This window comes from Cenococcum geophilum, assembly GCF_001692895.1.
Source record: "Cenococcum geophilum 1.58 unplaced genomic scaffold K441scaffold_27, whole genome shotgun sequence".
NCBI lineage: Eukaryota > Fungi > Ascomycota > Dothideomycetes > Gloniales > Gloniaceae > Cenococcum > Cenococcum geophilum.
This window is the reverse complement of record NW_027137585.1, coordinates 2,091,886-2,163,974: the sequence shown is the minus strand read 5'-3', so window position 1 is coordinate 2,163,974 and position 72,089 is coordinate 2,091,886. Positions and strand designations below refer to the sequence as shown.

Here is a 72,089-nt window from a genome sequence, read left to right as displayed (position 1 = left end):
GCGTACGCATATTCCCTTGGTCAAAATTAGAACATTTCTCGAAGTCATCCGTGTAAGGTCTTGGTGTGGTTTATCGCCGCAATCAGCCATTGGTCGACTATCACCTATGCTCCTCCAACGCTGACCGTCTAGTGCTAAAGACAGCTTAATGTTTGGATTGCTCCGGCTTTCTAGCCCAAACTCTCCGCCTACCGGAAGTCAGTACGTACCAACTTTCATAGCAGTACAGTCAGCTCGGGCAGAGTAGTCACCTACATCCTCACGTAGCTATGAATTTTTGGATCCTTCATGTCGAGCTTCATCTTTGCCACGTACACTTGGACTTCCTCTTTCGTCCAAGGCGTTGGGCTACCGTATTTGGTCAGTAGCCACAAGGCCCAGCCCTCCAGTCCCGCATCCCAATGCATCATATTGATCTTGCCTAGCTCTTTGTACACCTTATTTTTGGCCCATGGTCCCACAGGGAACTTGTATTCCTGTTCGTGCACATCCACAAAACCGGCCTTTTTGATGCGGGCCATAAAGGTGTCGATGGTGTCGAGCTTACGGCAGCTTCGTTCGCCACAGCTCAGGAACTGCGGGCCCCAGGATGCCATGCTGCTATCAGCCGGAAGGGTGTCATCGTCGCAGAGGACTCGGACATCGCCCTCTACTTGCTCGATCCAACCTCCGGGTTCGATATTCCTGTGCATAATGCTTACGGTTAGCGTGTGCTTAGCGATAGGGTAAGGCAGCGTTGGGAGAGACAGCAGCGCGAATGGTATAGCAGGAGCACATACGCAAAGCATTTGCCGTACAGATCTTCCCACTCTGAGTCAGTGAAGGCCCCAAATAAGAGACGTAAGTGGATGATGTCAAACTTGTGCCTCCAGGTCCAGTCCTGAAGGATGTCTTCAACTTCAAGATAGCAGTTTGGCGGGACCCAAGGCGAAGGCGGGGGGAATAAGTCCACACCATGCACGGTTGCTATGCGAATGCATTAATGTGAGACGTTTTCAGACAGACGGTCAAGGACTGACTTACCGTTGGCAAATTTATCGGCCACGTCGCTTTCGTCTTGTCAGCTACGATCATGGAAGTCTTGCTCTGACTTACATTGCCCAGTCGCCTTTGCCGGTGCCCAGATCTAGGATGTTCTGTGCAGTGTCAGGGCCTACAATCGTTTCCTGACACTAATTTTGCCACTACAAACTTTCGGGTCCTTGATTGGAGAGCGAAAGAGCGGATTTGGCTCTAAATGGTCGTGGATTAGGAACATCAAATGACTGACATAGACAATTCTAGTCAGCCAAAAGCGTAGGCGGATGTTTAGCTGGACCGAGTTGCTCACATCATCTCCATGCTCTCGAATTGCTGTCCATCTGAGGGACCCCTTGGCTACGTCAGCCCAAAACCTTCCAATTTGACCCGCTTGGTGTCTCTTCAGCGGTCGGTAAGTTGAAGGTCGGGGCTTCTGCTCACCAATAGTCTTCTCTAAGCGTCTGGTACCTGTAGATCTCGTTGAGCACCGATTCAGTCCGGGCGCTTTCATTGTACGAACTTTCGTCCATTCTCTAGGCGGCCTCGGGTTATAGACGACGTCAATGAGGTGGTTTCCCTAAAGGGCTTGTCAGTCAGGCAGGCTGCAAATAGCGTGACGGAGTTCGCCCATGGCCTGGAATAGTCATACGAGAAGTATTCTCCATCATAAGCCGAGTCGCCGTCAGTATTGTCGTCCTTTGTAGAAGTGAGCACAAACTGCCACATGTACTAAAGGGTGCGGGCAGATGGGATGCGACGACCAAACGTACAACCTCGATGCCTTGCTCCTCCTCTTCTTCGGCTGTCGCGGTGATTATGGCAGGTGTGGGCTGCGGAATCTCGGTAGCCATGAGAGACAAGCTCCAGCGTTGACATGAAAATGGGAAATTTGACTGCCGAAGCAAACTGGGAGTATATTTTTTACACGTGAGCAACCCAAGCTCGCGGGACGAAGGAGAGCAACCAAGGGCTGCAGGTTGCCTGCACCCGGGGAACTGCGGCAACGCAGACCGGGGCGGACTGTTCGGAGGTTGATTCCGAGCTCTGGCAGCCAATTAGAGCCTGGCACGCCGCGGACAAGCCAGAAGGAGGGCCGGGTGGGGCGGCATGGAGGCAAGGAGGGGAAGGGCTGCAGGACGGTCTAAATAGAGCGTGGTGCATGATACATGGCACTTGTGGTGTGATGTCAATGGTGTTGCTTGATTGGGTGCTCGCTGGACATGCAGGAGTGTTTATCGGCCTTGCACGAATCAAGCATCACCAATCTCGCCTCATTGCCTCATTTCGCTAGGGACAGGACGCCATCAATGTCTGCAGCTGCTATCGTAATTACCATATTAGCTCGTTTTCGCCGCGCCCAGTCCACACAGGGTCCTTCTGCCATGGAACCTGCTAATAAATCATCATCTTAAATCAGATTCTCTTTTAGCGGTAAGAGGAATTCCATGCATTAGAATAAATTAACCTTGCTTTGTTGTTGAACTTGCAACGTTGAAATGTGCCTTATTCTTATCGATAATCTTCAGCCAGTCAAGTCGTGGGGGTCTTGGAGTCGTGTCTGATTCTGGCGTTCTCGCACGGACTACTCCAGTAGGACCTCAACGTTGCAAGGGATAAAATGATAACCGCTTTAAGGATTCACGAACGCCGCCTCTAGGCAAGTTAGCTAATGGATACGGCCTATTTTGCTCGGTTCTACCACGGGCTGTTGCAATGCTAGACCTTATAATACGAAGCCGGCTATGGAATAGCAAAACGTAGATCCTTTTCTCACGCAACCCATCCCTTTCGTCGCTGCCAGACTGCTGGGACAATGCATCTTGCTCTGCTCCACTTTGGCCTATCCGCCCACCAGCTACTAGCACTGCTGTCAGCAGCATTACTAGGGTTCGTGGTGGCCAAGGCCATCTATCGACTCTTCTTCCACCCACTGGCCAATGTGCCCGGCCCCAGGCTTGCAGCTGCTACCTGGCTCTACGAAGTCTACTACGACCTCGTGCAAGGCGGCCAGTTCGTCTTCCAACTCCGGAGGCTCCACGAGAAATATGGTACGTGCAGTGCCGGTCCTTCGCTCTCCCAATTATCTCTGTGGTAGGCGACCTGTCTTATGCCCGTCTAGGCCCCATTGTTCGGATAACGCCAAATGAGCTTCATGTCAATGATCCCGACCTCATTGACCTCGTATACCCAAGCGGCGGTAAAACTGTCCACAAGGACGCCTACTACACCAGGCAGTTTGGGTGAGTTGCGAAAGCAATCATCTCTTGGTACTTTAGCTGAAAACTTTCTAGCCTGGACGAGGTGCGAAACAGCGTGCAACTACCCACATGCATTGTGCTGACCATGCCCTCCTCCCTCTTTGCAGTGCTGCTGTTTCACTCCTGATCACCATATCCACCGGCTCCGAAGAACAGCGCTCAATCGTTATTTTTCCAAGCAAGCAGTTGCCAAGTTCGAGCCATTCGTCCGCAATACCGCGCAGAAACTTTGCGACGCTCTGGACGATTATGCCGGAAAAGAGCCCGTGGTCCTCTCGACCGCTTTCTCGAGCTTCGCCACCGATATTGTGACCGAGTATGCCTTTGCGCGATGCTATCACTTCCTGGACCGGCCAGGTTTCCAGCCGAATCTTCAGACAGCCATGGACGCTTTGGCAGATATGATCCCCTTGCTGAAGCAGGCACCGTGGATTCATAAGCTGATGAGGGCGATACCCCCGTGCGTCTAGTTGTGCGACCGATTATCAGTTTCCCGATCCTAATTATGCCGTAGATCATGGTTGCTTCGCATGAACCCGGGTATGGTGGATTGGATGAAGCTCGAAGAGGTAAACACTCCCACCCCGGCGACTTGCATTAAACTCTGCACCAAACAACGCCGATATCGTTTGGCGTCTTTCTAGTAAACGACAGCGGTGCTGAAGTAATTGGATCACAGGATGACCGAAACCAAATCGAAGAGACCCGCGCGCGACTTGAGGACCAAAAGGCTGCTAAGCAATATTACACTGTCTTTGATGAACTTCTTAAAGGCTCGCTCCCGGACGAAGAAAAGCGTACACAGAGGCTGTTTCAGGAGGCCCTGTTAGTAGTCAATGCTGGCTCTGAAACAACAGCATGGAGTGAGAACGATGAAATTGTCGCTTGTGGTGAACGTGAGAAAGCCGCTGACCCTTCTTACGACAGGTCTCTCTGTTGCGACATATTACCTTCTATCTCAGCCAACTACTCTTTCCAAGCTACGGAAAGAGCTAGAAGCTGCTATCGCCAACCCTTCAGAGCTACCTTCCCTCCCAACTCTTGAAGCTCTACCCTACCTCAACGCCACCGTTACCGAAGCCCTCCGGTGCTCGTACGGCGTCGCCAGCCGCCTTGGTCGCATCTTACCCGAGGAACCCATCTATCTCACCTCAAACGTCAGGACCCCCGGATACGATCAGAATACGAGCCGGACTGTCAGTTATGTTGTGCCTCCTGGGTATCCTGTATCAATGACATCTGTGCTGGTGCATACGAATCCAGACATCTTTCCTAATCCTTATGACTTCAAGCCGGAAAGATGGCTCGACGAGGACGGGAAGCGGACGAGGAGCCTCGATAAATACCTTTTGAGTTTTTCGAAGGGGACTAGGCAGTGCTTAGGATTAAAGTAGGCTCTTCTTCTCCTGCCGTTGCGAACTATCTGTCTTCACTGTCTCCTTCTTTTCCTATGCTACATGCCAATGCTACAACCCAATCCGTGCTACCAGGTAATCGCTAATTTGTCTCTCTAGCCTCGCCTACGCGGAACTTTACATCTGCCTAGCGGCCATCTTCCGGCGCCTAGGAGACAGGCTCGAGCTTTACGAAACGACTATCGAGGACATCAGGATGCAGCGCGATGTCTTTGTGCCACGACCGAAACACGGAACAAAGGGCATAAGGGTTTTAGTGAAGTAGCTTTAAATAGCAATGAATCCATATTTTGGTTATACTTAGCCCTACCCGATTGTAGCAATATTCATCCACAGATCACTTTGCAGCAAAGTGCGCCAGATATACACTCAAGATTGCAACGTCCTGAATACCAGTGTTGCGGCGTGAGTGACGGCTAAAGGCATGTGAGAGAAGGGAGTTAATCTAGGGCATCCCATTTTCAATTGGGCCACCCTGCCAAGGCGCTACTTACCAGAATCACTAGACAACATTTATTAGTCTATATGTGCTAGGCAGTCTTAAAGGCTTATATGTAAACGAGGCTTATAATTTAGCATTATAAAATGATTAGTACCCTATGTTTTCCTCCGGATGGTTTCTAGCTATAGACGGGTAAGGGCCAAATCGCTATTCCTTTATCTCTCGTGCCTCCCCTATCTAGTAGAAGATATACACTCTCTTTATATAGGACTAGTAGATAGCTTCTTTAGAGCAACGCTTACTTTAGCTCCCCTCTAAGTATCGTCTATAGTATACGGCTATATATAGGAATACTATCTGCTTAGGATATATATCCGACTATATTAATATTTTTAGGTTTAATAAAGAAACGATAACTTTATATAAGGAATCGATGTAGAGCTGTCTTTTGGTTTAAAATAAACTTTTACGTCCCTTTCTATTCTATCTCTTATATACTAAATTAGAAAAAACGGGTCCCCTAATCTCTACCCTATTAAAACACCGAGTCCTCTATTTCTTTAATATACCTACTAATTATTACTACCCTTATTACTTTTACTACCCTTATTACTTTTACTACCCTTATTACTTTTACTACCCTTATTACTTTTACTGCCCTTATAAATGCCCTCCCCTTCTATATTTTATATCTTTGAACTATAGGGTACTCTATATAGTTACTCTCTACACTTACGCCGCTTTCTTTTAGCATTATTTCTATTTAATATCTACCTATCTTACGATGCATATAGTAGATTTCTACTTATACCAGTAGCCCCCTATTCTCTATTACTATAATAATACTCTATTAGCGTAGCGCTGAGGTTCTGCTTAGTATTATATTAGCTCCTATATTCCTATTCTTTCTCTACCGCTTATAGGCAGGGGCTTCTTAGCTTATAGGCTTAGACGCGATGTCCCTTTAGGGGGCCCTTACTTTTTATATATGTTCTACTATTTAACATATCTCCTTCTCTATAAGGTAGCCTTATACTATGAATGCTCTCTATATAGTAGTTACTTCTATATATACGTCTAGTAGTAGACCTACTGCTTTACATTATAGTACGGTATATAGTGTTCTTTTATAGGCCCCTATTACGGGACTTACCCACTTTTGCGTCCCTATATGTTTTAACGTTTTAAACCTATACTTATATTTATCCCATAATACCTATACGTATTCTCCTTTAACCTATATTTATACCTTATACTTAGTATATAAAGACTCTTCTTCTTTATCTAAATGTCTTTATATTAACCATATATAGTTACGCGTATATAGCCTTCTTAATTACTATCCCGTTTAGCATATTATATTCTAGTTTATGCCTACTTCTATAACAGCTCCTATAATTCTATATAGGTATTAGTTTTATAGCTTCTCTAATAGCGCTAGGAAGCTTTTTACTAATAGTTTGCTATTTAATTCTATACCCTAGATCTAGGTACTCTATAGCATTATAGGCCTTATAACTGCTATATATAGTAATTATACATCTAAATAAGGGTCTCTAGGTTAAGGCTATATTTTATAATGCCGCTATAAATACCGCTGCTCCTTTATAAATTGCCTATATAATATACGCGTTCTAGTTTAGTTTAGCGTCTACCTAGACCCTAGGGCCTTAAGGGTAGCTTCTAGCTTTGCTTTATAGCCTTAGATACTTACTATTAGACTAACAACTAGTCTCGTGGAAATAATATATATAATGCTCTATATAGAAGAATCTAAGGGGCTTAATTGCCCGAGAAGATATCTATAAGATAGCCTATATAGTGTTATATAATACGTTACTAAGCTTAAAGAGACTGCCTAAATACCCCCCTAGGCCCTATAAGCTCTAGCGAATAAGAGACTTCTCTAGGATAACTATACCATACTCCGTAAGATCGTAGTCAATAGATAGAAGTAGTATAAGCAGTAAGAAATGCAATTAAGAAAGAAAGGTTTAAAGAAAAATCGATAACGCTTAATCGCCTATTTGCTATACTAAAAGATAGTATTAGTAAGCTTTTAAAAATGGGGACTAAGTTAATTAACATTAATTGCGAAGTTCCGCCGGTTATAGTATAATTTCCTAATTAGGCCTAGGTAGCCTAGGAGATTTTTAATAACACTAATACCCTTCTTAAACACCTTATAGGCGTCCTTTAGTAAGCCTTCGTCAAGTTATCTATTAGCTAATTTACGCCCGATATATAGTGCAGTTTAATCCTACCCTATTTAATATCCTTAATCTTACTATAAGGGGATCTTGTAGACAGGGGGCTATAAGGACACGATTGGAATAGGATAGATTGGTAAGAGAGACGAATCCTTAAGGAGGTAAGGCCTCTGGGATTGTGGAGACTATATATTACGGGCACGTGCCTTCGGTATGTAACCGGCGACTATCTAAGGGGCATCCGGGGGTTGTCCTAAGGGCAACCTAAGGTGTCCGCAATAATATCCCTTATATTACCCCCCCCCTTCTTACGGTTAGCCCCCGATCGCCATTACCTTGCAATAGGGAGATTATAAGGGCTTATCCTAGAAGAGGTTCGGAGAGATATTAGAGAGGTATCGGTATACCACTATATATTATCTATCTATCTAACCCCTACTTTAAACTCCTAAAAAACCTTAATAAGGAAAAAATATAACTGGAGAAAAGATATAAGGATTGCTAAAAGACCTATTGGAAGCCTACTAGAAGTATGCTAGTAACTACCTAGGCTAATATAGGGATTTTTATGTAACTCTACTTCTAAGCATTTATGCCGGTCTATAATTAATCACAAGTATTATAGGCAATTTGGTGTTCTAGTATAGTTCCGTAGAACCTTTTGGTATAGGATTTAATATATAGAGCCTTAGCTTGCCGTTATCTTTAACTGCTAAGATATAGTCTATAATTCTTTCTTATAATCCTTTTCTTATAATTCTCTGCGTCACTAACACATTACTCCCATATTTGCCCTTAGGCTATTAAATGCGGTTAAGGTATTAATTAATTAGTTAAAGAGACTTATCTCTTAAGATTTAGTACGTATACTTTTAAATCTGGTGGTCCTATGCTATATATTTGGCGTAGCTCTACTGCCTAGTAAATAGGGACATTTTATAATAGCAATTGTAGCTATTATACGATTGTTAAGAACGTCTATAACGTTATTCTTTAATACTATAGTATTATTTTAGGTCTAATTTAACCTATATACATCTTTAATTTAATATCTTAATTGCCTTCCCCTGGCCGCGTAGTTAGTTTTTATAAGGAAGTGATAATTAAATGACTTATACGCGTATTTCCTTTCTTTTAAATAGCGCTATTATAATAAAGTTATATCGGTAAGGTTGTGGCTATTTACCAAAAGGGTATTAGACGGTAAAGTATAAAGACACTTTGCTTATTGGGCTTAATCCTTTTCCTTAACACCTTACTTCCCATTATTAACCTTTATCCAATTTAGACGTATCTTTAATATATTATTAAGATTTTCTTCTTTTTTATTATTAATTTAATATACCTCTTCGTTCTTCTACTAACTACTCTTTTAAGTAAATTCTATAGCGTATTTTGGCCCTACCTTTATATATAGAACCCTAACCTCCGCTAACCCACAACTGGTACTGGTTTTGCCTAAATGATTTTGCCTACATGTTTTTAAAAGACTAGAAATCTAATAATAAGATTCTGGAGGCTTGTAATAAGACGCACTACGTTAGATCTAATACCTTTAGTCCTTATAATTAATACATACGTACTAAGAGCGGCAGTTATATTAAGGTAAGTTTTTCTATTCTTAATAGATTTTTATTACTAACTTTAAGCTTTAATAGCCTGGGCCTAAGTGGTGATAATCCTTTAATGTCCTTAACTACTACATTGCCCGGGCTTTGTCTTATTCTAGCGCCAATACTAAATATCTTAGTCGCATTTAAGACTATACCATAGCCATCTATACCACCTATAATTCTTAGTAAGCTAGCTAGTAACGCCTAATACAAGAGCAAGGTTAGTATACTGAGGATAGGGTGCGGGATAGGGGTAATAAAAAGAAGGTCGCTGTCTACTATAGGAAGGAGTTTGCGTATGCGCGTCAAGTTTTAAAAGAGTATAATATAATATGGTATTAGGTAGGTTACCCTTTAGGTACCTAGCGGATAGGTAACTAACAGTTGCCATAGTAAGGTCTTGGTAGTTCTGGACTATACTAGCCAGCTAACATTTCTGTTCATTCTGGGCTTAAGCGTGTCTTTATTAACTATAAGCTTACTCTCTAAAAGCTTTATTAGTATTAGTTTAGACCTAATGTTAGTATTAAGCGTTTAAGAGTCTCTGCTCTAGCTACACCTCATCATCCTACCCCTATTTTTATACCTACTTATACGCCTACCAAGGCATCTAAATCCTATTCTTGTTAGCCATTACTTAATAGCCCAATAGATACTAATCCTACTCCTGATGATAATAAGGCGTAGTGGCTTTTTAGATTAGGCATTTATGGTTTAGACTTTTGGGATTCGTTCTTATATATAGTAGCAATTAAGGACCTTGATTAGGTGCTTAGGAAGGCCTTATAAGGCTTTTAGAAAGGGCTTAAAAGCCCTAGGAATAATGTTTTTAATATAGATTAATAAATAGGAATATAATTCTAGCAAAATGCCCTATTAACTCTATACTATATACGTAAAAAGGCTAAGGACCTGTCCTGCCTTAGGCCATAGCCCTATCCCTATGGTTTCCAGAGCCTGTCCGTTCTATATCTGATTTAACCTATTTACTCTTTTTATAAGCTTTCTTTATAGGTCGCGATGACACCGTAATATTAGAGCGCTTTCTGCGACTTATAGATTGTAGACCTTAGTCCTAATATTCTTTTAGAATATCTTTACAATAATTAAGGTGATCCTTTAGTTCCTATATAGAGTCCTTAGCAGGCTAGCCTAGCTATTTGACTTTAAATTAAAGCTTGTTCTTAATAGACTTATAGCATAGTATAGCTTTAACCTCGTACCGCTCGCCTACTACCTTAGGGTGTTTAATTAGGCCTAGATGGAAGTTCTTTTCTAGTAGTGGTTTATGCCATAGCTCTAGTAGGTTTATATAAAACACTAGATGCACACGGGCTATAAATAGGGGTAACTGAAGATAATAAGCTAGCTTGCTAATTCGTTCCTTGACTTAAAAGGGACCTAGGTATCTTATATTAAGCTTCTTTAATAGTTAATGGGTTTTAATATTTGTTAAATATAATAGAACCTTATCGCCTACTCTAAAATGCTTATCCTAGTGCTTGCGGTTATACTAAAGTCTCTACTGCTCTTAGGCATCTTATAGGCTCTACTTCGCATGCTTCTATTACTCCTCCTATTTTTAAAGGTATCCTTATACTCTTTAGTAGATGTCTTTTAACTTTCCGGTAGAATCCTATAACTAATTATACGGCCTTAGCTAGTAATCGTTAGGTATACTATTAAACCCAAATAGTTAAACGCTATAGGTAATCTGGATTGGTGCATACTTATATAATATATATTACTTTAAATTATAAGCGTACTCCGCGTACGGAAGTAGCTCGCACTAGTTATCTTACTAGTAGTTTAAATACATCTATAGGTAAGACTCCAGTTTCTAGTTCTGGCGTTCCATTTACCTATCCGTCTACGGGTAAAAAGCCGTACTATACTGGTGGTCTATCTTTAAATAGAAGCATAGGTCCGACCAGTATTAGCTTATAAAGACGCTGCCCCTATTAGTAATAATAGAGTGTAGCTAATCTACTTTAAGAAAGCATTTCTCCTTAATTAGGTTGGCGAGCTCTTATATATTAATTGTCTTATTAACGGGAAGGTATTAGACGTACTTTAAAAACTTATTAATAAGTACGAGGATTAAATTATATATTCGTCCTTAGCTATCTTTAGATAGCGGGAGATCCGTAATAAAGTCTATAGCATAATGTCACTATAGCTTACTAGCGGGGGGAACTAATTTAAGTAGACTCTATGGCTTGTGCCTGCGGATCTTATATACTTAATACTTCTTATAATAGCTAATATACTCCTTTACTTCCTAATTAAGCCTTAGCTAGTAGTATTTACACTAAAATAATTTTACTGTCTTTACTTAACTATAGTGGCCGCCTAGAGGATTATCGTAATTCTTTATAAGAATCTTCTGTTATAGATTTACTTTTTATAGCACCCAAACCTTACCACCTTTACGCAGTAGGCCTATTAGGTCCAGTTCCTAATAGTAGCGCCTAGTAGCTTCCTTTCCATTACGTTTCCGGTCTACTTCCCTATTAAGAATGGCATAGAAAGCGTCCCTCTATTATACCTTACGGATAAAATCCGTTAACCCTTTAGATAGTTCCTGGGTAAAAGCTATTTTATCCTATACTGCTCTAAGTATAAGACTAAATAGTACTATAGATCTTACAACTTTTTAATACGCGTGCGTTAGGAAGGCCGCTATAAGGTTAAAGTCCTTTAGTTATTATAGGGCTCCGAGTTCCAATTACTCTATAGCTTCGCTATTTGTTTAAGGGGATAGCTTAGTAATTAGAGATAGTATATTACTAGGTTCTAAGAATATATTAGGGATATCCTATCTAGGTATATTTGGACCCTTATTAGTAACAGACTAGGTACTAGCTAGAATATTAATGGAAACTAATAAGGCTTATACCGCCTAAGACTCGGTATATAAAGCTATAAGTACTTAAGCATCCTACACCCGGAGCTTATTCTATAATATAGGGAGTAAGATATCTATTATCTATTTTCCTTCTCCTGTTTTAAAGCCTTTGGTATAGTCTGGCCGTTATAACAGTCTATTAGCAGGGTTGTTTTCCCCTAGCTTATATTCAATCTTAAAATTAAATCGCGTAAGCTCCTCTACCTATCTAGATTATTAAGGTATAAGCTTCTTTATAGTTATAAAGTAGCGTAAATTATAGTGATCTAAGAGTATACAAGTGGTATAGCTCGCGTGCTTAAGGTAGTGTCGCTACTATTTAAAGTAGTTAACTATAGCTAGTAGTTCCTTATCGTGGGTATAATACCTAACTTTAGGTCCCTAAAATTTTCTATTATAAAATACTACTAGTCTCTAATGGAGTTAAGTAGCGTCTAGATGCCTATTAGGTTATAGTAGGATACTAATAAGGGTAAAGTTCGATATATTAGTGATTATTATTAATGGCTAATTTAGGTTAAAATGCCGTAGTAATAAAGCTTCTATAAACTTCGCGCAAAGTTTCTAAAAGGCCTTCTAAACCTTTCTAGGCTATAACTATAGCTTATACTATTTAGTTAGTCCCTTCTTAGTTTTCTTCCTTACCAGCTTTAAGCTTTTTGCTCCTTAGGTCAGGTCTTAAAAAGCTTCCATAACATAGTTAAATAGGTATTAGGCGACGTCTAAGTAGTTATAGATAAAGCGCTTATAGAAATTAGCAAAGCCTAGGAACACTTAAATATCCCAGTAGCTCTTTAGCTCTGGCCACTCCTAAATCGTCTATACCCGTATTAGGTCTATAACTATACCTATAGGCGTTATAATATAACCCAGGAACTTAACCTACTTAGTATTAAAGATATACTTTAACGCCTTAGCGTAGAGGCCCTAATTATTTAAACGTTCCAGCACTTCGCGAACGTGTTGCTTGTGTTAATCCTTATTTTCTAAGTAAATTAAGATGTTATTTAAATAGATGACGTATATGCGGTTAACTAGTCCCCCTAAGGCTCTATAAATATACAATTAGAATATTATAGGCGTATTAGCTAGCCCAAAAGGTATTACTAGATACTTAAAGTGGCCGTATTAGGTCTTAAAAGCGGTCTTCTACTTATCCCCTTCTTTAATACGGAGCCTATAATAGGCGTCTTATANATCNAGCTTNNTNAAGATCTTCGCCCTANATAGTTAATNNAGCATTTCACTAACNAGTAGTAGTAGGTAACGGTTCTTAATTATAATCTTATTAAGACCGCGATAGTCTACGCATAGCCTTATAGTTCTATCTGGTTTTAGGATAAAGAGGATTAGTGCGCCTAATAGCGACTTACTAGGCTAGATCCACCCCTTTTCCAGTAAGCTATTAAGGTACTCCCGTAAGATCTTAAGCTCTTTACGCAAGAGGTTATAGATAGGAAGGTTTAGTAATTGCTTACCTTCTTTTAGATTAATTATATAATCGTACTCTGAGTTCTATAGTAGGACTTTAGCTCTCCTACCCAAAAATACCCTTAGTAAGTCCCTTAGGCCTACTAGAATATTTGATAAATTAGGGTCGCGTTTATCCTTTATATTATTATTGGGTAGGTCCTAGAGCTCCCTTAAGATACTCGCGGGCAGCGTCGTGCGCTATAGTAGTTGCTTATATATAGTTGCCACCGTATATTAAACCGTTTTATACAGTAGCCAGTAGAGGGTAGGGAACTCCTTAACGTAGCGTTTAAGGTGCCGTAGTATACTCTTCGCATATTACTTAAGCCAGAGTAACTCGTGGCGGTTGAAGTATCTTATAAGATCCTTAAGATTGCCGCCTCCCTATAATATCTCCGCGACCTATTCGGTAGTTCCCTATAGGGTTTCTATTATAGAGGGGTTATTACCTATATTAGGCTTTATACCTATCTTGCTATTAAATAGGGGTTAAATCTGATACTCCTTTAGGTGTAGAGCGTATACTGTTTTACCTAGGGCTATATTCTTTAGGATATTCTTTAGGCTTATTAGTAATATACACCCTTCCAAATCTTCCTTATTCTACCATTTAAAGGCTCTAGTTTTAAAGCATATCTTAAGATCTGCTTCCGTAAGCTAAGGGTATTTAAGGATAAGGTTATAACCTATAAAGTTAGCCGCCTAGAAGGGTTGCGGGCCGACTACCTTAATGCGATTGTGTATATCGGCTACTAATACTATAAGCTTATAGGCACTATATAGCTTAATCCGATACTTATCTAGGAAGCCTATAATAGGTTTCCGCCACCTTTATAATGGGATGAGTTTATACTCTTTTACTAAATTATATTATATAAGATTAATTTTAGTGCCGCTGTTATATAGTGCTTAGAACTGTTATACCTTACCTATAGGGAGTGTTATTTCTAGCTTAATAGCAATACGGAGAGTCTTTTCTTCTATATCTTGCCCTAGTTATAGCTAGGAGAGGTCCATAACTAGGGCTTTTTTTTTTTAGATTGTTAGTGCGGTTATTACCCTACTTATTTTCTAATAGGATCTGCCTTTAGAGTTTTTTTTTAACTTCTCGGAGTGTTCCCGTAAAGGTGCTAGACGGGTGTTAGGTTAACCCTAAAAGTCTTTCCTATTATTTAAGGTTTCTAACTTTAACCCTTTTAAAGTTCTCTTTAAGAACGGCTTCTTTAAAGGTTAGGTCTACCCTACATTACTACTAAAGTGCCCGCGCTTTTAGTGACCCCCTGGCTTTCTACTGGAAGAGGTCTGGTTTCTTACCGTATCCTTAGCGTTTAGAACCGCTTGTTCGAAATCTGTATATATGGTAATCCGCGGTAGGGCTCCTACACGCTTTATTTTGTCACGAATTACTAACTTAATTCTAGCCTAAATAAATCTAATCTTCTCCTTTTCGCGGATACTGCCGTTCTTATTTTTAAAGGGCTCTAGATCTATTTGTTAAGTACAAGTTTCTATAAAGTTTATAAACTGGCGGAAGTCTTAACGGTCTAGCTGCGTACTATTCCAGAATTGTTTTATATTATTGTATTGTATAATATACGGATCTTAGGTTTAACCCTTTAGGAAGGTCTATAGCTATAGCTATATTATAATTTGCTCTTTATTAAGTTAATTAAGCGCGATCTAGTTTAGCGATTGGTCTTTAATCTTACTAATAATTTAGCGTATACGCTCTTTAGTATTATCTCATATCATTAGTATCTTAAAGAAGTTATCTACCTTATAAACCCAATTGTCCAGCTGTTAGGCGTTAGGTCTATAACGAAGTTCTAAACTATTAGAGGCCTTAACTAGTTAGTCTATATCCTTTTTCTATTTATTATATAGGTGCCTTTTTAAGTCTTCTATACCTCCTTAGGTAGGTACTAGGTAGCCCCTAAAAAGCCCTTAGCCTTAACTAGGTTATAAAAGAATTTACCTAGCTTAGATTAAACCCTACTAGATATAGATTTGCCCTTAAAGGGTTCTGATATATTTATTAGTGGCTTCCTCCTATATGGCTTCTAAGAGCCTTACAACAGCTTCCCGATATCCGTTTTAAAGGAGATTAGTATAGGGCTCTTGACCTTCCGAACTTAGGCCTAAAGAAGCTCCTGCTATAGAGGTAGTATTAGCACTAGTAGCTAGTGCGGGTTTCCTAATAAGCCTTAGGTCTTAAGTTAGTGTTTAGGTTTAGTTTCCTAAAGAGATAGGCCCACTTAGCTTATAAGCAGTCTGTATACCACCACTATGCTAATTATAGGCTGGTGGTCTTCCGGGAGGGTTCTAGTTGGGTCCCTAGTTAAACGCGTTAGTATATTCCTCTAGCATTTCTAGCTTAAGGGAAAATCTTAGGGTTACCTCTAGCGCTTAATCTTCTAATTAGCCTAGGTAGGGCTGGAGGGGTTCTAGTTGCTTTCCGGTAGCGTTATAACCGTTATAAAGGGTGTCTGCGTTTTCCTTAGTGGTGACTATAGGTATGCGAAAGTCTTTAAGCTCCTAGAGTATCTAGGTATTAGGGCTCGTTCGGCTATTTTACCTAGAGGGTTATATTATTGTAATCTCTCGCTATCGGAGGGACCTTCTTGCCTTTGCGCGACGGCTTTCTATAAGGTATCCGTGGAGTTTCCGTTTAGGTCGTCGCGAGATTTTAAGAAAGGATAGTAGTTATAAATAAAAGATATAAATAAACAATCTGGTCCTTAAAGCCAACTACCCTTTTAAAAAAGAGTAGGAAGGATTTAAATGTAAGGGGATTTTGTAGATAGGGGGCTATAAGGATACAATTAGAATAGGATAGATTGGTAAGAGAGACAAATCCTTAAGGAGGTAAGGCCTCTAGGATTGTGGAGACTATATATTACGGGTACGTGCCTCTAGTACGTAACTAGTGACCATCTAAGGGGCGTCCGGGGGTTGTCCTAAGGGCAACCCAAGGTGTCCGCAATAATATCCCTTACACTTATAGAGCTTAATATTTATATAGTGCTCCTTTAGCCTTTTAACAAATCGATGCGTCTTAGCCCTCTTATATTAAGTTATCTTAATAGGTAATATCTATCGCCTATAAGGAGCCTCTAGTAACTACAGAGGTTCCTTTAATATTTACGGTATCTTAATTTGATATAGAGCTTTAGATATAGCTCTAAAAGAGTTGGCTATATATATGCGTAAGATAAGTATATAACTGCCGTATAAGAGACCTTCTTTAGTTTAGCAGCCTCTGTCTCTACACCCCCCTTAAGCTATTAGTTATTTTAGTAAACGCCGCTATTATTAGAATTAACGTTATCTTAACCGTTATAACCTCCGTCGCCCTTAGCAATTATTAGTATTATCCCTTTCCACGTTGTTTTGTGTATATAGCTATTAATATAAATCTGACCAATAAGAGGCTCTTAATTAGCCCTCTATAATAAAGACTAGCATAGTATTCCTAGGCTTAGCGCTAAGCTATAGACCTTAACGTAGGAAGGGATACTCTCCCTACCTATAAGGAGGGAATTAGTAGTTAATTACTGTATTTCCTTTATAGGTATAGTCTAAGAGATCTAGCGCTTTGCCGTTAAGGCGTACGCAAAATATTAAGGCTTTATAACCAATTAAACTACGTATAGGCCGTTTATATAAGTCGCTCTACCCACTATAAAATTATTAGAGTACCTCTAAATTGTATAGCCACCTATTTCCTTATTAGGCCTAATATAGAGCTTCTTACGCTTCTTAAGAGCTAACTCCAATAGCAGCTTATAAGGTAATTTAGGTATATAGTAGGCCTTAGTAGCCACCATATAGGTATTACCGTCGTCTATTAGTAGAGATATATATACCGTCCCTTTACTAATTATATAGTAGATAGTCCTCCCTAATATTTCTATTTTATAAAGTAGTAATATAGTCTTATACTTAATAAACTAGCTTTATTTATTAATTATTGTAATATTGGAACAGAAATTGAGGAACTAGTTGTCCTAATTACTATCGCCTAAGTTATTAACTATAGCCATACTATTAATAAATAGGCCTTTTACTACGCCTCTGCCTATTATTCTAACTTAATAATTTAAATTTAGTGTAGTCTCTACCCCTTTTTAAGGTAGATCTATATATAATATATACCTTTTATAAGGCCCTCACGCCAAATATTAAAGCTCTAGGTAAAAGTAGAAACCCCTCTCTTTATTACTAAGGTGCTTACCATTACAATATAAGTAGCGCTTAAACTTCTTTAATATTAATTCTTCTATATTAGATTTTAGTTAATCATCTTTAGCTAGGTTCTTACTAATTAAAAATATCGCCGTAGAGGTAGCTAGTTAAGGATAACTCTTATCTATAATGTCGCTTATTAGCTCCTCTATTATAATAAGGTCGCCCTCTCTTATAACTCTTCTAGCCACCTATATAGGGAACTCTTTCCCTACCGCGTAAAGCAATTAGGCATACGCCTGCTTCCTTAATATTAGCATTAACACTATATTTAATTTTCTTATGCCTAAGATAAAAGCTTGTATATAGGCATTAAGTAAGGTATAGTCTTTACGATTAAGGTTAAGCTATTAGTTTTAGGTCGCTACTATTTATACACCCCCTAAATAATACACGTACACCCCCCAATTAATACGCATACACCCCCTACCTTATTTAGTTTGGACGCTTCCTTATTAAGTTAGAACATCATATGCGTTTGACTTGTTTACGCCTGCATCGCGAAAATCAAAGTGCGCGCCCATCCAAATCAACACCTTGTATTTGCCTTAACTTCGTATCCAAGAGCCTACAATTATTTAGCGCCACCGCGGTTGGCTAATTAGCTCTATAACTAGCTCTATAATTGCCAATCGCGTTAACAGATTTACTTGGAAAGAGCCCTTAGCATTTAAGCAAAATACTAGCCAGACTCTACCGGGCGCATGCGCGGGCGTAGGTGCGGGAGGCAGTTTACAGAGTAGCAGCACCTAAGTTAGTTCGCGCGACGCCTCGCAAAGCACCACGCAATCCAATTAATTACTCCTTTAGCGCGTTCCAAATCTAATTTGGGCTCTTCTGCTTGTACTTAACTAAGGTTAAGACTTAATCGTGGTGTCGCGGTCGTGGAACTAATATGGCGCGCACTTTGATTTTCGCGATATAGGCGCAAGTTAAACGCACGTGATGTTCTAACTTAATAAGGAAGCGTCCAAACTAAATAAGGTAGGGGGTGTATACGTATCAATTAGGGGGTGTACGTATATCATTTAGTGGGTGTATAAATAGTGGCGACCCTATTTTATTAATTTCTAGGCCTTTTTTATATTTATATAAGCTACTATCTATACTTTTCCTAAGCGCTTAGCGTACTACTAGGCTTTCTTATAAGACTGTTTTTCTAGTATAATTTAGGGTCCTTTTAGTCTTTCCTAGTTAAAGCTTATATAGGGTAAGTAGCCTATTTATAGTTAAATAAGGGCGAATCTAATAGAGTTATAGGGTAGGGTCGCTATAAGGTAAGGATGTAAATAGGGAGTCTAATAATAGAATAATAGGTATATTGTATAGACAAAGACAAATCCTTAAGGGAAAAGGAGGAGTCTATATGCGAGGTAGGAAGGGTTTTCCCTAGGCACGTATAGAGCACGTGCCTTACGGGCGAGTTACCCCTAGGTTGCCCCAGGGTCGCCTATACCTTGCGGTTATATAACTATTTACTTAGGTTTTACCTAATAATGCCCCCCCCTTTAAAAAGGGTCGTCCCCAATCCTTTATATACTTAAGCTTTAATAAAACCCCATAAAAAACCTTAGTAAGGAAAAAATTTAGAGGGGAAAGAGTGTTTTAATTTTGTGTATAGAGAGATAGGTAGTATATATACGCGGTATAAAGATATTAAGGAACTTTAACCGGCGGTTAAAGTTATCTAATTAGTCAGATTTGCCTTACTAAGACTCCACTATATTTAACTAAGCTAGTAGCAATTTTATATACCTAGCATGAAAAATCCTAATTAGTCTATTTAATAGGTAGAGCTAGTAGAGCTTAATACTATTACTATTACGGACGCTTTAAGTATAATGTTACGACTACTTAGAGAAGAGATAGAAGAAGCTAGTTGGTTAATTTAGGCACGGTCCAGGATAGAGCCGGTAGAACCATATAATGAGGAATAGTAGCTAAGGTTATATAATATACTACATATTAAACGGGAGGAACGAGAGGAACTTACGTACCTTATGTATAAGACGTATATTATGTATAAGAAGGATTTTATAGGAGTACGGTTGTGTATTTAAGGACCCTTAGTCCCTACCTAGATAGTTCCTTTCTTATAGTAATTCTTAGAATATAATTAGAGTTAATCTATTAGGCAACCACTCCACCAGTTATTATTACGTTGTTAACTTTTATACTTACATTTCCTATACACCTAGCCTAATAACGAGCCTACTGTAATTCCTGCTACAAGGTTCCGTTACACAATTACTACCTAGTTATAGTAATAAGTACAGAAAGTTAGACAACATGCCACTAAAAGCAGCCACTATAACGCTATTGACGGCAGCAACTACATTAAGGTTAGGTAACGATACTAGTATAGCAGACACTAACTTACAGTAACCTATAACAGTTGGACAGTTATAAGAGATAGTTAACCAGTTAATAGAAAATAATGTAACGTTGGAAAATAGGATTAACGGGATAGGCGCAGTAAAGGTTAAGTTACTATTGATTAAAAGATACTTAGGAGAGAGATTAAAGCTTAAAGGATTCCTTATATAAATATACTTTAAGGTAGTATAGGAAGGAGCGAAGCTAACAACACCTATGGATTAAATAGCCTATATAGGACTATTCTTAACAGGAAGAGCACTTAAATAGTTTAAGCCTTACCTTATAAAGATATAAGCGAACGGTATGACGACTACTAACTAAGAGGTACGGTTTATATTCTTAAGCTAGAATGGATTTATAGAATAACTTATATAAATATTCGGAGACCTAAAGGCAGTAACTACAACGGAAAGAAAACTCTAAGATATTACGTAATAAACCTTAGCAATTAAGTATATAATATAGTTCTAAACGTTAGCAATATAAGTAGAGTAGAATAATAGGGCGCTTATAGTATAGTATAAATAAGGACTTAAGGCTAAAGTTTAGGACGTAATTATCCTAATAGAAGATGCGGATACCCTAAGGGAACTAATAGATTAGGTAATTAAGATTAATAATTAGATCTACTAAAGGGAATAGGCTAAAAGAGGCTAAGATAGAGTTCTATAGTTATATAAGGCGCAGAGTACGTAACGATAAAAGCTAAGTTAAAAACTATAGTATAGCGTAGAGCTAATAAACCTAAGTGGTACTAAAGAAGCCTATAAGAGATAGAGTAAATAACCGTAGAAACCTAGAGGATAAGGATTAAGTAATTAAAGGTCTAAGGAGCAGAGGCTAAATTAGGGATCTTAGCAGTAGAAGACATTTAGGCGGACTCTATAACAAGAAAGATAGTTTAAAGAGGGAGCTTATATAAATTGTAGAAAATAAGGTTACTTTATAAGGGATTATAAAAATAGTTAGAAGTACTATATAATAAAGGGAACTAGACTAATAGTAGACAATATATATATATAGAGGGATGATAATATGCTGTGAGGAACAAAAGAATATTTAATTAGAAGTTTTGCGTTTTGTTATAATAATGCATGCCAAATTTATAAGGACGCTAAGTATGGCGTAAGCTATTAGCTATAGGAGCCAGCATTTATAGGATATAGAGGAACCAATAAACCAGTTCGCAGATTGGACATTAAGGATAATGAATTTAATATAGGCGAAACATTCCGTAATAATAAGGTAATAAGAGCGGTTTACTAGAAACACGTAGCCATTAAAAATATTATACTAGAGGCAGAGGATAATTCCACTATAGAATAGGGAATATTAGTAGGGATCGAAACCCCACTAAATATAATGTTTATCGCTTCGCGAGATATAAGAGAAGTAGGATAGCGAACTACTTTGGCACTCAATAAAGGCAAAAGGCTAAAGGCTTAAGATTCTTACAGCGAGATAAAAGACGACCAAGATTCTTAAGATAAGATAAGGTAAGCTTAAGGACCTATAACGGACGAAAACCGATGGAGTAGAGCAGTAGCTTAGTTTAAGAATATATAAATAAGCTTGGGATAGAAATTCCTATAGGTATAAGATTCTTAAGACAAGATAAGTAAGATTTAAGACTTTTAAGACAAGATAAGAACACTAAGTAAGCCTAGTTAGATTAAGGCTAGAGTGAAGCTTAAGTTAGAAGCAAGCTTAGGATTAAAGAATCTAAAGGGTTAAGAATTCGGAATACAAATTAGGACACCTATAGGAAAGAGGTAAAAAGCTTCTTTATAGATTAAAGAATCTATAGTATAAATAGCAATTAGACTAGGAGATAAATACATAGACCTAGAAGATTTACTAGTAGAATACGTTGTTTAGACTAAAGGTTAAAAAGTTAATACTAAGATTAAGAAGTAAGAAGACTTTAAGGATTAGAGCATAAGGTATAAACTAAAGGAAACTATAGAAGAGTTTAGACAAAGAATTATCGTATAGTAAGAACAGAAACTAGATAAAAGATCTAGTATATTAGGATATATAAAGGACAGAGCACTAGTATAAAGAATTACTAATAGGCCTAAGGTAGGCATACTAAGAGCTAAGTGGCTTACCGAACTAGAAGATAAAGAGGATCTAGGGATTTTAACTAGGTTCGAAGAACGATATATAAAGGGCTGTTATAACGTAGTAATAAGAAGATACTTCCTTACGGATAGACTATATATACTCTAGTAGCTATACCAAAAGTGGTATAGGCAAAGGCATAATAATAAGTAGGAAGATTTCTATATATAGTTGGATGAAAAAGTTATTTAGGACCACCTAATTATAAAGAAGGCCATAACGTATATTAAAGGAGCCTTAATTATAATATTAAAGGATCTAGAGGAACGTTTAGAGGACTAAAGAAGTAAGAGGCGCATCTTAGTACCTATAAATAAAGTTATAACGTTTAGATTAGTATGACAGAGGTTTAAACTTAGGGATAAAGACAAGCTAAGAGTTAACCTAAAGCACCTAGCACACTATACGTTATTATGGATTACGTATATAGACGATATATATAAAATATATAAGAATCCAAAGGAAAAGAATTAGAAATACCCTATAAGGATATACTAGATAATAGATAAGTAATAGTATAGGAATGCCAAATATATATATAGATGGCATCCAGCAGAAGTTTAAAAGGAAGGAAGTTTAGTACTTTAACTAGGAAGATTCCTTATAGAAGAATGCTTAGACGGATAATAGTAGTGGGAATGCCTAGAGAATATATGTCTATAGCATATTAAAGACAAAAAGTAAACTAGGCATTAGCTAAAGAGTAAGCTAAGTGTAATAGGATTAAGCAGCTAATAGTTAGGAAAAGTAGAGGCCTATAGGACTAAAGAAAGCCAGTAGTAGAGCCTTAGACCCTTAAAGGAATTTAAGGACAATACCTAAATTTATAAGTTAAATAGTAAGATTAGCAGTTTAAAGCGCTAATAGATAGTAAAGCAATAAGAAACCATATCTTACTAGTAGCAGTTAAGAGAATGGGATTACCTTATAGGCAAAAGGAGGAACCTTACCTATTAGTTACGATTTTAGGAGATCCGATAGCCTATAGAGGAGGTATTATTAATCTTAAAATAGGACCTATTTAAATAACCATTAAAGGGAGACGAATTAAGATGTCTTTTAATATCCTACTATTGGGACAGGATAAGGTAGTATTAGGCATGCCTTGGTTATAGGAATATAATCTAAGGATTAATTAGATTACAGGTTAAGTTAATATTAGAGATACTTAATGCCGTAAGATATAATAATAAGCCAAATTAGTATAGTACTAAGTAGGGGCGACCTATAAAGAAATAGAAAAAGGACTAAGTTATATACTAAAGAGATACTATAAGTATGGCAAGAAACTATAGTTACCAGAAAGTAAAAAGCTATTAAAGTATATAGTATGGGATTATAAGATAGAATTGGAACTAGGAATAAGTCTAAAGTTCTTTCTAATCTATAAGCTTACTAAAGAAGAAGGTAAAGCACTAAAAGAGTTTATCTAGGAAAATCTACGAAAGGGATATATTAGACTATTGTAGTTATTAGCGGGATATCTAGTACTGTTTATACTAAAGAAAAATAGTAAACTAAGGCTGTGTATTAACTATAGACAGTTAAACAGCATTACTAGGAAGGATAAGTATCCTTTACCCTTAATTAGCGAAATCTAAGATAGGATAGGCAATGCGCAAATCTTTACAAAGATAGATCTAAGATAGGCGTACCATTAGATTAGGATTAAGGAAGGTAATAAATAAAAGGCAGCCTTTAGGTTAAAGGAAGGACTATATAAACTATTAGTTATATAATTTAGGCTTATAAACGCACTAGCAACGTTCTAAAAGCGTATTAATAATATATTAGGAGAACACTTAGATGAATTTATTATAGTATATCTTAATAATATTATTATCTACTTAATAACTAAGGGAGAATATGGGGAACACGTTAAATAGGTCTTAAAGAGACTATAAGAAGAANAGATNCTAGTAGTAATTAANAAATNNNANTTCTTTANNANNAAGANNNATTTTNTNNGATTTATTATTAAACTAGGCTAACTTAGTATAGATCTAAAGAAAATTAAGGCTATAGTAAATTAGTAAGAACTAGAGAACGTTACGTAGTTAAAATTGTTTTTAGGGTTTTGTAATTACTATAGGAGGTTTATAGCGCAGTAGTTAAAGGACATTAAGCTATTTACGCGATTAACAAAGAAAGAAGAACTATGGGCATAGGGAGAGGAATAAAAGGAACTCTTTAAAAAAGTTAAAAAGTTATTTACCTAGGAGCTAGTTTTTAAGATCTATTAACTAGGTCTAGAGACGGTTATAGAGATAGATATATTAGACTATATACTAAGGGTATACTTTATACAGAAATATTAAGATAGATAATACCCAGTGGTATATTACAGTTGAAAGATAATACTACTAGAGTTAAACTATAACATCTATAATAAGGAGTTATTAGGTATAGTTATAGTATTAAAGAAATAAAGAGCATTCTTATAAGGCATAGAAAAACTATTTATAGTTAAGACAGATTATAAGAACCTAATAGGATTCCTAATAATAAAGGAACTTAACTAAAAATAGGTTAGATGGGCAGAGATGCTTATAGAATACCATTTTAAGATTTAGTATACTAAGGGTATAGACAACACGCGGGTAGACGCTCTAAGCCGTAAAGCTAAACTATAAAACGATAAAAAGCTATTAAGGGCTTTACTGCGGAAGGATATAGACGGATTAATTAGGTATAATTATCCAAAAATTGCAGCAACTTAGGAAAATAGTAAGTTAGAAAGAGTTTATAAGACACTAAAGAGCTTTTAGGTATAGAGAATTCTAGAGGTATACCTAGAAGATCTATAGACGGATATATACGAAAATTAAAAAGTAAGGTATATCCTAAGAAGTATAGCAGAGTAGTTTATAGAGGACTTCTATAAAGGACTAACTTAAGGATATAATAGAGCTATAGGCTTAGTGTTAAGACTCTAGGANGAGTATATTATTAATNNNATCTANAGGATAGCTANAANGGTTACTAGAGAGTNTTTAGATTNCTAAAGAAATAAACTAATAAGGTATAAGCTATATAGAGGGCTATAACCTATTAAAATACCAGAGAGACTATAGGAGGCCATATTATAGAACTTTATTATTAAGTTACTAAAGTTAAGAGATCCTATTACCGGATAAGATTATAATGTAATTTTAGTAATAGTAAATAAGCTTATAAAGTGGGGATACTTTATAGCATGTATAGAAGAAATCTTAGCGGAAGATATTGCTAGAATCTATATTAAAGAAGTGTTTATAAGATATAGAGCACTAAGTAAGATTATATTGGATAAAGATTTAAGATTTGTAGTAGTATTCTAGGAGGTATTCTTAGCGGAGTAAGGAGTTTAAGTAGCAACTTCTACTGTATATTATCTATAGACAGATAGTTAAATAGAAAGATTAAATTAGACGCTAGAATAGTATTTAAGGTATTATATTAATTATACACAGAATAATTGGGTATTACTATTACTAGTTATATAGTTTGCATATAATGTAACACCTTAAGAAGAAATAGGTATATTACCATTTAAGGCAAATTATGGATATAAGCTAAGGATATCGTTATTACTATAGCAAGCGAAGAAAATAAGTAGTATAGCTAAAGAGAGAATAAAGACGTTAATAAATCTTTATATAGACCTTATAGAATTAGTAAAGAAAGTATAAAAGAGAATGAAAAAGTACTATAATACTAAGAGATCTGAGGGACTAGATCTTAAAGAGGGAGATAAAGTATAGCTACTATATAAAAATTTCAAGAGTTGACGACTAAGTAAGAAGTTGGACTACGTTAGACTAGGACCTTTTAAAATTATATAGAGGATTTTACCGGTTATATTTAAGTTAAACCTACTAGCTAAAATAAAGATCTACTCTATATAGTATATCGTAATGCTAGAGCTAGTATACGGGAATATTAAGCCACTAGTTTATAAAGTAGACATGTATAGAGGATAGGAAGAAGATAAATGGTAAGTTTTAAAGATCGTTAGTTATAAGGATATTAACAATAAAATATAGTATAAGGTTAAGTGGATAGGCTATAACGAGACTACCTAAAAGCTACTAGAAAATTTAAAGAATACTATAGGAAAGGTACAGGAGTATCGGAAGAGATTAGGTTAGGCAGTATTAATAAAAAAGGATCGCTAAAGAACGAGTCACCTAAAGGGGACTTAAGAAGAGTAGTTACTAAGCTATTCAGATCTATTTCCTTCTCTATTAGAAGAAAATCCGTTCTTTTATTACTAAGTTCCTGCAAACCTTATTTTATAAGTTTCTACTCCTTAAAACAAACCTTCTTATGAACCTTTTTAAGACGAAGTAGATGAGCAGATACCGCGATCCGAGTATCTAAGGCCTTCTATTCTATATTATAAGAATATTTTAACTTAGTAAGGGCTTAAGACAGTTTACTATTTAGCTGCGTAGTAGTAGATTAAACATAAGACCCTAAGATAAATTAATTAGGGAACTAGATAACTATTAAGAGTTATAGGTCGCGTATATTTAGCATTAGAGGTAGAGTGAATGTTATAAGATAAATGAATATTTACTTTAGTGCACTCTAAATAAGAGGATAGTTATTGCGAAGATGGACTTGCTAACGCAATATAGACTAACCCCTCTTTTAAATAGCGAGAATATAGAGACGGTATAATCTTACTAAGAGATAATATTGCAGCCATAGTACGAGCACGACGTTAGGCGTGTAAAGAAGAAATTACTTTAGGTATAATAAGCAAAGATATTAACTAAATTAATTAAATGGATATTATACCTCTAGTAAATAACTTGGAGATATTTTAAATCTTTAAGGACAAAGATAAAGAGGAGGGAGATGGTGTTACGGACGCTTTAAGTATAATGTTATAACTACTTAGAGAAGAGACGGAAGAAGCTAGTTAGTTAATTTAGGTATAGTCTAAGATGGAGCTAGTAGAACTATATAATGAGGAATGGTAGCTAAGGTTATATAATATGCTACGTATTAAACGGGAGGAATAAGAGGAACTTATATACCTTATATATAAGACGTATATTATATATAAGAAGGATTTTATAGGAGTACGGTTGTGTATTAAAGGACCCTTAGTCCCTACCTAGATAGTTTCTTCCTTATAGTAATTCTTAGAATATAATTGGAGTTAATCTATTAGGCAACCACTCCACCAGTTATTATTACGTTGTTGACTTTTGTACTTATATTTCCTACACACCTAGCCTAATAACGAGCCCACTGTAGTTCCTGCTACAAGGTTCCGTTACAATTACCTAAATTTAGTAGACTAGAAATATTCCAAAAGCTCGCTTATATAGATAGGTCGCTGGTACCTTATAGGTCGGTTATAGGTTATTTATATACAGCCAGATTTATAAATAGTAAGGCTATATACCTATTAAATCCGCCGCTAACCCTGCTTTAACCTTACGCTATACTAATATAGCGCTGTGTATACTTCGTGGGTAGGTTATAGGTTACTTATATACGGCCAGGTTTAGGACGGCAAGACTATATACCCGTTAAATCCGCTACTAACCTATACTTTAGCCTTACGCGTTATCTATATAGTATATATATAGAATAGTATAAGTTGTTAGTATAGGTTACTACTAGTGGGTTACTAGTAGGTTATAAACCCTAATTAAATAAACCCCAGTTATAAACAGGCCTATTCTCTAATATATAAGCAATCTGCTTAGCTAGTATAGAGTAATAAACTAGGTCTAGGAAGGGTGCTTTCTAAATTAAGCTTCGTTGCTAGTATACGCTATAGCCTTATCTATAAGTTACCAGCATTACCGGGTTGTGTTAGAGTATAGCTTATATAGGATATTAATAAATTAAAACTTCACCCTATATATACGCCGCAGTTCTTATAGCAATTGTTACTTATTCTTTAATCCCTTAAGACGTCCTCTACTCCGCTTTAATATAGATTGTATTTTAATAGCGGCGCTTACTTTTCGCCTACGCTTCGGCTATAAGGCTAGGGTATCCCGCTTATAGTACTTATCCAATAGTTATTAACAATTCTTAAGTTCTATCTCGTATTTCCATTTGTTATACTTATTTAGCTATCTTAGCTATTTAATAAGGTACTACGGTTGTCTAGCACAATCCTAGTAGGCGATAATTACTTCTACTTCCTAGCTACCTTCCTTAAGCTTTTTTACTACCGGGGGTTAAAACCTAGGGCGTGACCTATAAGGCTCTAGTAAGAAGATATAAAAGACTAGGTAAAGCCGTACTATAATAGGTAGAAGCTCTAGCTTATATACTTACTACCCTATACGCTCTAGGATCTAAAACGGTCCTATAAACTTATAGTTAAGCTTTTTATAGGGACGTTTCGTGCGGATGTTCTTAGAGGAAAGTAGGACTCGTTTACTGACAGCGGAATGCTTAGCCAGGTGGTGACGATTGTAGTATTTTGCCTAAAGCTATTAGGCGTACATTATCGACGCCATCGCTGCCTTATATATAAGGCGCAGGCGTTATAGATACATCTCTATAAGTTCGACATTTGTTAACTTAGACCCCTCCCTACCTTACTAGGCGTCTTAAACGCCGTCTAGGACTCCGTCCGGGACGTTTAGTAGCTAGCTATAGGCGAGCTTAATAGGGGAACGCTTCGTTATAATATGGACCTTGGAGTTATAGGTAAAGGCTACTTCTTTAAGTAGGGAGGCCCAATTAAACTGTTCCCAGTTCGTGAATATATATAGGTATACCTTAAGCTCCTGGTTCTAACGCTCCGTCTAACTATTTATTTATAAGTAGAATATAGTACTAAGTTTACGTTAAACGCGGAGATAGTAACATATAGTGCTTTAGTACTCACTCGTAAATACACTACCCCTATTAGAGACGATATTATCTAGAGGCCCTATTTATATAAAGACTCTAAATAAGAGTTCTATAAGTTGTGTAGCATTAATTATCTTACGCACTAGATAGTAGCGCACTAGCTTTATAAAACGGTCTATAAGGATAAGGACGGAGTTATACTCTACGCTATTAGGAGTCTTAAACTCTAGAAGATCTATAATAAAGTTAAGTAAATAATGCTGCTAGGCTTAAGTAGGAACCTAGAGAGGCTGCAGCTTACTATAGGGTTTATAGCGGCGCGATTTGAAGCGTTAGTAGGTATTGTAATTATCTAGGTATTTGCGGAGGTCCTAGGTAAGGCCGTTCCAAGCATACTTCTATATAATTACCTCGAAAGTATAGTTAAACCTATAGTGGCCGCCTATAGGATTTTTATAATTCCGCTTAAGGATCTCCTGTTATAGTGGTATATAATTTAGCACTTAGACCTTATTATTTTGCCTTAAAAGTCCTTAATTATTAAGGGTATAGTCCTTATTACTAGCAGGAACTCGTTCCTAGGTTAACTAATTATATATAAAGCATATAAAGGCGTCCCTTTTTTATACTCTATAAATAAAATTAATTAGTGACTCAGGGGGGTGTTCTATAAACGCCGTTTTAGCTAAAGTAGCTACTACTACCTTTTACCGTGGTACGAGACTCTGCGTAAAGTTAGTGCTAGCGAAGTAACATATAATATATAGGTGACTTACTGGGTTATTATGGGGGACCGTAGCCTAGGCTAAGGGGTCTTCCCTAGGGTTAAGCGCCATCAGGCCGGTTAAAGTAGTCTTAAAGAGAATAGCAGGACGCTCTAGTCCGCCGGCGCCAAGTTTATAAAGGTCGCTCGCATACTACACGCATGCTACTCGCTAGTGTAGTATAGTAGCACTAGGGCCGCCCATAAGGCCTATAACCCGCAACTTTTGCTATAATATAGGCAGCATAGCATTAAGGATTATCCTCTTACTGCTATCTTTAAAGCCTTTAGCATAATTTGGGCGCTAAGATAGTGTATTAGTAGAATTTGTCTTACCTAGCTTATATTTAATCTTAAAATTAAACTTAACTAGTTCCTTAGTATACTAGGCCTAGTAAGCAGATAAGCTCTTAGTAGTTATAAAGTACCTAAGATTATTATAATTGTAGAGCACGCGCGTTATATACGTAGCGTATTTAAGGTAATAGCGCCACGTCTTAAAGCATTATACTATAGTAAGTAGTTCTTTATTATACGTATTATACCGTACTTCTACGCCAGTAAGCTTCTAACTATAATAGGTAATTAGGTGCCAGTAGAGTTAATCTCTCTACCTTAAAGGCTGCAGAAGTATACCGCTATAGGCATAGTCGGAAGCGTTAGTAATCACTATTAGGGGTAGATTAGGGTTAAAGTGGTGAAGTAGAGGAGCCTATATAAATGTAGCGCGTAGCTTACAGAACGCCTACTACGCGTCGTCGGGCTAGGACTAGGGTTAATACTATTTAGTAGGCCCTTTTAACTTGCGCTTTTTCTTCTTCTCCCTATCTAATATCGGGTTGCGATATACCTATATAAGATATATGTATAGGGGGTATACAGTATCTAAGTAGTTTTAGATAAATCGCCTATAGAAGTTAGCAAAGCTAAGGAAGACCTAGATATCCCTATAGGACTTAGGCTTAGGCTATTCCTTAATAGCTTTTACGCGGTTAGGGTCCATTATAATACCCCTAGGGGTAATAATAAAGCCTAGGAACTTAACGTTTTTAGTATAAAAGATGTATTTTAATAGTTTAGTATATAGGCCCTAAGCGCAGAGCTGTTATAGTACCTACTTAACGTGCTTAACGTGCTTATCCTTATTATTTAAGTAAATAAAAATATTATTTAGGTAAACCATATAGATGGTATCTACTAGGGTTTTTAAAGCTTTATAAATATAGCTCTAGAACATTATAGGGGCATTAGTAAGACTAAAGGGTATTACTAGGTACTTAAAGTGACTATAGCGTGTTTTAAATGCGGTCTTCCATTTATCTCCCTTTTTAATGCAAATCCTATAGTACGCATTATAAAGATCCAGCTTTATAAATATCTTCGCATAGCTAAGCCTATTAAAGAGTTCGCCGACTAGCGGTAGGGGGTACCGATTTTTAATTATAATTTTATTTAGGCGTCTATAGTTAACGTATAGCCGTATTATACCGTCTGCTTTCGGTATAAAGAGGATAGGCGCTTTAGTAGGCGACTTATTAGGCATAATTCAGCCCTTTTTAAGAGTACTGTCTAGGTACTTTTATAAAATCTATAACTCTTTCTATAAGAGGTTATAGAGGGGCATTTACGGTAGCGTCTTGCCTTCTTCTAAGTCGATTGCATGGTCATACTCAGAGTTCTATAGTAGTATGCTTACTAGCTTATTAAAGAAGATATTAATTTCCTCCTTATATACCTCTAGCAGGCCAGGGGCCACGGAGGTTAAAGCGACTATTATATAGTAGTGTGCTTCCGGGAACTAGTAGAGAGAAGGGTGCGGCCAATATACGTTTTATAGGTATACTTATATAGAGAGTATATATAGCTCTGCTGTAGTATACTTAATAGTTTTAGGGTTTTAATTACCTCCCCCTTACGTATAGGTAATCTACGCTAGCACTAGAGGGTCTCTATAGGTACTCGCTGCTAGTAACGGCAGGTCCTCTACTATATTTATAACCGGTATCTCTATATCTAAAGGGTCTATATAGGTACTCGCTGTTAGTAACAATAGGTCCTCTATTATATTTATAACTGGCATAAAGAAGGAGTCTTCTAGCTATAGCGAATAGACTATTTCGCTAGCCTTAATATCTGCTAGGAAAGCGTTAAGGGTAACTATCTAAAGGCGTTTAGGGTCTAAAGTACCCTAGATAAACTATCTAGAACGGAAGCTAATTAATAGATCTGCTTCCGCGAGCTAATCCCATTTAAGAACTATATTATAACCATTAAATAAGCCGCCCTAAAAGGTCTGCGGGCTAATAGTGCGAGAGGTACCCTAGGAGTCGCTAGTAGTAACTATTAGATTATGTTAGTAGGGGGGGGGGGTATATGGACATCCACAGGAGCTTCCTGAGATCACGTGATTGCTTTCGCCTGTTGTATATATTCTTATCCTTTGTGACTGCTCCACCTTATGGAGTCCTCACACTACTATATACCTGCATTCCCGTGTAACAGATTATAAGCATCCCAGATTATCATCTAGTTGCTATTAAAAAAACGTATAATAGGTTTACGTAAACATAGCGCGTAGCGTATAGGTAGGTTAAACCTATAAACAACATCTTAATTAATAAGGTTAATTTAGCACCTATTGTTATATAAAGTATATAGGCGGACTTTGCCCTAGGGCGTATCCATCGCAATATATACTATAATGCGTTTCTTTTCTCCCTCTATATTAGGCCCTAGTTATAGTTAAGAGAGATATACTACTAGGGCTTTGGGTTTTCTAAAGGCCGAGTTAACTTCTTTTTATTAGCCTACTTCTAGTATTCCTTACGGTAGCTACCTACGGTCCTTTAACTCGCCTACGTAGCACTAGCGTCCGGGGGGTCCCCTAAGCCATCTAGCTTTTAGGTAGTCTCCCCAGGAGTTTACTTAAAAAAACATTGGCCTTTTTAGGTTCTGTTCCCTAAGCCTAAGTCTACGGAGCTTGTGCTGCCACCGCGCTTTATACGCGATAATTTGCTACTACTACTTACGCGATCTTCCGCGAGCTTTATAGTATTAAGTAGTTACTCTACACAGCGGATTTCGTTAAAGAGGTCTTTAGCGGTTCTTACCTATTAGGCGAGGTTCTGGCAGAAGAGCTCTACTTATAGGTGGGCTGGGAGATATAAGAACTAGAAGTCTACCTATTATTTAAAATTAATAAAAGGGGTATATAAAAAGAGGTCCTCCAAGCTATATATACGGGCTAGGAAGACGTTAAACCTCTAATTCTCCTTTATAAGAGCCGTATAGTATATTGTAGCGTTATTAAAGCGTCTTACTATAGGGTTCCTAATCTAGTCTTAGACTATAGTCTTAAATTTATCCTATAATAAAGGACCCTTATCCTTAGTACCTAACCAGTAATAAACTAGTTAGGTAATTGTCTTCTCTTTTATAAGACCTTTAATGGCCTAGCGCGTGCGTTACTTATAGTCATAGTTAGCGTCATTAACCTTAAATTGGTTCTTAACTGCGGCAATCCACTAGTTAAAATGCTATTAAGTAGTACCGCCAATATTAGGTAGTAACTTCTTAACTAGGGCGTTAATATTTGTTCGGCGTATATATTCGCCACGTGACTTATACTCTTTACTAAAGAGGTAATGGGAGGGCTTTATTAAATCGATAATGCTCTATAAGTTGGCTATTTTCTTAGCTAGCTTATCTAGCTCCTTTATATCAGCGGTATTAGGTAGGACGCTAGTAACCTTACTAAGCTCCTATTAAGCCTAGGTATATAAGTTAAACTAATCTCTAGCGTTTATAGATGTCTAATCGTTTTGAGATTTAGAAAATGGCTTAGATGCTACTAGTATACTTCTAACGGTTTCGTCTGCACTAGATCCTAAGGCGTTCTACAGTCGCATTGCCAGCGTATTACCGTCGGGTGTAGGCGTCGGCTTTCTTTTCGGAGGCATTATAGAAAAATTAAACCGGCTATCCTCCTAAGGGGATTGGTAAGGATTTGAATATAAGGTAAGGATGTAAATAGGGAGTCTAATAATAGAACAATAAGTATATTATATAGACAGAGACAAATCCTTAAGGGAAAAGGAGGAGTCTATATATAAGGTAGGAAGGGTTTTCCCTAGGTATATATAGAGCACATACCTTACGGGCGAGTCACCCCTAGGTTGCCCTAGGGTCGCCCGTACCTTATAGTTATATAACTATCTACTTAGGTTTTACCTAACAGTCGCTTAGGTATAGTTTATTAGGAGTAGCAGTTTAGCCTAGTTATTTTAAAAGTATATTATAGAACAAGGGTAGTAGCTACAGAGCGTATATATTTAAGGAGTTTATAAAACATTACGCGATCAATTATAAAGGTCAAGGGCGTAAGGAGGTAATATACCTACGCGTAGCTAATATAAGCTATATATAAGGTATACGTAAAAGCACGGGGCTCTCCTATAGAGGCCCCTACGGTAGGGTTCTATAATACTACCCCCCCTCTTATAGAGGCGGAGCTCCGGCAATGCTGTAGTTACTATATATATATAAAAGGGACACTTAAGGTATAGAAAAGAAGAAAGGGGGGTATTATTAAAGGTTTAAAACAACGTTATATAATAAGGCTTAGCATCTAAGAATCTAACTAATTAGATAACTTTAACCGCTAGTTAAAGTTCCTGGACATTTTAATAATATTCTAGTTATATAATCACACTTTACCATAATCTAATAGTAATTTACCCTTATGTAATAATATATAACAGTTTAACTCTATAAGGGCTCCTATAGAGGATTGGGTATAAAATCTCTACTTGGGCCCAGTTTCTATAGGTTCGCGTAGTAAAAATCGCTAATTAGATCCTTTGCATTTTTAAAGTCTTCCTATAGTTACTATTCTAGCTAATTTATATCAAATCCTATATATATAGCTCTATAGTAAAGCTATTATCCTCTACCTTTACTAAAGTATTTAGAGTTAATAATTCGTTTAATGGTCTACTCCTTATAGTTCTTGTCTTCGTTCTTATCTCGGATTAGTACTAGTAGGGGTTTAGGCTATATCTACCCCGGTAAGGTATTAGGCTAATAGAGGTATAGTAGCTATAGGTAAAATATAGGCTATATCCCGCAGGTAGCTAGGGTAGGTAGAAGTTCTAGCTTATATACGGCTCCCCTATTAATAACTCGTTTAATTAAATAGGGGCTAAGGTTCTTATAATTAAGTAACTTTATAGGCCTCTGTATAGAGATATTACGTATATCTATCCATACCCAGTCACCAACACGTATCTCCAGTAGTGGCGTTCTATAGCGGTTAGCAAAGTAGGCCTACTTTACTTAAGCCCAGGCCATTTCTCCCTTATAGTAGTTAAGTATATTTTTTATATAGTCTATATACTAGTCGGCAAGTAGCATCTTAAGGCGTTTTTTATATAGCAGTTTCTTATTAATAGGTTCTAGTAGCTTTATACTAGATTAGGGGTAATAACCCTTATTCGCAAAGAATGGGGTAAGTCCTATAGTGGTTAAGACGTAGTTATTCGCTATAAATTTACCTAGTAGGAGGTAATCTACCTAGTTATCTTAACTATAGGTAACTACCTATTATAGGTACACTTTTATACTAGTATTAGCGTTTTCTAGTTACCTAGTAGTTTTATAGTAAAAGAATATAGATATCTTAACGGAGATGCTAAGGCATTAGTAGATTCGTCTCTATATATCGGAGTTAAATTATATGCCTTAGTTGGATATAATTGAGTTAGGTAACCTATATAGTTAATAAACTTTATAAAGGAAGGCGTTAATAACATCGCTAACAGCTACACCTTTAGTTAGGACGTAGTGGCGCTCTTTTATAAGTCGGTATATTATTATAAGGATGTTTTTATAGGTACGGCCATGTCATTTATAGGGTAGTAGGTTAATAATAAGGTCTGTGGCGATATCTGCCTATTATTATATAGGTACTAATAGAGGGTATAGTAATCTTTAGTACTTTATATTAAAGGCCTTAGCGCGCTTATAACTATAGTAGGTGCCTATAAAGCGTTTAACTAAGTCTATTATTTTTAGCCAGAAGTAGTATCGGCTAAGAAGCTTATAGGTTCCTCTTTTACCTAGGTAGCCGCTTAATCGGAAGTTATAGGCTATTTAGATTAGTTACTATTATAGATTTTCTAAGTTAGGGATAAATAAGTAACCTCTATAATAGAGCCTATTCTCTTTTACTTTTAAGGCTGCTATATTAATTTAGCCTAAGCTTTAGAGGTTAGTGGGCAGTATATAGGCGCTAGCGGTCTTTACGGCAATAAGTTAATATAATAATAGGTTAACAGAGGTATTATATGCCGTAGTAATAAGCTCGTTAATTTTAGGAGGTAATTTTAGTTCTATAGTATAAAGCTAAGGTATAGTTAGCTCTATTGTAGGTAGTATACCTAGGGCCAAATTTCATGCTTTTAGGATTATTTGTTATTAGAACTAATTATAGGGGTTATCTTTAAACTAAGGAAGGTCTTATAAGCGGCGTATTAGGCTATTAGGTTTAGTATCTTATACTCCTAGTCTATATATAATTTTAAAGTTAAAACTAAAGAGGAACTCGTTCCAATATACTTGGCGTTAGTTTAGCTACTTTATAGTTATAAAGTACTTAAGGTTACAATAGTCCGTAAGGACTTTAGTTAGCTAGTTAGGCTCTACTAAGAAGAGTTTTAGTTAGAATTCTTTAAATGCTTATATAATTATAAGGAGTTCTTTATTATAGATCTTATAGTTATACTTTTATAGTATAAGCTTAAATAAGTAGAATGCGACTAGGTAAAGAAAACCGTTATTACCTATTTAGGAAAAGACGCCTACGTTAACGTAGTCTAAGGAGTTGGTTTTAAAATAAAGTTATTATCCTAGTATAAAGTAGGCTAGGATAGGTGCTTTAATAAAGGCATTTTTAAGGTCTTAGAACGCCTTTTCGTATTTAGGCGTCTAGGTAAAGCGTAGGTACGTTTTTCTTCCTTTTATAAAAAGGCCCTTTATTCGCATTATTGCTATAAATAGTGTTACTACGCCTAAGAAGTTATATATAAATTTCTGATAAAAGTTAGTAAAATTAAGAAAGGCTTATACGTCCTTAATGCAGTTAGGGGCTTACTATTTAGTAATTATATATACCTTCTTAGGGTCTATACGGACACCCTTAGTAGTAACAATTAGTTTAAGGTATTTTACTTCTATAACTAAAAATTCGCATTTCTTTAAATTAATATAAAGTCCTACGTCCCTAAGGCGCTATAGAACCTTTTAAATATATTTAGTATACTTAAAAGGGTTATTATTATAAATAAGTATATCGTCCAGGTACGCGGAGTAGAAGTTATTAAGGTAATCCTATAAGGCGTTATTAATATAGCTTTAAAAGGTGCCTGGGCCGTTATATACGCTAAAGGGCATAACGGTATATTTAAATTGGCCAAAGCGCGATATAAATACGGTTTTCTATTTATTACCTTCCCGTATTTAGAAATAGTTAAAGGCGGCAATAATATTAAGCTTAGTATAAATTTTAGCTTAGCTAAGCCGCTTAAGGTCTCCCGTATAAGCGATACTGGGTATTAGTTTTTAATTATAATAGCGTTAAGTCCTCTATAGTTAATGTAAAATTAAATACCTCCTTTTAGCTTCTTAGCAAGAAGAATAGGGGCGGCTATTAGTAATATACTAGGACGAATAAACCCTTTATTAAGGTGCTTGTTAATATACTTTCTTATAACTAAAAGTTTATCTTTTAATATTAGGTAGGGTCTCTTATAAGGTGGCGTTTTTCCTTATTTAATATTAATAGTATAGTTATTAGGTTAATATAGGGGGAGTATATCTACGCCCTTTTATAAGCATATATCGGTAAAGTTATAGTACCTCTTAGAAAGGAGCTTACGGAGTTCTTTATTAGTAAGTCCTTTTTTAAGTTTTATAAACTTCTTAAAGTTTAAAGGTAAAAGTCCGTAGAGTTCCGCAGGGGCGTTATCTTCTAAAAGGTTAACTATGTCTATCCTATTACTATAGAGGACATAGTCCTATTCTTTATTAAGCTTATATAGTTATAATTAAAAAGCTATAGCAATAGTCTAGCCTTTCTTACGTGCTATATAGTAGGAGGCCGCGGCACTTATATAGTAGTAATTAGTCGTAAATAGGGTAATAAGGGTTTTCTTAGGTTAATATCCTAGTAAGTAAATAGAGGTGGCTAGGCTATGTCCTAGGCAAGTCTCTCTATAGTATTTAAAGTTAAAGGTTACTTTTCTCTTTTTCTAGTTAATGGCGGGGTTGTATTATTCGAGCTAGCTTATTTTAAGGATAATAGGGTAGTTAGTAAGTAGTATAATATAGGCCTAAAGCTCTTCCTGGTGCCCATTTATATCTAAGTAAAGTTATACTATATAGGTAATCTTCTATATAGTATAACTACCGTTAGCAAGTTATAGGGCGCGGGCTTTAGTAAGAGGTAAGGTAGGTAGGTTATAAGTACGCATAAATTAAGTATCTATAAATTAGTTAATAGCTCTACAGTTAATTATAAAACGGCTTTTATATTATTTTATAGCAGTAGTTCTTATTATAGGTAAAACTATCTATTTCCGTTTATTTATCTTTACTAAATTATCTATTAAGTAGGCTAATATATAGATCCCTCTATTATTAGGGCGTTCTAACCCACGACTTAGGGCTAGGACTTAGCGTTTTCCGCTTCTATATCTAATTCTACTATTATTACTATATCTTTATCTTGTATAGTAGTGGTATATAGTAACGTATTTAGTGTTTAGGGTATTAGGTTAGGTATTAGGTAGTAAGTACTAAACCTAGCTATTAGGTAGTTTAGGTTATCGTAATAATAGCCTTTTTAACGGCATTTATAGCAGCGTCCTAATTTCTAGAGTAGCTCGCGCTCTCCATCTAGGAGTTTTTACGGAAAGGTTAGTATAAAGAGGTCGATATTAGCTCCAGTAGTACTTAAGGTAGTAGGCGTTAGTGGCTTAGTATATATAGATTTAGTAGGCCCGGAGGGCTTCTATAGAGAGGTTTTTAAGTAAGGGTTAGTAGTAGCAATCTAATTTAGTTATTATTTAATCTTCTATAAGGCTACTACTATCTTATAAATATTGTTGTAGTTATGGCTAGTGGCTGCGTAACTAAGGTAATAAGTAACTTTTTTAAGGAGATCCTTTTAGTCTTTAGTATTGTCTTAGGTAAGGGCTCTGGTATATTCCTAGAATTTAATATAAAACTCGTTAAATAATTTAGTAGGGCTCATCTTTAGGGCACGTAGTTTAGCTCGGTTGGTGGCCAGTAGGTCGTAGTCGCGGTATATTAGGTTAAGATTATTAANAACTTCTTAGTANNACTNCNACTTCNNGGGGCTANTAGTCTCCTATTAGGCGAAGAGTCTATTAAATAGTATACCCTTTATTCGCCTAATAATATAGCCAATCTTAGTATCTTCTGTAGGAAAAAGGTAGGCGCTTTAAGTTAGTTTTTTACAGATTTATATCTTCTAGTAGCTATATTCCTTACGGTCTCCTTAAAAGACTAGGGGACTAGAGTAGCATATATTAGATTCTATAGTAGTAGTTTAGGTCCAATTATTATAGCTTTTATTATTACTACTTTAGTAGGGGTTCCTATTAGGTAAAGCTGCTTAGCGCTAACCCTCCGTTAAGCGTTAAGTAGGTAAAGTTGCCAAGGGCGTAGAGACTTAGGTGGCGTTATATATAGTAAAAAGATATCTAGCGTTATTATAAATGTGCTCATTAAGCTAAAATTATAGGTATTTAATTATGCCTTCTTCTTTAGTAACTATAGCAATTAGTATAATCTTATTCTTCTTTAACTATTAAACGTCATATTTAGACATATAGAGGTCGTCTTTAGTTTCTTAACGTGTATTATTGACGAGCGCCTTATAAGCTTATAGGTCTTAGATAATATCGCGATCTTAGGCAGTACGCATCTTAGCTTATATAAGCTTTAGGTAGTAGTTCTATAGAAGGCGGTAGTATTTATTAGGGTCTCGTGCTACTATTTTTACAAACATCTCGGCGTCTCGTATTTCAATTTCAATAGGTAATAGCCCTTCTATTTACTTATCCGTAGTTATATAGTTAATAAAAGATAAGACGTTATCGGTATCTATCTCCTTAGGGGTTAAGGCTAATAAATTAAATTCTCCTAGGATTAATTGGCGTCGTAAATTAAGTATAGGTATTAGATTATTCTTTAGGTTTAACATAATAGCTAGTAAGGAATATCGTCTTACTATTATAGGTTCCTTAGAAGTATAAAGTAAGGTAATTTATAGACACGCTGCTTTTAGCAGCGCCTATAGTATTACAAAGATATAGAATTAGTTATAGGCTAAGCGTCAGTAGTAAAAAGGCGTAACGTAATATCACGGAACGAGGGTAGTAGCTATAGAGTATATGTATTTAAGGAGTCTATAAGACATTACGCGATTAATCGTAAGGGTTAAGGGCGTAAGGAGGTAATATACCTACGCATAGCTGACATAAGCTGTACGCGAGGTGTATGCGAGAGCATGGGGCTCTCCTATAGAGGCCCTTGCGGTGGGGTTCCGTAATAAAGTAATTAATAAACTGCCGGAGTTTTAAGTCTAAGTATTAATTTATAATCTTTGTTTAAATATTAGAATACAAAAATAATAAGAATACTTTTAGTATTATAAGTTAAGAAGGTTACTAAATTAAGAACGGAAATACTAGATCTCTAATTAATAACTTAGAGATATAGGATAAGGACAAATATAGAGAGGAGGGTAATGGTATTATATTAGCAGTAGTACGGCTACTTAGAGGGGAGATAGATAAGCTAGTTATAATAGCGCGGAAGGCGTTAGAACCTATTAAACTATAGGACGAAAGGTAACTAAGTTATATTAGAGATTACAGTAAAATCTGCTTAATACGATATGGTTTATTCGGCCGAGCGTATTATAATACCAAGGGTATCGTTGTATTACATACTTGTATGTAAAATGCACCCAAATTCAAAATTAGGTAATGATATTATGTATCTACGTGCGTGAAGTCATAACTGAGCGATCGGCTATACTAAAATACATCGCAATTAATTGCTGCTTGGTGTTTTAAGGTCGTCGGCCTTGAATTCGACGCTCGTGCCTTAATAGAGTTGTAATTACGTCTCTATTAGAATCGCTTTGCTACTCCTTATAAAGACGAAGCTTTTATAAGGCTACAAGCGCCTTATTAAGCTTGATTTGAGGTTACTCAATAGCTTCCTCATCTGTTTCCGTATCGCAATTAGGCCCTGCGTAGAGCTCTGCTACGTACTCAATAAGATCCTCTAACGAATCTTCTACTTCCTCACCCGGTAGCTCAATAAAATCCCAAATATTTACTATGGTGTGAATTCTTTCTACTGCAAGCAGCTGTTCTGCCATTTGCTGCATCTTATTAACTATAGGAGGATCTAGATAGTCTTAAGGGCGAGGCCGTGAGCCTATACGAGAGCCAAATAACGTAGATTTAATGAAGCAATTCTTAATTGTTTGTAGTGTAACTTCCTTCTAAGCTTTAACTAACCATCGAATTACCCATAAGACGTGTATCTGCTTAATTAGATCCTTATCTTAAAGCAAGAGCTCCACTATAAATCGCAGCCAGTATCGCTAGTAGAGTAGTTTAAAGTTTGCGATTATCCCTTAATTAAGAGGCTGATATACTGAGGTATAATTAGGAGGAAGGAACTCTACGCGCGTATTCTTAAGAGAGCTATTTTCAATAAGTGTTTGAACAGCTGCTTTATGGGCGCTAAAGCCGTTAATTAAGAGCAGTATCTTTCTACTGTGTATCCTTTTATTAAACCAGGTGAGCCACTCAAGTATAATTACTGTTGTTATCTAGGCCTTCTTATTATGCTTCCACATAATATTTATTAAGCCTATATTAATGCAATTCCTTGCGAAGTAATATGGCTTTAATAATAAGCTAATTATAAGGAGAGGAAGCTTATTTAAGCCGTCTGCATTGGAGCAATTGCCTAGAGAGATTCGTGCCTTTTACTTCTTTGTTCCTAATAGAGCTTTAGTAGCCAATGAAGTATCTAGTATAGTCTTCCAAAATAGCCCTGTCTCATCTATATTGTAAACGTCCTTTAGTAGATAAGGTATAATGATTGCTTAAAGCTCTACCATGCGATCTTCTGCTCTCTCTATATTGGCTAAGGCGGCCTTACCGTGCTGCTTCCTCTTGCGAATACCGTTGCGAGATTTAAAGCCTTCCAACCAGCCAAGTGACTACTTTGGCTTAATTATTATCGCTAATATAGGTATTCGTTGCTATAATTAAGCGGCCGCAGTATGTATAAGGTCGCCAGTAATAGGAATGCGAGAGTTTTACAGGCGTTGGTGCCACTTAAAGAGAGCCTCCTCTAAAAGAGGATGTTCAGCAGCTCTCTTTCGCTCTTACGTGCTTTGCCCGCGTTATAATTTAACCCAATTAAGCTATTAGAATTTATCGCTTAGTATTTCTAATATTAAGGATTAATTAATATTGCGATAGAGGAAGTCGCTTGCCTAGCAAGCAATCTCTAACTATAGTAGACTAGGGTGTTTTTAGTAGTGGGCGCGTATTTTCTGGCGCTTATAATTAGTGAAGCCGTAACGGCGTTGCCTTGTAGACTTTTAATGTCTTCCTATAATAAATAAGGTAGAATTAAGTATAAAGAGTAAGATCTAAGGGTGATTTTGATGGATTTTGATGGTTATATAATAGATTTAATGGCTAAACTTGCGGTAAGCAAAGGTCAAATCCGACGAATTAAAAACTGCTTATACCGATATTGGTGGTAGGTGCTTAACGATATCGTCAAAAGTCAGATTATCGTAATAATACACCAAAAAAGGCTTAATTAAGGGGTGTAGATCGTAATATAGAAGATATCGTTATATACCCCATATCGTATTAAGGGGGTTTGACTGTATATACTTATACTTAGAACGTAGAAATATAGGAACGTAGGAACGCGACGTACTAATATACTAATATACCTACGTACTAAATGTATTTCCCAGGAGTTAGGTCATATATTTAAAGGACTATAGTCCTTACTTAGATAGTTCTCTCTTTATAGTAAATCTTAGAATATAATAGGAGTTAATCTTTACTAGTTAGAACTCATTATTTTATATTTATCTATATACCTAACTTATTAATAAGTCTACCGTAATACTCGTATAAGGCTTTATTATAACTTTAAATTATTAAATTAATTATCGTGTTAATAGTATAGACATATCTTTATACCTAGAACCTATTGATTATATTATACTTATAACTATATAAACTAGATAATTAAGGGATAATAAGGTACTTAAAGTGATTTTTTTAAAAATTAGGCTAAAATAGAGCTCTAGGAAGGACTAAAGCTTGCCCTAAAGTAGATCTAAGGTAGTAGAGCTTTTAGAGCTCTAAACTATATATTTAATTAGGGGAAAAAAGGATATTATATTGTTAGTGTGTAGGGTTGGCTAATTAGAGGTTTATATAGCTAGTATTAGCTACTAAACCTAACCTTCTAGTTATACCTTATCCTTTACCGCCGCTATTATCCTTACTATCGCCTTTTATACCTCACTCTCTTAGTATAGCCATTTATCCTTTAGTTTTATCCTTTCTTAACTAATATAAAACGATTCTTCCCTATCTATATACCTGCTTTAGATAATATCCTTATTATTTCTAAAAAAAAAACCTAAACGGAATTAACGCGTTAAGGAAAGTAGTGTAGTATATAGTATATTCGGTATTGCGCCTTAATAAAGGCACTTAAAAATACTAAAATACGAACGTTTCCAACATAGCGATAAGGAGAGGATATTTAAGAGAAGGACGGTAATAGGAATAACTAATACTACTAGTATTATAAAATAATAATAAGGATATAGACGAGGAGGAAGTATTAGAGGTAGAGTCCGCTGCTATTAAGGCGATAATAGCGATAAGGATAGAGAGGTTAATAAGGATAATAAGTAGAGAATATAATTTAATATTAGTAGTATTTGATACCTTTACCTCCACCCCCTTAATACTATATTTATGCTAAGACTTACTATATATAGTATATATTTGCTTTAAAGTTCTATAAAGCTCCTTGAGCTCCAGCTTTTAATAGGTTGGTGGGGTGAATTTAAGCCTAGATCCACTCTAGGCTAGTCCGAAAAGATCACTGGGCATTTGCCCTTCCTGAGGAGTATCATCTGCTAGAGGGATTAAACCTCTCACCCAAGACATCGTTTGCCAGAACTGTCTCTACTGATAGGATTGGTCGTTTAATGCCTCGGATCGTTCTGGAACCTCTTATTAATCTTCTAGAAGAGTTCCAGAAACGGAGCTATTCCAATTCCGTAGCATGCGCTGTAGAAGTGCAGTAGCAGGAATGCACGTTGCCAAAGCCCTCGTTAGCTTTAGTTGGTGGACATGGCGAGCTAGACCATTTAAAGCGGTGGACCTGAAAGCATGCATGAGGGGATTGTTTCAACCCAGCGGGGGTGTCTTTTTTCAGAACACCCCCCAGCTTCACGCATTTGGTGATATAATCTAATTGAAACTTTTTTTTAACTTTTTTTTAGTTGTTTACACGGTAAGTAAGACTTCGAATTATATCTCTCTCCATGCTAAAGATAGTATGTTGTCTGACTCCTCGTCTCTCCTCCGACTTGGCATTTCTATTGTGGTCTGAGTACATGATGGATTTTGTTTACAAGTACACCTCACCCATAAAGACTCGCAAAAATCTACGACACACAGGACGTGTGGTATTGATATATATAAGCGCATTCCATAATCCTTGCGAGGGTAACACGAGTGACTCTAAAAAATTAAGAGAAAAGCTGTGAGTGTCAGGGTGGACAAGGACGTAGGCGCGGTTTACGCTCGAAGGTATCTGCACCCGAGTTAGAGATGTTAACATAAATACACGGAGAGAAAATTGGCTTGTATACCCAAGTGCAAATCAAAGCGACGAAGAAAAGTAGCGCGTATTGAGGATACCTGCGAGCTGCATGGCTTTCAGGAACGACCGAGTGAGAGATACTGTCATGCGTATGGCTCGACTGTCCTCTCTCCATTGGACAAAATTCGATCTCGACTGGATCCATCGAAGGGGAGTCCATCCGTGCTTTGATATCCATGTCGTAGCATGAGGAAGCTAGTTCGATATTTTCTACATTTGTGGTCTTCCGGCTCCTAATTGGGCTTTGAATGAAGTGCTTCGGTGGTTGAATTGTCGATTTATGAAGCCGTCGGCGAGCCTGATAGAGCTTGTTGCCCACCAGGGCATAAATGGTAAAAGTAGTAAGCATAAGGGCCCTATACGGGTAAGCATTATTGGATGATATCGGCTAGGGCTACTGACCACACTGGCGCGTAGAAAGTAGCTATACGAAAGACTGCCCATTCTTTGCTAATTGAGCACCATATCTAAATAGACGTAAGCAGAGTAGCTTCTAAAGCTCTTCAAAGAGATTATCACACCGTAGCAGGCCCGTACATTCTTCCTTTTCCCTTTACTTCTAGAGGCAGGTATATGACTGCTGGAATAAGCGGAATGCCGTAGCACAACGCAAGGTACCTCCACTCGAGCTTCCTCAGGTCTATTGCGTTGTACTTCTTGAAGATGCTGAGATAGACATTGGTTGCCATTGCTAGATTCCATAACGCATCAGCTGGTATGAACCTGTACACGAATTGTAAATGAGTGTCGACTAGCAATATCTCACACCGGCATTGGACATGCGCACATCTGAATTAAAAAACTTTGTACCAGACATAGCGGAGACGTTTCTCCCGCGGCAATGCCAGATCTCGATATCATCGTTGCAACACTGCTAAATAAGTTTCCCCATGAAGCGTAGAAGACCAGACGATTTATCGGTTGGCGAAAATCCGGGGAAGACAGAAAAGTGCCGACGATAAACAGAGTCCCGATGATCGAGAGCGATGAGCTGACCCTTGTAGCTATCTCTAACGCCCGTAGCTGCTTTTCGGAAAAATCCATTGCTGGCAATGTAGCATATGGGAGAGCAGATCTGCGACCTTGCGGAATATCAGCGGCATGCACGGTGGAATAAGCTAGAGGGCACATACACCAGTGGAATGGAAATAAAGCAATCCAAGAAGTTCCAACCTAAAAGACGAAGAAGGTTATATTCGAGAAAATGTGGCCATGCGGCCTCCTAAATGTAGGGAAGGAGAGAACTAGGGGAGCACAAGCGGGCTAAACTAGAGATCTATATATGCGGGGAATGCATTATGTAGGTGAATGTCAAATAGTTTCAAGGAATAACCCGTCATACTGGTAAGACGAGATATTAGACCGGTTTTTCTAGCAGAATACCGGCTACAACACCTGCCCGAATCAGTATGACCCTTGCTCTCACCCTTGCCCCCTTATATAACTCATGCTAAGGAGGTATATAGTGGATTAGTTGTAATACCTGGTGGATATATACTAATACTATAATACCTGCCGTAAGAGGAGTAGTTTATTTTGTCATGCCCGCAGCGATAAAGCTATTTAAGCCTTACGCACCCGGGAAGAAGGGGGGGGGGGGGGGGGGGGGGGGGGGGGGGGGGGCGAGAGAGAGTCGTGATGACGCGATTGCGAAAGAGCTCGCCTACCCTTTCTCTTACTGCCTTATAATATAATAACTTTATATTATACTTCTAGATTATTAGTTACTACTTATAATACTAAACTTAAGCTAGTAGGAGCCTCGCGACTAGATAGTGGACAAGGAAGAGGAGGACGAAGAGACAATTAGTATAGCACCCTTAAATTTTAACTCCTCCCTCTATATATAATAATTATAACGATTTTAAGTCACTTAGAGCCGGACTTTTAGAATCCTATATAGGCTTCGTATATAGAGATATATATAATATTAAACTAATACTACCGCCACTAAAGTCTATATAAGTAAGTTATATAAGCTCTTATTGCTATTAGTACATCTAGTTGTCTCCCTCCTCCTCTATATATATATACCTATAGGTAGTTTACTTAATACTTTTATACTTTAAACCTTGGCCTATTCTTATATAATAGCTAATATAAAATAGTATTTTAACTGTCTTATAGTCTCTAATTTTAATTATATTGTTAGCTAAGCGCCTAGTAAGTATCCTAACTCTGTTAATAAAGCAATTAGTAGGGCGTAAGGGGTATTTTATCCCTTACTTGGGTGTATTACCTAAGGGCTGCTTAGGGGTAGCTAAGGCCTAGCCAAAGGCTAGGCTTGGCATCTTCTTATTGGTTTGTCTCTCTCTATACAAGGCTACTACTATACTCTTTACTATATTGTCCTCTCTCTTATTAACTCTCCTGTAACTTATACTTGGTTTATTTACTCCCTATTATATACCTAAGCAATATACCTTATATAAAGGTATTTAAGTAGGAATTTAATCTTAAAGAGCCTATAAAGCCTATGGATAAAAAGATAAAAATTAAGACTTTTAAAAGGACTAGTAAATAGATATTAAATAAAGTACTTATAAAGTAAATTAAGGGGCTTAGCCTTAACATTATATAGATCTTAAGTAGAAGTTAAACTTTAAGCTAAGTAATCTATATTATATAATCTTTAGTAGTTAACATAGTATTAGTTTAAATAGTAAGCTAAATATTCTTTTAACTAGGTTAGTAAGCGGTGGAGATTATTAGCCAGTTATAATAAAGAAATAGAAAGAGAGTAATATAATTAATATTGTAAAAGAGAATATTGTTAAAATAGAAGAATAGCTTAAGTAGAAAAGGAAAGATAAATATAAGTTATAGGCCTTTATATTAAATAGGCGTTAAAATATTAAGCTAGTAAATCTAACTCTATAAGTAACTTATATACTATTAACTACCAATAATTAATTAGGCAATATAGTTATATATTAGGGTACTTCTATAGGTAGGTTTTACTTAATAGCGCGTTAATTATAAATGGTTCTAATAAGGTTTTTTAGTAATACTTTAAGCTCTAAAAGAGTATGGCTATCTCTTGTAAGAGAGCTGTGGAAGGAAAATTTTAATTAAAGAAAATGGAGTTAGAAATATAAAGCCGATATATTAAATAGGAAGATTTTATTATAGGTAAGGTTATAAAGCTTAAGAAGATATTAGATAAAAGTAGAGAAATTAGTAAAACTATAATTAAGAATACAATAGTTATTATAATAAGTTGGAAGATCTTTTAATAAAGCTTTATAAAAGAGAGAGAGAGATAAGTAATTAGGATAAAGAGTATAGCTTTTAATCGTAGAAAGTGTATTAATCTTATATTTTAGTATTATATTAAGATTAATCCTTTGCTTTTAAGTGTAGATTTTTAATCTATATATAAAAAATATATTTAAAAAAACTCTATATATATAACTTAGCAATATAAGTAGAACTTAACTCTCTTACTACCTTAACGATCTTCTACTTCTAAGCCTTCTTATATTATTTATAACTATTTAAGGTTAAATTTTAATCTAAATGCCTTTCTATATAAAGCGGCTAGCAATTAAAATAGCTTGCGATTATATCTGCTTAGCTATATTAATATATTAATATATTATATAAAAAAATATAATTAAAGGCTTTACTTAATGTAATTATATATAAAATAGTTTTTAGTCTTTTTAATTAATGTCTCTACTATAATTTTAACTTTAATAAATTATAATTTAATTATAGCTAATCTTTAATTAATTACCAGATACCACCATTAACGGTTCTCCTTTATAAGAGATAACTACTGCACCTTTACCCAAGCCTACCTATATAATCCTTACCCCTTAGCACAGTAATTGGGGCCCTTAGCTTATCTATAAGAATCAGCCAATTAAACTAGCTAAATTTAATGCCCGTACTTAGGAATACAAAGCTTTTAATTTCTTAGTATTTTAACACATAAGCTTAATGTTTGGAGTTAAGTTAATCGATGTAAGGTAGCTAGCACTAGTCCTCCATACGGAGCGGTATTTTGTATATACTATAGCTATATTGAGCCTTTAGATATAGATACACGCGTAGCCTTAATTCTAGTGTTGCCGTATAGACTACCAACTCTAAGGATTCTACCGTGCTAAGGGATAGATATGAGTTAAAAATAACGTCCCTAAGCCCTAAATTGAATATATTAACGACCTTTTATATTAACGGATAAGTGATTAAATAAACGAATGAATAAATATATACCCCTTCCTAACCCCTAAGGCGATCGGCCGCGGGGTATATCCGCCCTATATTCTGCCTATTAGCCTAAATAACAACCCCCTATAGTTCTCCTTATCTTATCTCTATGGACTAGTCTCCCTTAAAGAGGGTATAGGAACTAGGGCCTATATATAAAAGATACCTAGGATATATATATATCCCACTCGCCTTTCTATATTATAAAGCTAGTTTTACGCCTTTAATAGGCTCTAAGGCGGGAGGTATATATAGATAAATAATAGAGGTGGTATATATAGGAGACGGTTAAGATATAGGAAACCATTATAAAGTATATAGTAATTAACAGCAGGGCCTAACTAGGACGTAGTAAACCCTAACTCTAGCTTAACTAGCTATAGATAAGTAAAGAGAAGGATATAGTAGTTATTAAGGAGATCTAATATCTATAGAAGTCTAGACGTAATTACGCTATATGCGGAGATAGTTAATAGGGTTTTGCCCTACTAGGGTAGCTTATAAGGCTTCTCCCTCCCCTAATATACTGGGGGCTTTCTTTCCTATATAATATATAAGTTTCTCTTAGGTATAGAGCAGCCTACGTAGGCTAAAGCTAGGATCTATATTAGACGTTAAGCAATAAATTAATAATTACTAAAATTTTACTATTTGTTTTATAAAGAAATATAGTTATATAATTCTTTATAGATTACTAAAAGTTATATAGAGCTTCTTAAGCATCCTAAATTTACTATGTATTTTCTAGTTATTTAATAACGCTAAGAATAGCTCTAAAGTATAGGAGATAAAGGTATCTAGCATAGTAATTAACTAATATTAAGTGGCTAATGAAATCTAAAGAAAGCATTATTAATTATATCCTATACTTACTTTTTCCTCTAGTTAGCGTTACCTAAAATCCATATATATCGTTAGAGCTAGTAGTAATTATTTAGCCATAGATGATAGTAACTTAAGTCCTTTTAATCGCGATAGATACGCTTTATAGAGTTATTAAAATCCTTAAAGATTTGGAAGAACTATAGCCAATATTCTTAATATAGTAGTAGTATTGCATTATAGATATAAGTTGACTATAGAGTATATATTAATCTTTATAAGCTCCTTTATATGGAATTAGCGCTAAAGTTTAAATCTTACTTAAGTAAAAGTTATATAACTCTTAGAACTTATATCTAAATAAGAGTTATATTATAAAACCTTACTAAGTCTTATGCCTATACATCTTATTTTTAGTTTTATTTAGATCCTATTAGAAACTAGATACGCGATATAATATATAAGTATTGGATACTTAAATGCTATACTACTTCTCTTCTATTACTAAAACTTAGCTTTAAATTACTAGCTATAGACGAAGACAAAATCTATAGCCGCCTTCCTATTACGGACATAGGTCCTAAGGCTAAATGTATAGCTAGCAAGTATCTATATCCCAAATACTACACGACACTATACGTGCGGATAGCCTATATAGTTACGCGTACGTAGCCTTCTTAATTACTACCCTATTTAGTATATTGTATTCTAACTCGCGCCTACTTCTATAATACTATCTAAAGAAGAAGAAAGCTATCGGCTTTATATTTTTAATTATTTTTTATTTTATATCTATTGCATTATACTACGTATATAGCTTTTAAACTATAGCTATAATATAAGGAAATAGATAGGGTATATTATATAAATAGATAAATCCTTAAGAGAAAATGAGGTATTTAGGGTATAAGGTAAGGAAGGGTTTTCCTTAGGAATATATAACGTGCATACTTTATAGGCAAGTTCCCTATAGGCCACCTATGCCTTATAGCTATATAGCTATCTACTATTAGAGAGTAGGTATAAACTAAAATATAAGATACTAAACGGGATAGTAATTAAGATAGGTTTATACGTGTAATTATACGTGGTTAATATAAAGACATTTAGATAAAGAATAAGAGAGTATACTTTAGCCTTATACTACCTACATAGTATATACGTAGAATAATATATAAGTTATTAGTATAGGTTACTTCTAGCGGGTTATTAATAGTTATGGACCCTAGTTAAATGGACTTTAGTTATAAATAAGCCTATTATCTAATATATAAATAGTCTGCTAAGCTAGTATAAAGTAATAAACTATAGTCTAGAAAGGGTACTTTTTAAATTAAGCATTATTACCAGTATATACTATAGCCTCGCTTATAAGTCGCCTATAAGTTACTAATATAGCTAGGTTATAATAGAGTATAGCTTATATAGGATATTAATAAACTAGGCTTTACGCTATATATATGTCGTAGTTCTTACTATAAGTGTTAGCTTAATCCCTTAAAATATGATCTACTTCGCTTTAGCGTAGGTTATATTTTAGTAATAGTATTTTCTTTTTACCTAAGCTTTTTTTTATTTTTATTTTTTTTATCCATTGTATTATACTATATATAACACTACGCATACAGCCTCTAAGCTATAGCGCTATAGTCTTATATATATAAATCCCTTAGGACGGCTTTATATACTAATAACTATATTCTAGTAATTTATAAATCCCTAATCTAGAGGTTTATAGTTTTTTAGTAAAATACTAAGTTATAAGCAACTACTAGGGAGTAAGCTAAAAGCGCTGTATAGCCAAAACCACCTAGTAAGAGGCTAGCTATAAGTTGTAATTTAGGCGCCTAAAGACATGCGCCCTAGGAGGGGGTACAGTTATTACAACCTTATGCTACCTAAATAGTAGATATAGGCTAGAGAGCTTATAAGGCATTCTAACTAGCAGCCTATTTAGTTGCAAGACACTACTGCTACCTTTTTAGGATTTATATAGTTAAGTAGGTTAGGCTTAGATATAATACTACGTATTCTAAAATCTAAAATAGTCCTATAAACTTACTATTAAACTTTGTATAGGGATGTTCTAGACGGATATTTTTAGAAGAAAGTAAGAGCTATTTACTGATGGTTATGGTATTTTACCTGAAGCTTTAGGTATATATTATTAACGCCGCTACCACCTTATATATAAGGCGTAGGCGTTATAAATACGTCTCTATAAGTTAGACCTTTATTAACTTAGATTACTTCCTACTTTACTAAACGCCTTAAACGCTGTCTAAGACTCTATTTAGGAGTTTAGTAGTTAGTTATATACGAACTTAATAGGGGAATACTTTATTATAGTATAGACATAGGTAAAGACTACTTTATTAAATAAAGAAGCCTAATTAAATTACTTTTAGTTCGTAAATATACGTAAGTATACCTTAAACTCGTAGTTTTAGCGCTCTATCTACCTATATATCTATAGGTAGAATATAGTACTAAGCCTACGCCAAATGCGGAGTGTAGTATATAGTACTTTAGTACTCGCTTATAAATACGCTACCTCTACTAGAGATAATATTATTCCGAGGCCCTATTTATATAAAGACTCTAAATAAAAGCTCTATAAGATGTATAGTATTAATTATTTTATATACTAGATAGTAGCGTACTAGCTTTATAAAATAGTCTATATTATAGAACACCCCTATAATACCTTATGCACGCCCACTATTACAGTGCTGCAATGAAGTAGACTAAATAACTACGTTGTGGTATAAAGAGGGGAAGAAGGTGGAAAGGGGGTATTGTATACAAATAGTAGGGCCGGCCGCTAAGTCGCTAGTAGTGGGCCAGCTAATAGTAGGAAACAGTATAAGACAGTATAAAACAGTATACGTTAGGTTAGTGCTATAACAGTACTTCTCTCCCCTAGATGGTTTGGTCCCTAAACTAAATAGATAACTTAAAAATAGGCAGTATATGGGGTTGCCTATTTTTTACCGCAAAGATATTAGTTCTGCTTACCGCCCTTAACTAAGCTAATAGCAATTTTCCATGCCGGGCATAGAAAATCCTAATTGGTTAGTTTAGTAAGTAAGGTTGGTAAAACTCTACACTACTACCTAAATTAATCCGCGTGGCGTTTCTTGGCAAGAATTTGGCTAATTAAACAACTTTAACCGCTGGTTAAAGTTCTATAACATCTTAACTACTACAAATTTTAATACGGTGGTCGACTATAACCTTAGTATAACTTTTCCTTATCTTATACCCAGTCTGGGGGTCTTAGCTTCTTAAGGTGTTGCTTATAGAAGCGCTATACAGCTTATTCGTAACCCTTTAGGTCTTCCTCTAGCTACTAGGTTATATCCTTATAATATTTCCATTTAATCTTATAAGTTAGGCCCTGGGGGTCTTTGTTATATATATTAAGGATTTTCTTAAACTCCTATTTATCTTCTATATTGCCGTTATTATCTCTCTCTGCTACTTGTCCTTATATATTATAACGCTCTATAATATTAATATTTACTTAGCTAGGGATCTCTTTAGCAGCCTAGAGGCGGACCTTAGATATATAAAAGGATTTATTTACTCGGATATAGTCTAGGAGGTCTACTATAACTACCCCTTGGTATACTACAAGTACAGGGTATAGGCCGTCCTATTTATCGTCCTATTTCTTTTTAAGTTTGTTTATCTTTATATTTTCTAAGCTAACTATAACTATATCGCCTTTATAGAATAACGCGCTCTTATTCCTACGGGTATTAATATTATCTTTATAGCGTTGCTATAAAATCCAGGCTAGGGCCTTAAGCTATATTAATATCCGCTTAAAGCAGTTGGCTATAGAGTCTGCGTAAAAGAACTTCTTCTTTACTTATGCTGATAGTATTAGTAGGTGGGGGCTAGCAGGCTTAATTTTAAGGCGAGGGTTAAAGCTATAGTTTGCAAAAAATGGGGAGATGCCTATACTCTTATTAACTTAGTTATTTATAGCAAACTTAGTAAGCGGCAGGTAGTTAACCTAGTTATCCTATATAAAGCTAATAAAAGCATAGAGGTATTTATTTACGGCAGCGTTAATAATTTTAGTTTGGCCGTCTATTTCTAGGTACTAGGCTAAGCTTAGTTATAAGATTATCTTAAGGCGTTTACTTAGTTGTTACTAGAAGTCGCTAATAAATTATATGCTGTAATTAGAGATAATTATGCTTAGTACACCATAGAGCTTATATACGTTATTAATAAAGCCATTAACTAGCTTTTCTATTAAGAGTCCTATTACTAAAACAAGGTATTATATTTTAGTTAGGCGGTCTATAATAATAAGGATATATTTATATACCTTACTATAGCGTTAGTATACCGGCAGCGTTATAATATAGTTAATTAAGATATTGGTTTATGGGTGGGTGGGTAATTCTAGTGGCTTTAGGAAACCGGGTAGGGTAGAATAGGGGGTCTTAGTGCAAAAGTATAGGGTATAGTCTTTAATAAAGGTAGCCGTAAACTAGGAGATTCCTAGCTACCAGTATATTTGGTTTAAGAGGTTAAGAGTTTTAACCCGGCTAGGGTAACTAGCGGGGCTGCTGCTATAAGAGTAATAGGTAACTTCTAGGCGGAGGTCTAGGGTATTAGGGATAAAGAGATATTAGCGGAAGTAGATTTATCTATTAATAATACTATATTCTAACTTATTATAATAGAGTAGTTTCCTAATCTTCTTTAGCTAATAGCGAGCTTTCTAATTACGTAGGGCTGCTACTATATCTCTTATAAGTTTATTCTCCTAGTATCCTAGCTTAATTAACTTATTTAGTAACTTTTTAGCTATTTTAGGGTCTAGAGCGGCTATAAACTCCGTATTATTAAAGTTACGGGACTTATATAGTAATTCTTTTAAGATTATAGGGTTAACTTTTTAGGGCGGTATAGCGACTTAGGCTTGGTAGCGGAGGCGTTTATTATCGGCGTCCTTAGGCCTTATTCCTAGTAGCTAGCTTAGGGCGTTAGGGAGCGTGGCTTTACTACTAGGTCTATATATAATTATAAAGTTAAACTATAAAAGGAACTCTACCTACTAAACTTAGCGCTAGTTTAGCTGCTTAATAGTTATAAACGTCTCTAGGTTTTTATAGTTGGTAATAATTTTAAACGGCTCCTTAGTTCCTTATAGCTTAGGACACTATTCCTTTAAAGCCTTAATAATAGCTAAGAGTTCTTTATTATAGATCTTATAGTTATACTCTAGCGCAGAGTGCTTTACGGAAAAGAATATAACCAGTTTTAATTTTCCGTTGTTATTATACTAGGAAAGGACTCCGCCGGAAGCCTAATTTAATATATCTATCTCTACCACTGTTTTCTTCGTATAGTTATAGTATATTAGTACTAGTGCTGAAGTAAAGGCTCCCTTAAGGGCCTTAAATAATTTGGCTTGTTTTAGTCCCTATAGCCATCTAATATCCTTCTTTAGGAGTTTTATTATAGGTATAGTAATAGCAGAGTAGCCTTAGATAAATTATTAGTAGAAGTTCGCAAAGCCAAGAAATTATTATAGTTCTTTAATTAATGTTGGGTTATTCTATTCCTATAAGGCCTATACCTTCTTAGGGTGTATAGTTATACTATTAGTTAAGATAATTAAGCCAAGGTATTTTATTTTAGTAGAGTAGAACTTAGACTTATTAATATTAATCTAAAGTCCAGTATTGCCAAGTCTTTAGATAACTTTATTTATATACTTAGTGTACTTAGCGCGTGTTTTAGAAAAGATAAGGACGTTATTAAGGTAGGCAGTACAGTAGTTATTAAGGGCGTTATGTAGAATATAGTTAATATAGTTTTAAAACGTAGCGGGTGTGTTATAAAGGCCAAATAGTATAACTAGTATTTTATAGAGTCTAAACCGGGTAATAAATGCTATAAGCCACTTATAGCCCTCCGTAATCCGGATCTGGTTAAATATAGCAATTATATTAAGTTTAGTAAAGTACTTAGCACTATAGAGTGCGTTAAGTGTCTCGCGGATTAGTAGCAGTGGGTATTAATTCTTAATAGTAACTGTGTTTAGGCCTTAGTAGTTATAGTAGATTTATATACCACCGCCGGGCTTAGCAGCGAGGAGGAGTGGTACGGCAGCTGGTGAGGTCGATTTGTGGATAAAACCCTTATTCAGTATCTTATTAATCCACTTCTTTATATACCTAAGTTTAGCAGGTAAGAGTGGTCTATTTTTATAGTATAGGGCCTAGTTTTTAGGGGTGATCTTAATTTTATAGTCCTATAGTTAATAAGGGGGCAGCTTGTCTGCGTTCTTAGGGAGGAAGTACTTAATATATTTACTAAACTCCTTTAGTAGGCGTTATAGAATATCTTTGCGGATTAATCCTGGTTTGCCTTTTAGGAATTTTTTAATATTAGTATCGACTATCTTCCGACGTAAAAGCTTAGGTTTAGTTTTTAGATTTATCTTAAGAAAGTTATAGAAATAGGGGGGGAGCACTTTACGGGCTTCCTTTATTGTATAGTTGCCTTCTACTAGCCAGCGGAAAGACCTTTCTAATAGGTTTGGTACTTCTATTAGGCCTATAGGCAGCTCTTTAAGCAGCTATTAGTGCTTATCTTATTTAACCAGTTCTATTAGCTCCGCTATATAGATCCTTATTACCTTTACGTCTTTTTATTTATAGAACTAGGTAAAATTAATAGCANANGTGNATTTAATATNGTCNAGGTTAGGGCGTATCTNGNTCTCTAGTNCTANNGCTAGGCTAATACAGCTNNGTNNGCCNAGGGGGGCGGAAATAAGGCGGCGGCCCTATACGGTACGCGCGGGAGATAGGTATAAGGTTAGGCGTTATAGTGGCGCGGTTTCTATTATCTGGGTCTTGGTAGTTCTATAGCTAGTCCTTACTATAACGCGAGCTATAGTGTGCGTATATGGTATATGGCTTAGTTCTAGGTATTAGGCTAGGCGGCTAGGGTTTAAATAGTATTTAGGTTAGGGTTAGATTCTTAGTAGTAGCGGCGCGAAGCGGACCTTCTTCCTTGGTCTTAGTAGGGCTGGCTAGCCCATTATTTTAGTCTTAAGTGCTAAGGTAGTCTAGTCTTCCACTATCTTATTTCTTTGCAGCTATATAGGCTCCCCTTTATTAGGAACGTCTTCTACTATTAAGGCTTTATATATAGTTCTAGGCACTAAGCTTAGTAGTGCTAAGTATCTATATAGGGCGTCCCTACTAACGTCGGTTATTTCCCACGGGAGGTAGTACCTAGAGTAGTAGTCTGAGTTAAAGCGGATCTTAAGTTTCCTAAAGCTGGGACGGGGCTCGTGCTTCTAAAGCCAGAGCATACCTAAGATAATTAGGGTAGCGGGTAAGAGTTTAGTAATAAAAAAGAGCATAGCTTTAGTATGGAGGCCAATTAATATTTAGGCGGTAAAGTAGTCCGTAATAAGTAAAGTTAGAATATTATCTATAAGGCGTAGTAGCCTAGGTGCTAGTAGCTTTTTAGTTATAACGTTATACTTTCTTATAATAGACTCTACGTTGGCAAATACTATTGTAGTACTACTAGAGTCTACTAGGCTTATTATATTAATATAAACTTAGGGGTATAGGTTACGTAATAAAGAGAGTTGGGTTTAAATAAGAATTAATTTTTTATTACTATTTACTAATCTAAGATTAAGTAGCAGTTTACTAATAGAAAGGACTAATTAATCTAATAATAGGGACCTAATCTTCTTATCTTCCTCCTTATATGGTTTAGACCCTTAGACGTAACTTAGTTTAAGGGTTTGCCTTTTAACGACTAAAGTATGGGGCTGTCTTAGTGAGGCGGTCCAGTGTCCGTCTAACTAGTGGTGTTAGTTTTAGTTTTGGTTGGGGTATAGGAAGATAATACCTTACTAATAACGTGGCTGTATTTATATTCGCTAACGCGAAGTTACTAATACTAGGCGTTATTAATAGGTTGGGCTCCTATATACGGTATAATTTAGAGTAACTAAGCCGTAGGGTTAAAAGGGGGGGGGTTATCCACTGCGGCTATAATAGGCTCCGTAGTTACCGCGTCTATAATAGACTCTATAGTTACCGCGTCCGCGGTTATTAGTTCGCGTTATTTAATAGGGTAGTATTAGGACTAGGTTTACTATCTTAATAGGGTTATAGGCATCCTTTTAGTGGCCGGGCAGGCCATAGGTAAGGCACAGTCTATTATTAACGCGGCGCTTACGCTCCGTGTTTAAAATTCTATTAAGGTCTATAGGTTCTCTAGTTACTGCTAGGGTTAAGGTTAATATAGGGGCAGGGGCTTAGGTAGGTAGGCGGTAGTTAGCGTTCTTCTTAAGGTTAGCTTAGTATATATAGTTCGCGAGGTCCCCAGCAAATACATCCATCTACTTACTCTAACCTATATAGTCGCTGTTGTTAATTTTATAGGCAAGTCCAAGTACCAGCTCTTCTATCTTTAGAGAGATAAACTTTTAGAGTAGGTCTACCTTCTATTCGTCTATCTTTTTAGCGCGGACTATTAGCTTATTAAGCTCTCCCTTCTAGGACCAGTAATTACGCTCGCCCTAGGGGAAATGGTTAAGCTTATTCTTTGCGTATATTATATTAAGGACCTTATAGTAGGTAGTAAGATCTTTAAGCATATTTTCCTTAGTAGGCCATTTCCACGCAGATATATTGTTTAGGTTCTCGTGCATAAGCTCTAGGCCCTACTTAATAAACTTATAGGCCTTGTTCTCTAGTATATCCGAGATATAAAGGATCTTGGACTAAACTATGTTAAAGTAGTCCTAGTCCCGGTCGAAGACTCCCTTAATCTTAATATATTAGGTCTTAAAATTAGCTTATCGTTCTAGCGGGGTACCTTTTCCGCTAAATATTGGCGGGTCTTTAGATCTTTATTTTTTCTACTAGGTTACTACTATTATTATAGGGGTTAATTATTTTAGAACGGTAATAGTCTCTGCCTAGGAGTTAATAGTTCCTATTTAGGAAGCAATAAGGGCACTAAGGTTTTCATTAGCTTTCTTATTAGCGGTGTTTGTGTTATATATATACTGTAGTCCGGCTTTAATATTATTAAGAAACTTATTAGTATAGTTAATAAGGATAAAGTAAGCTTTACCGGGCTTAAAGGTCTTAGGGTATAGTAGGGAGCGGCGGATTATCTATGCGATATTAGGGTATATCTCTATAAAGAGGTCTATAAAAACGTTACGGGGGTTCTAGGTTTTGGCCATTTCGGCGTCATTAGTATCGCCTATCTAGGCGCTAGGTAAAAACTAAGGATTGTTCTAGGACTATACTAGGGATATATTGGTTTTAGTAGAGGCGCGTACAGGTCACGATTACTCTAGGGCGGAGGTTAATTAGCTAGGGTATAAGGAATTAGTGATCGCGACGGGGCGTAAATTAAAGATACTATAAACTATCACAGTGCTGCAATAAAGTAGACTAAATAACTACATTATGGTATAAAGAGGAGAAGAAGGTAGAAAGGGGGTATTATATATAAATAGTAGGGCCGGCCGCCAAGTCGCTAGTAGTGGGCTAGCCAATAGTAGGAAACAGTACAAGACAGTATGAAACAGTATGCGTTAGGTCAGTGCCGTGACACCTACCTATTCCTACTAACTTAGCAATTAAAGACTAACTATGAGACTATAATTTACTACGACCTATAATAATTTAACGGCAATCTGCTATATTCTACTATATTCCGCTAAGTTTTACTAAATCTTACTAAGTTCGGCTAGGACTAATACCTAAATCCTATTCTACTCTATATACGTATTAGCTAAGTAGCTAAGTTAACAATATATACCCTTCCTTCCCGTTTTTTTACCTTCTTCCCTTACGCAACGTTTTAACTTTATTACGCAGTTTATATATATAGCTTAATAGTATCTACTTCGCTATATATTATCGCCGCTTATACTTATTCCGTAATACTACGTTTTATTAAACTTATACTTTATATCGCTCCGCCCTACCCTACCTAGTATATAAAATAATCTAAAAGCCCCTATATCTATAGCTAACTTACGTAATATATTTACCAAACACATAAAGAGCCTATAAAAGGTCTTTATAGAAACCCTTACTTAGCAAGAGGCCTAATACTAGGAGATAATTAGATCTCTAAAAAAAGAAATTAAAGAGATCTATTATAACCCACCGTCCGCTATACTATCGCCTCTATCTATTTCCACTAGTATTAACCTATAAATACTAAATAGAAGAAACATGTTTAGGACTAGCTACTTAACCCTAAATTCGCCAATTAATACCCCTATAAGGAAGCTAACTAAAGGTCTCCCTAATTCTCCCACCTACTTAGGTAAAAGGAGTAAACTACGTTCCTTTTTTAATCAACTCAAAAATAAGCTAAACGGTAATATTAATTGCTATATCATTCCTAATAGCTAGCTATATTACGCTATAAGCCGTCTAAGAGGAGACGCTGTAGAAACTATATACCCGTTTTAGCTAAGCATTATAAAAGAACTAGTTGCTATACTAAAAGCCTTTTATAGCAACTTTAACTAAACCACTATAGTATAAAGAAAACTTAATAAAATAATATAGAGCTTTAAGAACTTTCTATTATACTTTACTAAGTTTTACTACTACGCTAAAGAAACTAGATAGAACAAATCTGTCTTAATTAACCGCCTAATAGAATCTTTAAACCCTAAATTAAAAGTATCCCTTATAGGAGTTATACTGCTAAAGACTATTACTACCTACGCTAATATTATTAATAGCTTATATAATGATATACTACGCCTTACCCTAAAATATATACCTTAATTCTCTACCCCTTAGCCGGCTAAAATCTATAAAGACCTAAATATTATAAATATTAACGCCGGAACCCTCTTTTACGCCCTAAAAGAATCTATTAAATATAAATAACGCATTAAATATAGCCTTTGTTTTAGGTGTAGAAGTAATGCCTATATCTTAAGCTACTACTCTATTACGCTAGCCTAAATATATATATAAATAACTAGTATAAGCAGTATACTACTGCCCTAAATATATAAATAGATAACTAATATAAGCAACCAATCCCCTTAAGTAAGCCCTATCTACTAACCCTAATTATTATCCAGCTCTAACTTATTATGTAATAAGTACTACTTATAATAACAACGTTATAATTAATACGCTATAAAAATTCCGCCGTAATTACCTATAAAAAAAAGGTCTTAAAGCTAAGTTACTTTCTAAAACGGCTCTACCTTGGGATTGTATTAAATACTTTAGATATTATAAACTCTAACTCTTAGGATTATAGTATAACTATTAACTACTATCTTTAGTAGAACAGTTAATAGGTTAGTACTCGAGTCTTAATTAATATAGGAGCTAATAGTATAGGATTTACTAATAAGATCTTCGTGTAAGATAATAGTTTTACCTTAACCTCTTTTAACCAGCATATTAATATATTTAGATTTAATGGTAAACGTACTATCTTAGGTTATATTACCTATATAGTATTCCTAAAACTCTAATACCTAAACGATAAAGAATTAATTAGACTTTTTATTACTATCTTAAGTTTAGTAATTTTTAAATAACTCTAAATAAAGCTATATAAGGTAACTATTAATTAAAATAATCTTAAGCTTCTATTTACCACCTACTATTATAAATAGAAGTGCCTTATAACTTACTACTTAGACCCTAAACTAAAAGTTAAAAAATCTACTAAGATTTATGTCATGGAACGGGGGTAGTGGCTATAGAGTATGTATTTAAGGAGTTTACAAGACGTTGCGCGATCGATCGTAACGGTCAAGGGCGTAAGGAGGTGATATACCTACGCGTAGCTGACATAAGCTGTACGCGAGGTGTACGCGAGAGCACGGGGCTCTCCTATAAAGGCCCCTGCGGTGGGGTTCCGTAACAATTTACTAGTCTAAAATTTCTATAATTACCCGCCCCATATCTAAGGAATTTACTTAATTTTATTAACCTAGGTATCCTACTAAATTCTACTAATAAGAGACTTCTATAGCTATTTACCCTATACCTAAGGAATCTACTTAATTCTACCACCCCGGAATTTTACTAAATCCCACTAGTATAAGATTCCCGCTAACGTCTTATAAGGACTTAGAAATTATACTAAACTACACAAACTAATTCTAACTACTATACCGCCTTAAACTAAGTAAAAGCTTAAGCTTAATATATAAAAGTACTAGAAGAACTGGTATTCTACTATTAAATAGATACTTAAAGAACCTGAACCTAAATCTAATACTAACTTTATACCTAATACTAAATCTAAAGCTAAGTAAGAAACTGTATAAGAAACTAAGGACGATCTAAGCTTACTTAATATCTTAGATATTTATATAATTGGAGCTATCTTACTAGCATAACTCGCTAAGAAACCTAAATATATAATATTTACTATTATAATGGCCGATATTAAAAAGGCCTTAGTATTAAAGAAGTATACTAACCATACTATAAAGGTATTAGTAGATTACTATAAATAACTAGATATATTTTATAAAAGAAAGCTAATAAGCTACTAAATAACCAACTATATAACCATAAAGTTATACTTAAAGAAGGAAAACAGCCTAGATTTAGACCTTAATAGAGGATATTATAAAATAAACTTTAAGTATTATAGAAGCATCTAAATAAGAACCTAAGTAAAGGATTTATTAGAGCTAGCTCTTCGCCTATAGCTATATTAGCAACTTTTATTAAAAAAACCTAGTAGCGGTCTATACTTCTATATAGACTACTAAGCTCTTAATACTATTACCGTTAAGAACTAATATCTAATTATATTAATATAAGAGACGCTAAACTAACTAAGTAAGGCTCGCTACTATATAAAGCTTAATATTATAAAAGAAGATATATAGCTTACTATATTCCGTACCTAGTATAGACTATTTAAGTACTTAGTAATACTATTCGGTCTCGTAAATACCCTAAGCTTGTTTTAATATTATATAAATAATACCCTATATCCCTACCTAGATATTTTCTATACTACTTATATTAACAATATACTAATATATAGTAATAACTTAACTAAATATTAGAAATATATAAACTTTACTTTATAATTCCTATATAGAGCTGTTTATAATTAGATATAGATAAATATGGGTCTATGGAATGGAAGTCCTATTGTTACGGACGCTTTAAGTACAATGTTACGACTACTTGGAGAGGAGTTGGAGGAAGCTAGTTGGTTAATACAAGCACGGTCCAGGATAGAACCCGTGGAACTATGTGACAAGGAATAGTAAGTAGAGTCACGTGATGTAATCTGTATAATCTGTGTAATCTATAAGATCTATTACGGAGTAAGCAGAGCAGACAGAGTAGACGGAGCAACAACTTTCTTAGGAGTACGTTTGTGTATTTAAGGACCCTTAGTCCCTACCTAGATAGTTCCTTCCTTATAGTAATTCTCAGAATATAATTAGAGTTAATCTATTGGGCAACTACTCCACCAGTTATTATTACGTTGTTAACTTTTATACTTGCATTTCCTATATACCTAGCCTATTAACGAACCTATCGTAGTTCTTGCTACAAGGTTCCGTTATACAATTACTACCTAGTTATAGTATTAATATAAGAAGTCGAATAATATGCTACTAAAAGCAGCCACCACAACGCCATTAACGGCAGCAACTACTTTAAGGACAGGAGGTAATACCAGTATAGCGGATACTAACTTATAGCAACCTATGACGGTCGGATAGCTACAGGAAATAGTTAACTAGCTAATAGCTAATAATATAGTGTTAGAAGAAAGACTTAACGGGATAGGAGCAGCAAAGATTAAGCTACTATCAATTAAGAGATTTATAGGAGAGAGGTTAAAGCTTAAAGGGTTCCTTACGTAGATGCACTTTAAGGTCTTATAGAAAGGAGCAAAGTTATCTATACCTATGGATTGGATAGCCTACGCAGGACTATTCTTATTAGGAAAAGCACTTAAGTAGTTTAAGCCTTACCTTATAGAGATATAGGCAAACGGAATAACAACCACTAACTAAGACGTGCGATTTATATTCTTAAGTTAGGAAGAATTTGCAGAACGACTTACATAGATGTTTGGAGACCTAGAAAAAACAACTATAGCGGAAAGAAAACTCCAGAACCTTACGTAACGAACTTTAGCAATTAAGTATATAACATAGTTTCAGACACTAGCAATATAAGTAGAGTGGAATAATAGGGTGCTTATAGCACAGTATAAATAGGGACTTAAGGCTAAAGTCTAGGACGCGATTATCCTAATAGAAGATACAGACACCCTAAGGGAACTAATAGATCAGATAATTAAGATTAATAATTAGATCTACTAAAGGGAATAGGCTAAGAGAGGCTAGAATAGAGTTCTATAATTATATAAGGCGCAGAGTATATAATAATAAAAGCTAAGTTAGAAACTATGGTATGGCGCAAAGCTAATAGACCTAAGTGGTACTAAAAAAACCTATAAGAGATAGAGTAAACTATAGAAACCCAGAGGATAAGGATTAAGTAATTAAAGGTCTAAGGAGCAGAGGCTAAATCAGGGATCTTAACAGTAGAAGACATTCAGGCGGACTCTACAGTAAGAGAAATAGTTTAAAGAAGGAGCTTATATAAATTGCGGAAAATAGGGTCATTATATTAGAGACTATAGAAGTAGGTAGAGTTACTATATAGTAAAAGGCACGAGACTAGTAGACAACATATACGTATAAAGGGATAATAATATACTGCGAGGAATAAAAGAATATTTAATTAGAAGTTTTGCGTTTTGTTATAATAACGTATGCCGAATTTATAAGGACGCTAAGTACGGCGTAAGCTATTAGCTATAAGAGCTAGCACCTATAGGATGTAGAGAAACTAACGAACTAGTTCGTAGATCGGATATTAAGGATGATGAATTTGACCTAGGCGAAATATTCCATAATGATAAGGTAATAAGGGCCGCTTACTAGGAGCAAGTAGACCTTAGAGATGTTATACCAGAGGTAGAGGATAATTCTATTATAGAATAAGGAATATTAGTAGGGATTGAAACCCCACTAGATATAATATCTATTACTTTATAAGACGTAAGAGAAGTAGGATAGTAAACTACTTTAGCACTTAATAAAGGCAAAAGGCTAAAGGCTTAAGATTCTTAAGATAAGATAAGAGACAACTAAGATTCTTAAGATGAGATAAGGTAAGCTTAAGGACCTATAATGGACAGAAACCAATGGAGTAGAGCAGCGGCTTAGTTTAAAGATATACGAATAAGCTTAGGATAAGAATTCCCAACGGTATAAAATTCTTAAGACGAGATAAGTGAGATTTAGGACTCTCAAGACAAGATAAGGACACTAGTCAAGCCTAGTTAGACTAAGGCAGGGGCTAAGCTTAAGCTAGAAGTAAGCTTAGGATTAAAGAACCTAAGGGGTTAAGGATTTAGGGTACAAATTAGGACACCCATAGATAAGAGGCTAGGAGCTTCTTTATAGATTAGAGAATCTACAGCATAAATAACAATTAGACTAGGAGACAGATATATAGACCTAGAAGACTTACTAGGGGAGTATAGTGTTTAGCCTAAAGACCGAAAAGTTAATACTAAGATTAAGAAGTAAGGAGACTTTAAGGATCTACTTATAAGACGCGATATAAAGGAAACCATAAAGGGATTTAGAGTAAGAATTACCTTATAGCAAGAATAGAAACTAGATAAGAGATCTAGCATATTAAGATATATAAAGGACAGAGTACTAGTATAAAGAATTACTAATAGGCTAAGAGTAGGCATATTAAGAGCTAAGTGGCTTACTAAACTGGAATAAGAAGAGGATCTAGGGATTCCTACTAGGTTTAAGGAATAATATACTAAAGGCTATTATAACGCAGTAATAAAGAGATATTTCCTTACGGATAGACCGTATATACTCTAGCAGTTATATTAAAAGTAATATAGGCAAAGGCACAGTAATAAGTAGGAAGATTTCTATATATAGTTAGATGAAAAAGTTATCTAGGACCACCTAATTATAGAGAAGGCCATAATATATATTAAAGGAGCCTTAATTATAACGTCAAAGGATCTAAAGGAATATTTAGAGGACTAAAGAAGTAAGAGACGCATCTTAGTACCTACGAATAAAGTTGTAACGTTTAGATTAGCATAATAAAGGTTTAAACTTAAGGATAAAGACGAGCTAAGAGTTAACCTAAAGCACCTAGTATACTATATAATATTATAGATTGCGTACGTAGATAATATATGCGAAATATATAAGAATCTAAAAGAAAAGAATTGGAAATACCCTATAAGGATATACTAGATAACAGATAAGTAATAGTATAAGAATGCCAAGTATATATATAGATGGCATCTAATAAAGATCTAAGAGGAAGGAAGTTTAGTACTTTAACTAGGAAGATTCCTTATAGAAGAATGCTTAGACGGATAATAGTGGTAGAAATGCCTAAAAAATATATGTTTATAGTATATTAAAGATAAAAAGCGAACTAGGTATTAGCTAAAGAGTAAGCTAAGTACACTAGGATTAAGCAGCCAATAGTTAAGAAAAGTAGAGGCCTATAGGACCAGAGGGAGCTAGTAGTAGAGCCTTAGACCCTTAAAGGAATTTAAGGACAACACCTAAATTTATAAATTAATTAGTAAGATTAGCAGTTTAAAGCGCTAATAGATAGTGGAGTAATACGAAACCATATTTTACTAGCAGTAGTTAAGAGAATAGGGCTACCTTATAGATAAAAGGAGTAACCTTACCTATTAATTATGATTTTAGGAGATCTAATAACCTATAGAGGAGGGATCATTAATTTTAAAATAGGACCTATTTAGATAACTATTAAAGGAAGATAAATTAAGATGTCTTTTAATATCCTACTATTAGGATGGGATAAGATAGTATTAGGTATACCTTAGTTATAGAAATATAATCTAAGGATTAATTAGATTACAGGTTAGGTTAATATTAGAGATACTTAACGCCGCAAAATGTAATAATAAGCTAAGTTAGTATAGTACTAAGTAGGAGCAACCTATAAAGAAATAGAAAAAGGACTAAGCTATATACTAAAGAGATACTACAAGTACGGTAAAAAACTATAGTTACTGGAAAGTAAAAAGCTATTAGAATATATAGTATAGGACTATAAAATAGAGTTAGAACTAGGAATAAGTCTAAAGTTCTTTCTAATCTATAAGCTTACCGAAGAAGAAGGTAGAGCATTAAAAGAGTTTATTTAGGAAAATTTATAAAAGGGATATATTAGACTATCGCAGTTATTAGCAGGTTATCTAGTACTGTTTATACCAAAGAAGAATAGTAAACTAAGGCTATGTATTAACTATAGATAGTTAAACAGCATTACTAGGAAGGATAGATATCCTTTACCCTTAATTAGCGAAATCTAAGATAGGATAGGTAACGCGTAAATTTTCACGAAGATAGATCTAAGATAGGTGTACTATTAGATTAGGATTAAGGAAGGCAATAAATAAAAAGTAGCCTTTAGGTTAAAGGAAGGACTATATAAACTATTAGTTATGCAATTTAGGCTTATAAATGCACTAGTAACGTTCCAGAAGCGTATTAATAATATGTTAGGAGAATACTTAGATAAATTTATTATGGTATATCTTAATAATATTATTATCTACTTAATAACTAAGGAAGAATATAGAGAATATATTAAATGGGTCTTAAAGAGACTACAAAAAGAATAGATGCTAATAGCAATTAAGAAATACGAGTTCTTTACTAGGAAGACCAATTTTATTAGATTTATTATTAAACTAGGCCAACTTAGTATAAATCTAAAGAAGATTAAGGCTATAGTAAATTAGTAGGAACTAGAGAACGTTATATAGTTAAAATTGTTTTTAGGGTTTTGCAATTACTATAGAAGGTTTATAGCACAATAGTTAAAGAATATTAAGCTATTCACGCGGTTAATAAAGAAAGAAGAACTATAGGTATAGAGAGAGGAGTAAAGGGAACTCTTTAAAAAGGTTAAAGAGTTATTTACCTAGGAGCTAGTTCTTAAGATCTATTAACTAGGACTAGAGACGGTTATAGAGATAGATATATTAGACTATATACTAGGGGCGTGCTTTATATAAAGGCATTAAGATAAATGGTATCTAGTAGCATACTATAGTTAGAAGATAATACTACTGGAGTTAAACTATAATATCTATAATAAGGAGTTATTAGGTATAGTTATAGTATTAAAGGAATAGAGAGCATTTTTATAAGGTATAGAGAAACTATTTATAGTTAAGATAGATTATAAGAACCTAATAGGATTCCTAATAATAAAGGAACTTAACTAAAAATAGGTTAGATGGGCAGAGATGCTTATAGAATACTATTTTAAAATTTAGTATATTAAAGGTACAGACAATATGCGGGCAGATGCTCTAAGCCGTAAAGCTAAACTATAAAATAAGAAAAAGCTATTAGGGGCTTTATTATAAAAAGATATAGACGGGTTAATTAGGTATAATTATCTAAAAATTATAGTAACTTAAGAAGATAATAAACTAGAGAAAGTCTATAAGACACTAAAAAGCTTTTAGGCATAAAGAATTCTAGAAGTATAGCTAGAAGATCCATAGACGGATATATATAAAAATTAAGAAGTAAAGTATATCCTAAGAAGCATAGCAAAGTAGTTTATAGAAGACTTTTATAAGGGATTAACCCAAGGACATAATAGAGCTACAAGCTTAGTGTTAAGACTTTAAGAGGAATACATTATTAACAAAATCTAGAGAATAGCTAAAAAGGTTATAAAGGAATATCTAGATTACTAAAGGAATAAACTAATAAGGTATAAGCTATATAGAGGGCTATAACCTATTAAAATACTAGAGAGACCATAGGAGGTTATATTATGGGACTTTATTATTAAGTTACTAAAATTAAAAGATCCTATTACCGGATAAGATTATAACATAATTTTAGTAATAGTAGATAAGCTTATAAAGTAGGGATACTTTATAGCATATATAGAAGAAATCTCAGCGGAAGATATTGCTAAAATCTATATTAAAGAAGTATTTATAAAATATAGAGCACTAAGCAAGATTATATTAGATAGAGATCTAAGATTTATAGTAGTATTCTAGGAAGTGTTCTTAGTAGAGTAAGGAGTTTAAGCAACAACTTCCACTATATATTATCCGCAGATAGATAGTTAAACGGAAAGACTAAATTAGACGCTAGAGCAATACCTAAGGCATTATATTAATCACGCATAAAACAATTAGGTATTGCTATTACTAGTTATATAATTTGCATATAATGTAACACCTTAAGAAGGAATAGGCACATTACTATTTAAGGCAAATTATAAATATAAGCTAAGAATATCGTTATTACTATAATAAGTAAAGAAAACGAGTAGTATAGCTAAAGAGAGAATAAAGACATTAATAAATCTTTATATAGACCTTATAGAATTAGTAAAGAAAGTATAAGAAAGAATAAAAAAGTACTATAATACTAAGAGATCTAAGAGACTAGATCTTAAGGAGGGAGATAAAGTATAGCTACTATACAAAAATTTTAAGAGTTAACGACTAAGTAAGAAATTAAACCACATTAGACTAGGACCTTTTAAAATTATATAAAGGATTTTACCGGTTACGTTTAAGTTAAACCTATTAGCTAAAATAAAAATCTACCCTATACAGTATATCGCAATGCTAGAGCTAGTATATAGGAATATTAAGCCACTAGTCTATAAAGCAGATATGTATAGAGGGTAGGAAGAGGACAAATGGTAAGTTTTAAGGATTGTTAATTATAAGGATATTGACGATAAAATATAGTATAAGGTTAGGTGGATAGGCTATACTAAGACTACCTAGGAGCTACTAAAGAATTTAAAGAACGCTATAAGAAAGGTATAGGAGTATTAGAAGAGATTAGGTTAGGCAGTATTAATAAAGAAGGATTACTAAAGAATAAGTCACCTAAGGGGGACCTAAGAAGAGCAGTTGCCGAACTACTTAGATCTATTTCCTTCTCTATTAGAGGAGAATCCGTTCTTTTATTACCTAGTTCCTGTAAACTTTATTTTATAAGTTTCTACTCCTTAGAATAAACCTTCTTACGAACACGTTAGAGACGTTAAACTTTTATAAAGGCAGACTATTAAGCCTTAAGGGTATAAGTAGATTCTTCGGAACGACAATAGGCTTCCGCTAGCGCCACGGTAAGATTACCCTTAAGTTTTTCTACCTTAAATTAAACACAAGACCCTATAATACATTACTTAGGAAACTTAAAGACTACTAAGGGTTATAGGATACGTACACTTAGCGTTAGAAATAGAGCGTATATTATAAGATAATTAAATGTTCGCTCTAGTGCACTCTAAGCAAAAGGAAGGTTACTGAGATAAAGGGCTTGCTAACGCAATATAAACTAACCCCTCTTTCGCATAACAAGAATACAGAGATGGCATTATTTCACTAAGAGATAATATTATAGCAACGGTACGAGACTGGCGAGCTATAGAGGAAAGAGAGGATGCTTTAGGCATTATAAGTAATAATATCAACTAAATTAATTAGACGGATATTACACCTTTAGTGAACGACCTAGAGATACTAGGTATCTTTAAGGATAAAGATAAAAAGGAGGGAGATGGTATTACGGACGCTTTAAGTACAATATTACAACTACTTAGAGAGGAGTTAGAGGAAGCTAGTTGGTTAATATAAGCACGGTCTAGGATGGAACCCGTAGAACTATATAATAAGAAATAGTAAGCAGAGTTACGTAATGTAATCTATATAATCTATATAATCTATAAGATCTATTACGGAGTAAGCAGAGTAGATAGAGCAGACGGAGCAACAACTTTCTTAGGAGTACGTTTGTGTATTTAAGGACCCTTAGTCCCTACCTAGATAGTTCCTTCCTTGTAGTAATTCTTAGAATATAATTAGAGTTAATCTGTTAGGCAACCACCCCACCAGTTATTATTACGTTGTTAACTTTTATACTTGCATTTCCTACACACCTAGCCCATTAATAAACCCATTGTAGTTCTTACTATAAGGTTCCGTTACACCTATACCTTAAACTTCTTATTTTTTTTATATAAATAGTATATAAATAGATTTAAGAAAGTTAAAGAAATTATAAATTAGTAAAAACCTAAAAAGGTTAAGAATATAAGAGCCTTTATAGGATTTACCAATTTCTACTAATAGTTTATTAATAACTTCTCTGCCCTAGTTTTATACCTTATAGCTTTAATCTAAAAAGATAAAGCTTTTATCTTTACTTATTTAAAGGTTATATTTACTACTATACCTATACTCTAATACTTTAACCTAAACTAAATAAGTATTATAGAAGCTAATTTTTCTTACTATATTACTAAAGGCATTCTATTTTAGTATAATAAGAATGGAGTATTATACCCTATAATATACTTTTTGAAATAACTAAGCCTAGCTAAATATAACTATAAAATATATAATAAGGAACTACTAGCTATTATTATATATTTTAAATAATAGCGACCTAAACTAAAAGGCGCTGGATTTGTAATTAAGGTCCTTAGCGACTATAAAAATCTATAGTACTTTAAAACTATAAAACAGCTAAGTTATTATTAGGCCCGCTAGTTAAAATATCTATTTTACTTCTGATTCTTAATTATATACCGCCTAGATATTTAAGGTTAAAGGCCTAATACCCTAACCTAATGCTTATAAGATATACTAGCACTAAAAGAAGCGCGCTCCTACTAAAATTAAACCCTACTCTACTCTAAACTATTTAACCCTCTTACTAAAGATCTTATAATATATATCCTTAAAATAATAGATTATAATTTATAAATATTTAAATAGCGAGTTTATCTAAAAGACGCTTAGGCCAATTTAAGATAGCGTTAGACGCTTTAAAATGATCTCTCTAAGTAAATTTAAAGCTTATAGAGACTACTAGTACTACTAAAACTGCCTAATTATACCTAATTATAATAAGCTTAAGCTTAAGCTCCTTAAATATATATATAATTTACTAGTAACCGGCTACCTAGACTAGAAAAAGCCTTAGAACTACTTTAATAGAAGTATTACTAGCTAAATATATATAATATAATATAAAGGTACGTCTCTAGCAATTATATCTATTAATAAGCTAAAGCTTTATATAAGATATATAATGGCCTTTTAAAGCTACTACCTATTCTAGACCAAAGATAGAAGGATATCTTAATTAACTTTATTATTAATCTCCTAATAAGTAAAGGC

The 72,089-nt window shown here is 35.1% G+C and overlaps 3 protein-coding genes across 3 annotated transcripts; 1 reads left to right on the top strand and 2 right to left on the bottom strand.

The window, feature by feature from the left end:
• Positions 1 to 251: 251 nt before the first annotated feature.
• Positions 252 to 1,746, bottom strand: K441DRAFT_566040 (S-adenosyl-L-methionine-dependent methyltransferase; the record flags this gene model as incomplete). The annotated part of the gene is made up of 8 exons (XM_067643724.1): positions 252 to 684; positions 780 to 966; positions 1,024 to 1,049; positions 1,096 to 1,136; positions 1,193 to 1,265; positions 1,331 to 1,372; positions 1,462 to 1,488; positions 1,541 to 1,746. The coding sequence occupies 8 exons, from the start codon at positions 1,744 to 1,746 to the stop codon at positions 252 to 254; spliced, it is 1,035 nt and encodes a 344-aa protein (XP_067502937.1).
• A 1,087-nt stretch (positions 1,747 to 2,833) lies between these two features.
• Positions 2,834 to 5,080, top strand: K441DRAFT_661807 (cytochrome P450; the record flags this gene model as incomplete). The annotated part of the gene is made up of 7 exons (XM_067648932.1): positions 2,834 to 3,068; positions 3,140 to 3,225; positions 3,386 to 3,738; positions 3,793 to 3,847; positions 3,958 to 4,141; positions 4,206 to 4,668; positions 4,793 to 5,080. The coding sequence occupies 7 exons, from the start codon at positions 2,834 to 2,836 to the stop codon at positions 4,956 to 4,958; spliced, it is 1,542 nt and encodes a 513-aa protein (XP_067502936.1). The 3' UTR covers positions 4,959 to 5,080.
• A 39,286-nt stretch (positions 5,081 to 44,366) lies between these two features.
• Positions 44,367 to 45,924, bottom strand: K441DRAFT_613185 (uncharacterized protein). Its single transcript, XM_067645635.1, has 6 exons — positions 45,845 to 45,924; positions 45,499 to 45,793; positions 45,233 to 45,434; positions 45,114 to 45,178; positions 44,701 to 45,067; positions 44,367 to 44,642 (listed from the first exon to the last, which is right to left on the bottom strand). The coding sequence occupies exons 2-6, from the start codon at positions 45,753 to 45,755 to the stop codon at positions 44,457 to 44,459; spliced, it is 1,077 nt and encodes a 358-aa protein (XP_067502935.1). The 5' UTR covers positions 45,756 to 45,793; positions 45,845 to 45,924; the 3' UTR covers positions 44,367 to 44,456.
• Between the last annotated feature and the right edge of the window lie 26,165 nt (positions 45,925 to 72,089).

Bases quoted from the DNA above. Each gene is read 5' to 3' on its own strand.
- K441DRAFT_613185 (XM_067645635.1), bottom strand. From the start codon at position 45,755: ATGGATTTTTCCGAAAAGCAGCTACGGGCGTTAGAGATAGCTACAAGG. The intron at 45,435-45,498 runs GTGCGCATGTCC...ATTCGTGTACAG, and splicing joins CAAAGTTTTTTAATTCAGAT to GTTCATACCAGCTGATGCGT. The intron at 45,068-45,113 runs GTCAGTAGCCCT...TTACCCGTATAG, and splicing joins ACTTTCTACGCGCCAGTGTG to GGCCCTTATGCTTACTACTT.